The sequence below is a fragment of the Macrotis lagotis genome, chromosome 3 (assembly GCF_037893015.1).
Source record: "Macrotis lagotis isolate mMagLag1 chromosome 3, bilby.v1.9.chrom.fasta, whole genome shotgun sequence".
Classification (NCBI taxonomy): Eukaryota; Metazoa; Chordata; class Mammalia; order Peramelemorphia; family Peramelidae; genus Macrotis; species Macrotis lagotis.
In genome coordinates this window covers 285342818-285414906 of record NC_133660.1, presented here as the reverse complement: position 1 = coordinate 285414906, position 72089 = coordinate 285342818, and the positions used below count along the sequence as shown (strand labels likewise).

Below are 72089 nucleotides of genomic sequence, written 5' to 3'. Positions count from 1 at the left end.
AGATTTATTTGACAATTACTGTGTGCTTATTAAAGCTTAGTGTTAAACACTTGAGAAACAAATATGTAAGCAAGCAATCCCTGAAGGAGCTTCCATTATACTAAGAAAAGAAAACATATATTAGAGAATTATAGGTCTGGAAGGATATTTTGGTCTGGAGAATGACAGGAAGGGAAAGTAGAACCACTGGGGAATTGATTGACAAGGTCATTCCAGGAGCAATGCAAGTATTGCTTCCAGTACCTTCCCAGACCTGGAAAGGGGTGGTGAGATATGGATAGAAGAAGGGAGAAAGGTATTCCATGACATAGACAGGGGAGGTTAGAGGGGAAATAGAGACAACAGTCTTCAAAGTTTTCTTTTAGATCAGTCCTACCATGCTTAAGAAGATTCTCTCTTCTTCTAAGAGAAGGGGAAAAAAGTATTTGTATAGATAGGAAGCTCTTGAGGGCAAAGATCTTTGTACCCTCACTACCCAGTATCCTACTGTAATGCCTTCACACAACAGAGTCTACCAAATCTAACATTCATTCCATTCTCATTGAGAAAGTAGAAAGAGTATGAGAAATTAATTAAAGACTCAGAACGAGTGGTCAGAGAGGTAGGAGGACAACAAGAAGAAAACAAAATCTGGGAAGCCAAGGAAGAATAGAGAGAGGAAAAGACACAGGGCCCTTTAATGTTTCCTGAATATCAGATATCAGGAAGGGGATGGAGTGGCAGTGAAGGAGATAAAGAGTGGTCCTTTGGTAGAATGGAAAGGTATTCAACCTGGACTGCAAAGACCTGGATCCAAGTTCCAGATGACCAGTTTATAACCCAAGTGACCTTGGGAGTTTTTATCATGTAAGTGCTGGACATATGAGGTCTTTCCTAACTCTGACATCCCAACTTAGAGGTCATCAATTCTAATTCCCTCATTTCTCAGTTTTGGAAGCAGACCCAAAGTGGGACAGGGTCTTGCAAAGTAGCAGAGCTGAGATCTGAGCCCAGATCCTCTACTTCAAATCCAGTTCATCCATTGAGACACAGAAAGAAGGATTAGTCCAATAGAATTAAAATTTCTCAAGGGCTCAGAATGGATCATATCAGAGATTTAGAGCTGGAAGAGACATCAGAAAGTGTAATCCCCCCATTTTACAGGAGAGAAAAGCAAGTTAGTCATAGTCACCTAAGAAAAAAGAGCCAGAGCTTGGGCTCTTTCCAAAGTACATATTCATTTGTATCCCCAGTGACCAGATCATAACAGAGGTCAAATAAATAAATAAATGATTGTTGAATTGGATTGAATTGAGTTAAAACTTTTGGGACTGGAAAAGGAGACATGACACCAGGGATCCGCCCCAAACCAATGACTCATCCTATCACTAACCATTGCTCTCCAACAATGACCATCCAAAGCCTCTTGGCTCTCCAACTCAGACAAGTTTCCTTCCCCTCAAACAAATTAGGGAACATCCCTAAATACTCTTAGGGTGGAGCCTGATTCATAATGTGTGCTTCATAATTGTTTATTTACGCTTCTCTTCTCCATTACACACCCTCCATTTTTGTGTCTTTTCTTTCCATTTGTTCATGGGAAAACATTCAAGAAGAAAATCGAGACCAAGAGATGAGAGGAAGGCTATAGTAAAAATAAGCCAGTTTTAGGAATGCCGCAGGAGTCTGAGATGAAAACCACTGTAGTCTAACCAGGGCTTTTCTCTTCTCATGGTAGAGAGACAATGCATCCAGTCTTTAGAGCACCAGTCTTCTGCATATACTCCAAGCTTCTAGAAGATTTCATTAGTGTGAATCAATCAACAACTGTTAATTAAATACTAATTATCTCTGTACTACCTCACCCTTACTTTTTAAATAAAATGACAGAAAAGGAAAATGAGAATTTTTGGAGGGGTTGGGGGAAAAGCAGGACACTAATGTATTATTGATGGAGTTATGAACTTATCCATCCATTCTGGAAAGTAATTTGAAACTATGCCCAAAAGTGCAGGAAACTGGTTTTGATTCATCAATATCACTACTAGGTCTGTATCAGAAGGGAATTTTTATTAGTAAAAAGGAAAAGATAAACTTATGCAAAAATATTTACAGCAGTTCTTTTTGTAGAGACAAAGAATAAAAAAGGGAGGGACTACCCATCCATTGGGGAATGACTGAACAAGATGTGGTATATGAATGTGACGGAATTCTACTGTGCTATAATAATATGTGTGTGTGTGTGTGTGTGTGTGTGTGTGTGTGTGTGTGTATAACTGTCTTTAAATATAATTGAAAGAATAAATTGAAAATTTACAAAAAAATTTAAAAACACTATTGTGTTAGGGGCAGCTAGGTGACACAGTGGATAGAGCACTGACCCTGGAGTCAGGAGTACCTGAGTTCAAATCCGACTTCAGACACTTAATAATTCCCTTGCTGTGTGGCCTTGGGCAAGCCACTTAACCCCATTACCTTGCAAAAAAAAAAGCCCAAACCTAAAAACATACTATTGTGTTATAAGAAATGATAAGCAGGATGTTTTCCAAAAACCCTAGAAAGATTTCCATAGATTGATGAGAAGTGAGAATATTTTAAACAACCACACTGTATGATGATCAACTTTGAATGACTTAGCAATTCCCAGCAATTACAATGATCCAAGGCAATCCAAAGGTCTCATGAGGAAAAATGCTCTCCATCTCCAGAGAAGGAACTGGAGTCTGAATGAAGGTTGAAGCAGACTATTTTCACTTTCTTGATTTTTTTCATGCTAATTTTTCCTTTTGGACTGTTTCTTCTTTTTCAACATGACTAATATAGAAACAGACTGTGCATGACTGCACATGTATGACTTATTTCAAGCTTGCTTACTGTCCTAGGGAGAAAGAGAGGGAGAGAATTTGAAATACAAAGATTTTTAAGCAGAGATAGGATCTCAGAGGATTAACAAAACAAGTAGACAAATTAAACAAATCAATTGCCTTCTGACTGAGTTTTCGCATTGGGTCTTTTGGGTGGTGAAAAGAAAGGTGGTCTTCTTCCCATAAGGGTGATCCCTCACTCATGGGGAAACGATGTAAAACAACCAGAAAGGACCACAAAATCCCACCCATATAGGGGAACTGTGAGGAACTAACATTTTTTTGTTGTTGTTCTGAGTTAAATGTGAAGGACAGTCAGTCTTACAAGCCTGATCCTGGGTCTTGGGAATACTGTTCCCCTCTGAAGTCAGTTTTTTCTGACCCTCTAAAAATGCAGGGCAAGGTCACCGATAGGCTCTGAAGTCCACTCAGCTTCTGGGGCCGCTCTTCAGATGAGACTGATGTATCTATGCATCCACACCTTGTAACTAGGTAGTAAGCAGAACTTGGAGGGGCCCTCCCAGTGAGGCTCCAAGGAGTGCTTCTGCAGATGTCTTTTCCAATACACCCAATCACTAGGAGAGATAAGAAGGCTAGGTTCAATGGGAAATCCAAAGGAATGAGACTGAGAACCAAGACCCTGAACTTCATGAGTTTGTTGACCAAGTTTAACACACATTGATACCAGAGGAGAGGTGTCCACTGGGGTCAGAGGCATAGGCCTCCCTGTAACAATCTCATATAGAGGAAGTTTTTTATTTCCCACACAGTGGGATTACAAAGCAAAAGGAGCAATGAATAGTACTTTAACCCAGGACCCTTTGAAATCAGAAGTTAATTTGCTTAACTAAATTTTTAGTCTTTCATTTATTCTTTCAACAAGTCCTGAAGACTTTAAGATTATTTTATATGTATGTCATGGAACATTATTGTTCTATTAAAAACCAAGATCTTTTTTAAGATTTTTGCCAATAAAAGGCTTTCTTTGTCACTATGAATTTCCCATGGAACTCCCCGCAAAGACTAATTTGCTCGTAAAAAATTCACCCAACCATTCCAGTAGTTGCAGACCGACAAAGGAAAACTTTGACCCAACCTGAAAACATGCATACCATTACTAATGCATACTTGTGCCCATTACATGGCGGTAGTTGAATGAAGTCAATCTGCCAAATTTCAAAGGGAGAGGAGGGGGATGAGAATTTGCCCAAAGGAGGCTTAAAAGATTTGGAAGGATTATATAAGTGGCAAATTGAACCGCTGGAGAACAACCTTCCTTGATATCCCCCACAGTTCTTTGAAGCAAGCCCATAAAACTTTTTAGCTCCCCAATGACTTAAAGAATGCAAATATTGTAATAATGGATTGTGCAATTGGTGGGGGAGGACGATTATACTCTTATATTCCCATGATTTTGAATGTGCCCTTGTTTTTCCCATTGTTTTATTGTGTCAGGAGAGATCAGAGCCTGTGCTTGTGTTAAAGCTACCAAATCAATAGGGAAGGTTGCAGCTGGTATGGGATAGGAGATCATTATGGAAATTGGAGAAGACAATGCTGCCTTCTTTTCCACCTCATTGGCTAATCAATTTCCTTTAGCCTCATGAGTGGAATCATGGGAATGGGGGAATGGCCAGCAGTTTAGATAAAAGCCACCTTTTTAGGGAGAAACAGACACTTCAAAAGCCTTAGAGAGATGATCACTATTCTTCATGGGCTGTCCAGTGGAGTTTAAAAATCCTCTAAGTTTCCACAACATCCCCAAATCATGTGCCACTCCAAAGGTATACCTACTATCTATATAGATGTTAATTTTTTAAATTTATTTTTATTCAAGATATTATTTGAGTTGTACAATTTTCCCCCAAATCTTACTTCCCTCCTCCCACCCCACCATGGAAAGCAATCTGTCAGTCTTTACTTTGTTTCCATGTTGTACCTTGATCCAAATTGGGTGTGATGAGAGAGAAATCATATCCTTAAAGAAGAGAAGTCTAAGAGGTAACAAGATCAGACAATAAGATATCTGTTTTTTTCTAAATTAAAGGTAATAGTCCTTGAACTTTGTTCAAACTCCACAGCTCCTTATCTGGATACAGATGGTACTCTCCTTTGCAGACAGCCAAAAATTGTTCCCAATTGTTGCGCTGATGGAATGAGCAAGTCCTTCAAGGTTGAACATCACTCCCATGTTGCTGTTAGGGTGTACAGTGTTTTTCTGGTTCTGCTCATCTCACTCAGCATCAGTTCATGCAAGTCCCTCCAGGTTTCCCTGAAATCCCGTCCCTCCTGATTTCTAATAGAGCAATAGTATTCCATGACATACATATACCACAGTTTGCTAAACCATTCCCCAGTTGAAGGACATTTACTGGATTTCCAATTCTTTGCCACCACAAACAGGGCTGCTATAAATATTTTTGTACAAGTAATGTTTTTACCCTTTTTCCTCATCTCTTCAGGGTATAGACCCAGTAGTGGTATTGCTGGGTCAAAGGGTATGCACATTTTTGTTGCCCTTTAGGCATAGTTCCAAATAGCTCTCCAGAAGGGTTGGATGAGTTCACAGCTCCACCAACAGTGTAATAGTGTCCCAGATTTCCCACATCCCTTCCAACAATGATCATTATCCTTCCTGGTCATACTGGCCAATCTGAGAGGTGTGAGGTGGTACCTCAGAGAAGCTTTAATTGGCATTTCTCTAATAATTAATGATTTAGAGCATTTTTCATATGGCTATGGATTGCTTTGATCTCCTCATCTGTAAATTGCCTTTGCATATCCTTTGACCATTTGTCAATTGGGGAATGGCTTTTTGTTTTAAAAATATGACTCAGTTCTCTGTATATTTTAGAAATGAGTCCTTTGTCAGAATCATTAGTTGTAAAGATTGTTTCCCAATTTACTACATTTCTTTTGATCTTGGTTATATTGGTTTTATCTGTGCAAAAGCTTTTTAATTTAGTGTAATTGAAATCATCTAGTTTGTTTTTAATTCTCTTCCTTAGTCATAAACTGCTTTCCTTTCCATAGATCCAACAGGTAAACTAGTCCTTGATCTTCTAAATTGTTTATAGTATTGTTTTTTATGTGGAAGTTCTGTAACCATTTGAATTTTATCTTGGTAAAGGGTGTTAGGTGTTGATCTAATCTAAGTTTCTTCCATACTAACTTCTAATTATCCCAGCAGTTTTTATCAAAGAGGGAGTTTTTATCCCAATGGATGGACTCTTTGGGTTTATCAAACAGCAGATTACTGTAATCATCTCCTGCTTTTACACCTAGTCTATTCCACTGGTCCACCACTCTATTTCTTAGCCAATACCAGACAGTTTTGATGACTGATGCTTTATAATATAATTTTAGACCTGGTAGGGCTAAGCTACCTTCTTTTGCACCTTTTCTACTTAAGCTCCTGGCAATTCTTGACTTTTTATTTCTCCATATGAGTTTACTTACAATTTTTTCTAACTCATTAATTTTTTGGAATTCTGATTGGTAGGGCACTAAACAGATAGTTTAGTTTTGGTAGAATTGTCATTTTTATTATATTAGCTCTACCTATCCATGAGCAGTTAATATTTTCCCAGTTATTTAAATCTGATTTTATTTGTGTGAGAAGTGTTTTATAATTGTTTTCAAAAAGATTCTGAGTCTGTCTTGGAAAATAGACTCCCAAGTATTTTACACTGTCTGAGGTTACTTTGAATGGGATTTCTCTTTCTACCTCTTCCTAGACATCTATAGGAAAGTTGAGGATTTATGAGGGTTTATTTTATAACCTGCAACTTTGCTAAAATTGCTAATTGTTTCCAGTAGTTTTTTGGATGATTTCTTGGGATTCTCTAGGTAGACCATCATGTCATCTTCAAAGAGTGAGAGTTTTGTCTCTCCCTTCCCAATTCTAATTCCTTGAATTTCTTTTTTTCTCTAATTGCTTCCGGTAACATTTCTAATACAATATTGAATAGTAGTGGTGATAATGGGCACCCTTGTTTCACCCCTGATCTTATTGGGAATACCTCTAGCCTTTCCCCATTGAGTATAATGCTTGTTGATGGTTTCAGATAGATACTGCTAATTATTTTAAGGAACATTCCATTTATTCCTACACTCTCTCTTGTGTTTTTAATAGGAATGGATGCTATATTTTGTCCAAAGCTTTTTCAGCATCTATTGATATGATCATATGATTTCTGATAGGTTTGTTGTTGATATAATTGAGTATACTAACAGTTTTCCTAATATTGAACCAACTCTGCATTCCTGGAATAAATCCTACTTGATCATAATGTATTATCCTAATGATGACTTGTTGTAGTCATTTTTGCTAAGATTTTATTTAGGATTTTTGCATCTATATTCATCAGGGAAATAGGTCTATAATCTTCTTTCTCTCTTTTAACTCTTCCTGGTTTAGGTAACAGCACCATATTGGTTTCATAGAAAGAGTTAGGCAGAGTTCCATTTCCCCTGATTTTTCCAAAGAGTTTATATAGAATTGGAACCAATTGATCCTTAAATATTTGGCAGAATTCACTTGTGAATCCATCAGGCTCTGGAGATTTTTTCTTAGGGAGTTCAATGATGGTCTGTTGAATTTCTTTTTCTGAGATAGGCTTGTTTAGGTATTTAATCCCTTCTTCAATTAACCTGGGCAACTTATATTTTTGTAAATATTCATCCATTTCACTTAGATTATCAAATTTATCAACATAGAGTTGGGCAAAACAATTTTGAATTATTACTTTAATTTCCTCCTCATTGGTGCTGAGTTCACCTTTTTCATTTATGATACTAGCAATTTGGTTTTCTTCTTTCTTTTTTAATCAAATTGGCCAGATGTTTATCAATTTTATTGGTTTTTTCATAATAGCAACTTTTGGTTTTATTAATTCAATCATTTTTTTCTTTCAATTTTATTAATTCTTCCTTTAATTTTTAGAATTTCTACTTTGGGGGATTTTTGATTTGTTCTTTCTCTAAGATTTTTAGTTGCATGTTTAGTTCATTAATTTCCTCTTTCTCCAATTTATTCATGTAAACATTTAGAGCTATAATATATCCCCTGAGAGTTGCTTTGAATGAATCCCATAGGTTTTGGTATGTTGTTTCATTATTATCATTATCTAGGATAAAATGGTTAATTTTTTCTATAATTTGTTTTTTGGTCCACTCATTTTTTAAGATGAGGTTATTCAGTTTCCAATCTGTTCTGGGTCTATATCTCCTTGGCCCAGTATTGCATATGACTTTTATTGCATTGTGATCTGAGAAAGATGTATTCACTATTTCTGCCTTTCTGCAGTTGATCATTAGGTTTTTATGTCCTAGTACATGGTCAATTTTTGTATAAGTTCCATGTACTGCAGAGAAAAAGGTATATTCCTTTCTATCCCCATTCAGTTTCCTCCATAAGTCTACCATATCTAATTTTTCAAACTATCTATTTACCTCCCTAATTTCTTTCTTGTTTGTTTTATGATTCGATTTATCTAGATCTGATAGAGGGAGGCTGAGGTCTCCCACTAGTAGAGTTTTGCTGTCTATGTCTTCCTGTAGTTCTTTCAGCTTCTCCTTTAAGAATTTGGGTGCTGTCCCCCTGGGTTCATATATAGTCAGTATTGAAATGACTTTATTGTCTGTGGTACCTTTTAGGAGGATAAAGTTTCCTTCCTTATCTCTTTTAACACTATCTATTTTTGCTGCTGTTTTATCTGAGATAAGGATTACTATCCCTGCTTTTTTTTTACTCCAGCTGAAGCAAAATATATTTTGCTCCAACCTTTTACATTTCCTTTCTATGTGTCTCTCTGCTTCAAATGAGTTTCTTGTATGCAGCATATTGTAGGATTCTGGTTTTTAATCCACTCTGCTATTTGCTTATGTTTTAAGGGAGAGTTCATCCCATTCACATTCAAAGTTATGATTACTAATTCTTTATTGCCCTCCATGCTATCTTCCCTCTGTTTGTATTTCCCCCCCTTCCCCCGCTTTATCCACATTTCCCTGTATTTTGTTTCTGAATACCACCCCCTTCAGTGTGTTTGCCCTCCTATATCACCCCTCCCCTTTCTTTCCCCTTTCCCTTTTTCCCTTTTCCTTTCCCTTCCTTTTGTTATTTCTCCTTTCCCCCCCCACTCCCCTTCCCTTTCTCTGTCCCCCCTCCCCTTTTCCCCTTTTAATACTTGAAAAGTTAGATGTTTTATAAGTTAAATGAGTATGTGTAGGTTGACTTTAAGCCAAGTCTGATGAGAAGAAGATTCAGGTTTTTCTCCTCTGCTCCCTTCTTCCCCTCTATTACCATAGGTTTTTTGTACCTCTTAGTCTAATGAGATTTACCCCATTCAAGCCCCTCCCTCCTCCTGTCTCTTTCCTGTCCCACTTTTTAAGGAGGTAGTGTTTCTTAGATCATTCTATCTGAGTCATAGAAAATTCTGAGTGTCTGTCACTTCTAGTTCAGTATATTCTATCTAATAGAGTTAAAATTCTTGAGAGTTATTAGAGTCTTTCTCCCAAGTGGGGTTACAGTCAGGTACATCTTTTTAGATAGCAGTCTCATGGATAGATCAGGAATGTCCATCATTTCTGGCTAGGTGTATTCTCTCTGTTAGAGTTACAAATCTCAAGATTGATGAGAATCTTTTCCCCCATGCTGGGATATAGCCAGTCTCAATTTACTGGATAGAAGTTTTTTCCCTTTTACCATCCCCCCCTTTTTTTTACCTTTTCATGTGTCTCTTGAACCTCCTATTTGATGTCCAAATTTTCTATTTAGCTCTGGTCTTTTCATCAGGAATTTTTGGAATTCTTCCATTTCCTTAAATGTCCATCTTTTTCCCTGGAAGAGAAGGCTCAGCTTTGCAGGAAAGTAGATTCTTCGCTGCATTCCAAGCTCCCTTGCTCTTTGAAATATCTCATTCCAGGCCCTTTAATCCCTTAATGTTAATGCAGCCAGGTCCTGTGTGATCCTTACTGTGGTTCCTTGATATTTAAATTGTTTCTTTCTGGATGCTTGCAGGATTTTCTATTTTATCTGATAGCTCTGGAATTTGGCCACAACATTCCTTGGTGTTTTCATTTTAGGATCTTTTTCTGGAGGGGATTGATGTATTCTTTTAATAACTACTTTGCCCTCCAGTTCCATGATATCAAGGCAGTTTTCCATCACTAGATCCTGTAATGTTAAGTCCAGGCTTTTTTTCTCTTCAATGTTTTCAGGAAGTCCTATAATTCTCAGGTTGCCCCTCCTCAATCGATTCTTGAGGTCAGTGGTTTTGTTTGATGAGGTATTTTACATTTTCTTCTCTTTTTCCTATTTTTTGATTTTGTTTAACTGACTCTTGCTGTCTCATGGAGTCATTAGTTTCTGTAGACTCCATTATTTTTTGGGGGGAGCAGTTTTCTTCATTAACCTTTTGCAACTCCTTTTCCAATTGGTCAATTCTACTTTTGAAAGAGCTTTCCATTTGACCAATTGAGGTTTTGAGAGAATTATTTTCTTTTTGCAATTTCCCAATTGAGGATCTGAGACAATTATTCTATTTTGTATTTGTCCAATTGATGATGTGAGAGATTTATTCTCATTTTGTATTTGGCCATTTGATGATGTGAGAAATTTATTCTCATTTTGCATTTTCCCAATTGAGGATCTGAGAGAATTATTCTCATTTTGTATTTGGCCATTTGATGATGTGAGAAATTTATTCTCACTTTGTATTTGTCCAATTGAGGGTCTGAGAGTTATTCTCCTTTTGTATTTGTCCAATTGTACTTTGTAAAGATTTGTTTTCTTGTTGCAAGGTATTAATTGTCTCTCCCAAATTTTCCAGTTGATTTTTAAACTCCTTCCTTATGTCTTCAAGGAAGTCTTTCTGTGCTGAAGACCGGATGGTATTCTCCTCAGAGGTTCTAGGTCTTTCTGAGTTAGGGTCTTTCCCTTCCAAGAATTTTTCTATGGGTCCACCTATCGGCTGACCCTTCTTCATTTTGCTAAGACCTTGAGTTGAGGGGGAGGCTGGTCCACAGGGCCTTGGGATCACTAGAGGCTTTACTCACTGAGTGCAATTTCTCTGGCTGGCCAGTAGGAGGTGTTGGTTGCTTTCTCTGGAGTGTCTGTGACCTGGATTGAGGCCTTCTCCCTTTCCTTGAAGGGAGGGGTTGGAGCTATTGAATTCTTTTGCCTTCAATCAATGGTGGGCTTTACCCTGGCCTGAGGTCATTCTTCACCTGGGCTGGCTCTTCTGTTCACACACCTGAGCCTGAGGCAGAATTAGTCTTCAAATGTTTGTTCCAGGAAGAGGCCTGAGCTGCAATGGAGGCCTGGACTCTGGGTTCCTCAGAGCAGAGGAGCCTAGGGATGTTGTCCCCAGCTCTCCTGCACCAGAACTCTCCCCACCAGCCCTGTCCACAAGCTCCCGAGGGACAGCACCAACACCAGTGCCTCTGCTCCCTAGTTGACTCAAGCCCCTGCCGTCTAGCCCCACCACTGATCTAGCAGGTCCAGCTCTCAGGATCCTCAGACTCCAGGCTCCAATTCAGCTGCTAATCTGGTTGATCTGGGGCTGATCCTCCCTCTGAGCCCAGACTCGCCTGCCTGAATTCATCCAGTGCTGCTGGGGGAGACAAATCCTGAGGCAGATGTTTTTTCTCCTGGCTTTTCATTCTGGGTTTTGTGGGTCAGATTTCTCTTAAGAGGTTTGTTTCATATGATAGATGGGGAAAGATCAGGAGACTTTAGAACTGTGCCTGTCTTCTCTCTGCCATCTTGGCTGGAAGTATTAATTTTTTTTAAAGAAAGATTTTATTTATTTTGAATTTTTAAATGTTTTCATCTAATCTTAGGCTTTACAATGATCTAAGTTGAATGTGATGAAAGAGAAAACATATTCTTAAGGAAGAAACATTAAGTATAAGATAAAGCTAAATTACATTATAGGATAATTTTTTTTTAAATTAAAGGTAATAGTCTTTGGTCTTTGTCGAAATTCCACAATTCTTTCTCTGGATACAGATGGCATTCTCCACTGTAGATACCCCAAGCTTGTGCATGATTGTTGCACTGATGGAAAGAGCAAGTTTGGTAAGGTTGACCATCACCCCGATGTTGGTGTAAGGGTGTACAATGTTCTTCTGGTTCTGCTAATCTCTCTCAGCATCAGTTCATGCAAATCCTTCCAGCTTCCCTGAATCCCCATTCCCCGCCCCCAGTTTCTAATAGAACAATAGTGTTCCATGACATACATATACCACAGTTTGCTAAGTCATTTCCCAATTGAAGGACATTCTCTCAGTTTCCATTTCTTTGCCACCACAAACAGGGCTGTTACGAATATTTTTGTACAAGTGATGTCTTTACCCTTTTTCATAATCTCTTCAGGGTATAGAACAAGTAGTGGTATTGCTGGATCAAAGGGTATGCACATTTTTGTTGCCCTTTGGGCATAATTCCAAATTGCTGTCCAGAAAGGTTGGATTAATTCACAGCTCCATTAACAATGTATTAGTGTCCAGATTTCCCACATCCCTTCCAACTTTGATCATTGTCCTTTCTGGTCATATTTGCCAGTCTGAGAGGTATAAGGTGGTACCTTGGAGATGCTTTCATTTGCATTTCTCTAATAAGTAATGATTTAGAGCAATTTTCCATATGACTATGGATCACTTTGATTTCATAATCTGTAAATTGCCTTTGCATATCCTTTGACCATTTGTCAATTGGAGAATGGCTTGTTTTTTGTTAAAAAAAAATTGATTCAGTTCTCTGTATATTTTAGAAATGAGTCCTTTGTCAGAAATGCTAGCTATAAAATTGTTTCCCAATATACTACATTTCTTTTGATCTTAGATGCAGTGGTTTTGCCTGTGCAAAAGCTTTTTAATTTAATGTAATTAAAATTATCTACTTGGTTTTTAATGATGTTCTCCATCTTTTCCTTGATCATAAACTGCTTCCTTTCCATAGATCTCACAGGTAAACTATTGCTTGATCTCTTAGTTTGCTTATAATATTGTTTTTTCATGTCCAAATCCTGTATCTATTTGGATCTTATCTTGGTATAGGGTATGAGGTGTTGATCTCATCTAAATTTCTGCCATACAAACTTCCAATTTTCCCAACAGTTTTTATTGAAGAGAGAAATTTTATCCCAATAGCTGGGCTCTTTGTGTTTGTCAAACAGCAGAGTACTGTAATCACTTCCTGCTATTGCACCTAGTCTATTCCACTAGCCATCACTCTGTTTCTTAGCCAATACCAGGTAGTTTTGATGACTGATGCTTTTTATTACAATTTTAGATCTGGTAGGACCAAGCCACCTTCCTTTGCACTTTTAAAAATTAGAACTAGATGAATCTAACAACAAAATAAACAAGGAAGTTAAGAAGGTGAATGAAATCTTAGAAAACTTAGATATGATAGACCTTTGGAGAAAACTTAATGGGGACAGAAAAGAATATACCTTTTCTTGGCAGTACATGGCACCTTTTCCAAAATTGACCATGTCCTAGGGCACAAAAACCTTAAAATCAAATGCAGAAAGGCATAAATAATAAAGACACACTTCTCACATCATGATGGAATAAAAATTACAGGTAATAAAAGGTCAGGCAAAGATAAAACAGGAACTAATTGGAAATTAAATAACTTCATCTTAAACAATGGGTGGATCAAAGAGCAAATAACAGAAATAATCAATAATTATATCCAAGAAAATGATAATAATGAGACATCATACCAAAATTTATGAGATGGAGTCAGTCAAAGCAGTTTTGAAGGGAAACTTTATATCTCTAACTGCCTATAGGAATAAAATAGAGAAATGAGGAGATCAATGAATTGGGTATGCAACTAAAAAAGCTAGAAAAAAGAACAAATTAAACATCCCTAGTTAAATGCCAAACCAGAAATTCTGAAAATCAAGGAAGAGATTAAAAAATAGAAAGCAAAAATCCCATTGATCTTATAAACAAATCTAAGAGTTGGTTTTATGAAAAAGCCAATAAAATGGACAAAATATCTAGTTAATCTGATTTAAAAAGAGAGAGAGAGAAGATAACCAAATAATCACTATTAAAAATGAAAAGGATGAACTAACCACCAATGAGGCGTAAATTAAAGAGATAATTCAGAGCTACCTTGCCAAACTGTATGCCATTAAACCGGACAACTTGAGTGAAATAGATCAATATTTACAAAAATACAAACTGCCCAATAACAGAAGAAGAAATAAAGTACTTAAATAACCCCATTTCAGACAAAGAAATTGAAGAAACCATCAATAAACTCCCTAAGAATAAGTCTCCAGGTCCAGATGGATTTACAAGTGAATTCTATCAAACATTTAAGGAACAATTAATTCCTATCCTACATAAACTATTTTTAAAAATATGAGAGGAATTGGGACAGCTAGGTGGTATAGTAGATAGAGCACCGGCCCTGGAGTCAGTAGTACCTGAGTTCAAATCTGGCCTCAAACACTTACCTAGCTGTGTGGCCTTGGGCAAGCCACTTAACCCCATTGCCTCGCAAAAAAATTAAAAAACTGAAAAAAATAAGAGGAAGGAGTTCTACCAAACTCTTTTTATGATACCAATATGGTGCTGATACCTAAACCAGGAATAACCAAGACAGACAAAGAAAATTATAGGCCAATCTACCAAATCAATATTGATGTAAAAATCTTAAATAAAATTTTAGCAATGAGACTACAGCAAGTTATTAATAGGTTAATACACCCTGATCAGGTTGGATTTATACCAGGTAGGCAGGGATATTTCAACATTAGGAAAGTGCTCAACATAATTATGCATATCAACAGTAAAGCCAACAGAAACCATATGATTATCTCAATAAATGCTGAAAAGGCCTTTGATAAAATACAACATTCATTCTTATTAAAAACATTGAAAGTATAGGAATAAATGGAGTTTTCCTTAAAATAATCTATCTAAAACCATCACCAAATATTATATTAAATGAGAATAAAGTCAGAGCATGTCCAGTAAATTCAGGGCTGAAACAAGGATGCCCAATATCACCATTACTATTCAATATAGTATTAGAAATGCTAGCAGTAGCAATAAGAGAAGAAAACTAAATTGAAGGATTCAGAATAGGCAATGAGGAAGCAAAACTTTCACTTTTTGCAAATGATATGAGAGTATACCTAGAGAACCTGAGAAAATCATCTAAAAAACTCCTTGAAACAATTAACAAATTCAGCAAGGTAGCAGGATATTAAAAACACCCACATAAATCATCAGCATTTCTATATATATCTATATATATGAATGACAAAACCCAAGAATGAGATAGAAAAAGAAATTCCATTTAAAATAGCTGTAGATAGCATTAAATACTTGGGAATCTACCTCCCAAAACAAATCCAGAAGTTGTATGAACACAATTACAAAGCTCTCCTCACCCAAATAAATTCGGTTCTAAGTAATTGGAAAACTGTCAAATGCTCATGGTTTAGCCAAGCTAATATAATAATAATGACAATTCTACCCAAATTAAATTACTTATTCAATCTATATGAATAAAACTACAAAATAAATACTTTACCAAGCTAGAAAAAAATAGTAACAAAATTCATCTAGAATAAAAGGGCAAGAATAGCAAGGGAACTTAGGGGGAAAAAATGTAAAGGAAGGTGGCCTCGCTCTACCAGATCTAAAATTATACTATAAAGCAGCAGTCATTAAAACTGCCTGGTACTGGTTAAAAAATAGAGTAATGGATTGGTGGATTATGATAGGTTCAAAAGAAAACACACAAGTGCAGCAATCCACTGTTTGACAAACCCAAAGACATCAACCTTTGGGATAAGAACTCATCATTTGGCAAAAATTGTTGGGAAAACTGGAAAAAGTATGGCAAAAGCTAGGCATAGATCCACATCTCATACCCTATACCAAAATAAGGTCAAAATGGCTACAGGATTTAGACATAAAGAGCAATGCCATAGTTAAATTAAGAGACCAAAAAATATTCTACCTATCTAATCTGTGGAAAAGGGATAAATTTATGACCAAACAAGAATTAGAGCACATTATAAAATGCAAAATGAATAATTTTGACTATATTAAATTAAAAAGGGTTTGCACTAATAAAATCAATGCTGCCAAAATTAGAAGAAAACTGGAAAGCTGGAAAACAATCTTCACAACCAGGAGTTCCAATAAAGGTCTCATTTCTAAAATATTTAGAGAATTGCATCAAATTTATAAGGTCACAAATCATTCCCCAATTGATAAATCATCAAAGGATATGAGCAGACAGTTTTCAAATGAAGAAATTAAAGCTATATAAAAGCATATGAAAAAATGCTCCAAATCACTATTGGTTAGAGAAAAATGCAAATTAAAGCAACAATGGGGAATCATCTCACATCTGTTAGATTAGTCCAGGTGAGAAAAAGGGAAGATGTTCAATGTTGGAAAGGTTGTGGGAGGATTGAGACATTGATGCATTGCTAGTGGAGTTGTGAATGGATCCAATCTTTCTGAAGAGCAATATGGAATTATGCCCAAAAAGAAATAAAACTGTTCAAACTCTTTGACCCAACAATTCCAATTCTAGGACTATATCCAGAAGAAACGAGAAAGAATGGGAAAAGTCCTACATGTTCCAAAATATTCATAGTAGCCCTTTTTGTAGTGGCAAAGAATTGGAAATTGAGGGGATGCCCATCAGTTGGGGAATGAAGCTATGGTACATGAATACTATGGAATATTATTATTCTATAGGAAACAATAAGTGGTCAGACTTTAGAGAAGCATGAAATGACTTATGGGATCTGATACTGAATGAAGGGAGTAGAGCCAAGAGAGCAATTTACACATCAAGATTATGATATGGACAATCTTGATGGAAGCAACCCCTCTTGGCAGTCCAGAGAGCTAGGGCAACTATTTTTGACAGACTATGGACTATATTATCCCCAACTAGAGGAAGAAAAGCAAAACAAACCAAAACACACAGAAAAAAACCCACCCCTACTGAATCTGATGAACACTTTATAAAAATTAGCTCTTGTGTATCTCTTTCCCTTAATCCTAATTCCTCATGCCAAAAATTACTAATTTGTAAATATGTTTAACAAAATATGTATGTAAAATGCTAACCTGACTGTTCCCAACTGAGGGGAGGGTGGAGGGAAATCTTGTAACTTGGAAATATACATATACAAATGGATGAAAATAAATTTATAAAAAGAATGAAGGACAAACATTATCATCAACGTCATCATCATCATCATCGTCATCATCATCATCATCATCATTATAGGCAAAAGGATTTTAAATGAAAAGGAGGGAAAAGGGAAGGAGGAAGTAGCCTAGGACTATCCACCCAGGAGGATTCTATGATAAGTAGCTAATATGAAGACTAGTAATTGGGACCTTCATAACTTCAAAGCAAACAAAATTCAAGTATGGAACCTGTGGTAAAATCCCTGGCTTCAATGGTTTGTACACAATTGTTCAAAGTTTAGATAGCAAGAAAAAGGAATCAGAGGTCTTAATGCAAGAAGGTAAATCCATCCTCCTAAGTGCAGGGCAGTTGGTCTTTGAAAGACTAAGGCCCAATAACATCAAAGGAGTCAATGAGGAGGTATTAAATTAATTGTAAAGATTCAACAACTCCTTTCTGAGCTACAGCCAAGTTCATTGACTAAATGAGAAGTCCTAGAGTCAGTGAGTTCAAGTGAACCCAAGTAGAAACTGTGGGTCTAAGGGCATCCCAGAGAGGAAAACCAAGGTTGAGGGAAATCCCTAGGAAAGGAGAACTCTTTCCATTCCTTCCCCTTAGGATGCCTGTCTATCCATAGACATCATAATATGGCAAAAATCATATCACATAGAAAAACAATTCAAGAAAATTGACAAATGATCATGTCTGATGCACAAAGGGCCAGTCTGACCCCAATATTCCCCTGGGTTCTATATCCCCAGAAAGCATGGAACCGGGATCTAGTTCTCTGGGATTAAGCTTGACTTTTGAAATTTCCAAATTTGGCTGCCTTCCAGTGTTATTGTCATTTATATGAATATTGTTAATTGTTTATATTGTTTATGTATAATTGTTAATATTTATATTTATATTGTTATTTATATTTATCACTAAGTAAATGGATGAAAATAAATTTAAAGGGAGTAGATCCAAGAGAACAATTTACACATCAGCATTATGAGATGAGCAACCTTGATGGAAGCAATTTCTCTTGGCAGTCCAGAGATCTAGGACAACCACTTTTGACATACTATGGACTACATTATCCCCAACCAGAGAAAGAAAAGCAAAACTTAGTCCTGCTTAGTGCATTTGGTTAATACAAATTTCCCATTTTCTCAGAATTCCTTTTTTCTATTTGTTATTTCTTATCTAATCCAGGTCCTCTACAAAGACTCAACCTCCCATAGAAATATTACTTTGGAGACTGGATTGGAGTCAATTGCACGTCTCCATACATTTCACAAAGCTGGTGTTGATCTTGAAGGAGCTTTCCAGGAAAAGCAGGTAGTGAAACCAAGCAGACTGCTGGCTCCATGACTACATCTTCTCCCATAATTCTCTTGCCAAGCTAAGCAGAGCATGTAAGAGGAGTGTTCAGCCCCCCTGCTCATGAGAACAGGGAATAAAAAAAGAATGGGCCAGTATCAAAGGTGAGGAGCTAATCACAAATCAGAATGAGAAAACCATGAAAACTTAGCCAGTTCAAAGCTACCCATTTTCAATCTGAAGTTTATTTTTAACCAATGCATTCTGGAAATTATTTCTCATACATAACACAGAAAACTGGCACTACTTTATCTCTGTTTTTTCCAGAGGAAAGCATTTCTCTCTTTTTTTTTTTAATTCCTGAGCTCTTTTTAACAGGTCTTCCTGTGATTAACTTGGACTACATATATGGTGTGGAGCTCTACTAAGGATCTTGCAGGTATAGAATAGGTATTTAAGTGTACAAACCTGGTGCTGATGAATCTTTCCAACTAGAAATTAAACCTGCGCCAGTTTTTCATGGTGAATAGTCTGCAATATTTTGGCATCTTCAGTTCTGCACAGATGCAAGAACACTGCCTGTCTACAATGCTCTATTAATGTGAAGAGGAAGGTTCTGGAATAAAAAATATATATTTGAAGTTTGGTTGTGAACAACGGACTACTTTCTGAAGGAATTCTCTTCTTGAGACCAATATCCTGATCGTGATGGCATTTGAGGATCTTATTTCCGAAGTTGAAAACAGGGGAAGATTTCAGATCCTTCAGATGTTTTCTCTGGTTATTCCTCTAATATTTATGAGTAGCCATTTTCTGCTAGAGAACTTCACAGCCTTTGTCCCTAATCATCGGTGCCGGATTCCCTTCCTTGACAATACCTCGACTTTGCTCAATGTCAGTGAGAACCTTAATTTTAGTTCCCTACTAAAGCTTTCCATCCCTCTGGATTCCAATGGGAAACTAGAGAGATGTCTCCGGTTCTCCTGGCCACAATGGCTGCCCTTGTCCCCAAATGTCACAGGACAAAGCCAGAGCCTGCTGGAGACGGAGCCATGTGTTGACGGTTGGGTTTATGACCAAAGTGTCATCACTTCTTCCATTGTGACTGAGGTAAGAGGTTCTTCCTTCTGCCTCATTCCATTCCATGAAGATTTCCTTTTTGCTTTTGCAGGAGTAACAGTGATTTGAAATTTGATTTGATGAATGATACAATCAAATTTCTCTCCTCTGCCACCCTTCTAAATCGCAGTTCCCTTTGTGATAAAAATATTTTAGTAGAGGATCCATCTATTGATTTCTGCAAAATACCAGATCAATAATGCAGAGAATTATTCTGCAGATTTTCTTTTTGCTCAAAATACAGATTCGTTTGTATGAGAATAAAAGTCAAAGACTTTCAGCAGCCTTATATAGAATATAAAATATATAAGCAGCGTGGGAACCATGGAATTTTACAGAAAGCAGGAGGGGAAGATAAAAGTACATATCAGAAGAGGGAAGATAAGAATGGATATATAAGGAAGGTCAGGGTCAAAACAGGCTAGAAATGAATGTCCCAAATTCAACTTTATATGCTATCTAATTGTATGACAGTGTCAGTGTCTTTTTCTTATCATGGTGGGGCAAGAAATCTGAGCCAAAGTATTTCCCACCACAATTTTTCCTATCACATCATCAACAAGAGTCTTGAGCCCCACATTCTCTCTCCTCACATTAAGATTTGATGCTCTGATCTTCTCTTTCAGTGGGACCTGGTGTGTGACTCCCAGTCACTGAGGTCCTTGTCTCCGTCAATATTTCTCTCTGGGATTCTGGTGGGATATCTCATATGGGGCTACCTCACAGACAGGTGAGTTTCATCTGGACACAGATACTTCTGAAACCCAGGGAATCTGTTACCATAAGACACAAAGTTGGAAGATGACAAAATAGATCATTTAGTATATTCCCAGGTTTTCTTTTTTTAACAAAAGAGAATTCCAAGATCCAGGGAAGTAAAGACACTTTCCCAGGGTCAAAAGCAGAATTCAGATCCAATATATTTTTTCCTCATGCTATGTTAACAGAGAACAATAACAAGGAGAACATTTAGGGCTATATTCTGGATTGTGGGTGGAGCCAAATCCAAGATTGGAAAGAACTCAGTAAAATGGTCAAATTGGTGATGGACTGAATATAAGACAAAGGTCAGTCATCAAGCATTTCTTTTTTTTTCTTGAAGGCCTTTAAAAAAGGCCTATAAAAATTATGAATTCTTATTTTCTATTTTTATTTCTTTATTTCATTTTTGTTTTCTTTTTAAAATTTATTTTAATATTTTATATTTAGTACTTTATTTCCAAATTCTCTCCCTTCCTCCCCATCCCCATTGAGAAAGGAGCAATTTGATGTGATTATAATTTATAGGCATTCAAAACATTTCCATAATAGTCATGTGGAGAAAAAAAAAGTAGACTCCCCCCTTGCCCCCAAAAGAAATCTTTTTATTGTATTATTTTTTATTTACATTTTAATTTATTTACATACTAAAATAGTCTTGTAAGAGTAAACATAATTCCTCCTCCTCTCACAAAAAAAACTTCATGAAAAATAAAGTGAAAGAAAGAGATAAAAATGTGCTTCAGTCTATGTTCAGATACCATCAACTCTCTCTGGGGTGGATGGCATTCTTTATCATAAGTGTATCAGAGAAGTTACTTCCATATTTTTTTACAATTGCTGTTGCTGATTGTAATTCCCTCTATCTATCCTCCCCACTACCATTAGTATATTTTCTCTCTCCTTTCACTCTCACTCTGACCCTCTTCAAAAAGTGCTGTGGGCAGCCTAGTGGTACAGTGGGCAGAGCACCATTCCTGGGGCCAGGAGGCCCCAAGCCCACATCCCACCCCAGAGACTCAGCAACCACCCAACCACGGGGTCCTGAACATGCTACTCAATCTCACCACCTTGCTAAAAGTAAAAAATAAAATGTTATATCTGATTATCCTCTCCCATGATCTACCCTCTCCTTTATCACCTACATCCCTCCTCCCCTCCTCCTGTCTCCTTTCTCCCATCTCCTTTCTCTCCTTTTTCTTCTAGATTCCTATGCTCTATTAAGTATGTGTGTTGTTTCCTCTCTGAGCCATTTTCAATGAGAATGAAGGCTCCCTCATTGCCCCTCACCTTCCCCCTTCCAAACCATTGCAAAAGCTATTTCTTGCCTCTTTTACGTGAAATATCTTAGTCTGTACTACCTCTCCTTTCTCTTTATTCAAGTTCATTTTCTTTTCACCCATTGACTCCATTTTAAAAATATATTATACCTTCAAATTTGGCTCTCTCCTGTTCCTTGTCTATAAAAGCTCCTTCTAACGGCTCTAAAAAATGAGGAGGTTCATATGAGTATTATCACTATCATCTTCCCATGCAGGAATACACACAGTTCATAATCATTAAATCCTTCAAAATTTACCCTTTCCATCCATTCTCTCTATGCTGCACCTGAGTCCTGTACTCAAAGATCAAACTTTCTGTTCAGCTCTGACTGTTTCAACAGGAACATTTGAAATTCCCATTTCATTGAAAGTCTATCTTTTCCCCTGGAACAGGATGTTCAGTTTTGCTGGTTAGTTGATTCTCAGTTGTAATCCAAGCTCTTTTGCCTTCTGAAATATTATATTCCAAGACCTACGAGCCCTTAATTTAGATGCTGCTAAGTCCTATGTAACCCTGACTGTATTTGATATTTGAATTGTTTCCTTCTGGCTGCTTGTAATATTTTCTCTTTGACTTAGGAGTTTGGGGACTTGACTATAATCTCTTTCTGGAAGAAATCGGTGGATTCTTTCAATTTCTCTTTTACCCTCTGCTTCTAGGATAAAAGGGCAATTTTCCTCTAGAAATTATTTAAATATGAAGTCAAAGCTCTTTTCCTGATCATGACTTTCAGGTAGTTCAATAATTTTTAAATTGTCTCTTCTGAATCTGTTTTCCAGATTAGTTGTTTTTTTTCAATGAGATATTTCACATTTTCTTCTAGTTTTTCATCCTTTAGTATTGTTTCATTATCTTGATTCCTCACAAAGATATCAGTTTCCTTTAGTTCCATTTCACATTTGACAGAGTTGTTTTCTTCAGAGAGCTTTCTTATCTCCTTTTCCATCTGGTCAATTTTGCTATTTAATGTGTTTTTCTCATTAACATTTTGAATTGCTTTTTACATTTCACCTAAACTAGTTTTTTTTTTTTTAGATTTTTTCAAGGCAATGGGGTTAAATGGCTTGCCCAAGGCTACATGGCTAGGTAATTATTAAGTGTCTGAGGTCGGATTTAAACCCAGGTACTCCTGACTCTAAGGCCAGTGCTCTATTCACTGCACCACCTAGCCGCCCCATTAAACTAGTTTTTAACATTTTATTTTCTTCAGCATTTTTTGGATCCCCTTCACCAAGTTACTGACCTAGTTTTCATCAATTTCCTGCATCTCTTTCATTTCTCTTTCCAATTTTTCCTCTACCTCCCTTATCTGATTTTCAAAATCTTTTTTGAACTTTGAAATAGCCTGAGATCAACTTCTATAATTCTTGGAGCCTTTGGATGCAGAAGCTTGGACTTTGTCATCTTCTGAGTGTATGTTTTGATTCTCCATGGGACCAAGTAATTGTCTATAGTCAGGTTCCTTTTTCTCTGTTTACTCATTTCTCCAGACTGTGCCCTGGTTTTGGGGTGTGCTTCCCAAGCTTTTGAGTATTATTGAGGCACCCCTGCAAGGACCTCAGTTCCTTCAACGTCTTATGAAAGGCTCTGACTGCTCTCCTGGCCTGTGCTCTGGTCTGTGGATGATCACAAGTATTCCCCTCTGCCCTGGAGCTGTGAGGAGGGTCTCTGCTTTATGGCAATGGAGGGCCCCAGACTGTGACCAGGGTCTGAATATGAGCAAAGCTCAAGAGTTCTGTATCAGAGACAGAGGAGAGACTTCAACAATCTCTCCCCACCCCTTACCTTCTGAGGGCTGAGCACTCTGGGAGTAGCTGCTGGGAAGTTCCCTGCTTGGAGGCTCTGGGCCTGCTTCTGTTTCCTGGGGTCTGGGCTGTGCTGAGGACTGTGACTGTACTGAGGACTGGCAGACATTTCCCTGTGGAATCTCAACTATGCTTGGTGTTTCCTGGGTTGGCAGGTTAGGAAACTGCTTCTGCTGCCATGATCCCTTGCTCCCAGGGATACACGCACCCTGTGGGCTGTTCCCAGAATTCTGGAGCTCCTTCGCTGTGGTGCAGTGATCCTACTATGCTGCCACCCTGTCCAGCACCATGGAACAGAGCCTTCCCCCGATGTTCTAGGTTACCTTGAGCTGGAGAATTGCCTCACTGAACTTTCTGTGGGTTCTATCTCTTGAAAATTTAGTTAGAGTCATCATTTTAAGGTTTTTGGAATATTTTGGAAAGAGCTCCTGGGAAAGGCTGTTCTCATGCTGCCATCTTGGCTCCACCCCTTGCTTTTCTTCTCTTTTGGGATGCAGACCTAGAAGTGTCATTGCTAGGTTAAAGGGCATGCAGGGTTTTATTGACCTTTGGACCTAACTCCAAATTGCTCCACAGATTGGTTGAATCAATTCACAATCTCCCAGCAGTGTGTTAATATCTCATTTTTCCCATATCCCCTCCAAAATTTGTCATTTTTTTCTCTCCTATTAACAAATCTAATAGGTATGAAGTAATGCCTCATAATTGTTTTGTTTTTCTTCTAACAATGAGTTAGAAAATTTTAATATGGCTATACATCGCAATGATAACCTCATCTAAAAACTGTTCATGGCATTTGATCATTTGTTTATAAATTTGACTCAGTTCTTTATATGTTTCAGAAATGGCAGAGAAATTTGCTTTCAAGTTTTTTTTCCAGTTACTATTGCTAATTATAATCCTCTCCAACCACCTCTCCCCAGTTTGTTCTAGCCTTTCTCTCCTTTCACCCTTATCCTCTTCAAAAGTGTTTTGATTCTGATTACACCTTCCCCCAACCTACCCTCTTTTCTATTACATTTCCCCTACTCTATCTCCTTCCCCTCCTACTTTCCTGTAGGGCAAGATATATTTCTATATTCACCTGAGTATATTCCCTCTTTGATCCAATTCTGATGAGAATAAAGTTTACTCACTCACCTCTCACTTTATTCTTCATCTCATTCCTTTTCCCCATCACCTGAAAAACCTTTTCTTGCCTCTTTTATGTAAGATATTTTTCTCCTATTCTAATTTTCCCATTCCTCAAGTATAGTCCTCTCTCACATCTTAATTTTGTTGTTTAGCTATCATTACTTCATATTCACCTCATGCCTGCTTTTTTTATAAGTCTTTCCACCTGTCTCTTTCTGTCTTTCTACAGATATACACACACAAACACACACACACACACACACACACACACACAAACACACTAACTCTTTCTAACTTCTCTAATAATGAGAATGATCTCATGTGTTGTCAGAATCATCTTCCTATGGGGGCAGCTAGGTGGCACAGTGGATAGAGCACCAGCTCTGGAGTCAGGAGGACCTGACTTCAAAGTGGGTAATAATTACCTAGTTGTGTGATCTTGGGTAAGCCATTTAATCTCACTGACCTGGAAAAACTTTTTTTAAAAAAGAGAGAGAATCATCTTCCCATGTAGATAGAAATTATTTCTTCAATGAATTTTTGTGCCTCTTTTCTCATTTGACTAATTCTACTTTTTATGACATTTTTCTCCTAATTATTTTTTTTTGATCTCTTTAATTTACCCATTCTGTTTTTAAGGAGTTAAACAGTATTTTTGTGAGTCTCCTTTACTGAGTTGCTGACTTATTTTTCAGTATTCATTCTCATTTTTCTTTTTCCTCAACCTCTCTTACTTTATTTTCAAAATTCTTTTTGAGCTCTTTAATTGCCTGAGACCTATTCAAATTTTGGGGAAGCTTTAGCTGTAGGAACTTTGACTTTGTTACCTTCTTCTGAGTTTATGTTTTTATTTATATTTTATTCTATTTTCAATTTACATATTATGAAAGTTTTTCAACATCCAAATGTATATTTATAACTTATACAATTTTCTTTTATTCTCCCTTCCCACCCTCCTTCATTCAATGGCAAATAGTCTAATGGACATGGTACATGTACATTTGTGTTTAATATGTTTACATATTACAAGTCACTTTCTGTATGAAGAATTAAAACTAAGGGAAAAGAAAGAAAATCATGGCATAGAAAAGAAAAATATTAGAGAAAAATTTAAAGGATGAACATAGTGCTCTTTCAGATTTGTGGTTTGTTTTTTGTTTGCTTGTTTCTTTTGTTCTGTTCTACTTTGTTCCGTTTTGTTCGTCTAGGTGTAGATGATACTGTACGTAACAGTCTCCCAGAGTTGTTCTAGTTCTCTGAACTGCTGAGAGGAGCTGTATCCATCAAAACTGATCATGAGTACATGTTTTGAACTTCTTTCTCACTTAGAACTTTTCATAGTCAGATTTTTTTCTCTGTTGTTTGCTCATTTCTCCAATCTATGACTTTAACTTTTTGTTAAAATAGGCTCTGCTTCCAGGGTGGATGGCACCTGTCCCAAACTTTGGGGGATTTGTGTAGCAGTTTTCAGAGATACTTCTGAAGATGTTTGTTTTCAGTTTTTCCAAGGTAGTATGATCTAAGGATAAGTGCATACTACTCTCCTGGCCTATGATCTTGTCTGTGAGTGACCACAAGAATTCTTTTATTGCCCTGGAATTGTGGATAGTTCCCTTCTCCACTGTGGCTGCAAGTTCTGGTGTACTAGTACTCCTCCTTGACCTTGAATTGCCACCCAGGACTGCAACCAGGATCCAAGTATGGTGAAAGCAAGAGAATCCTGTTTGCAAATCCTGTATAATTTCCTTTTGATCTATTACTCAATCCCTTTACTGTCTGTGAGCTACTGCTACTGATTCTGCGGCTTCTAAGGTCTGCTCCTGGTTTTCTGGGGACAGGGCTACACTGGTGAGGTCTGTGTTGAACTGTCCACTTCTCCCACCTGGTGCAACAGACCTTTCCTGCTGACTTTCTGAGTTATCTTGGGCTGGAAAATTGTTTCCTCTGGGTTTTTTGGGGTGAGTTATGACACTCTAAAATTTCTTTTGAGCCATTATCTAAAAGTATTTAGAGGACTTTGGGGGAGAGCTCTGTGGAATCTCTGCCCTTACTCCACCATCTTGCCTCTCCTTCCATCAACAAGTATTTCTGAAACATTTACTATGTACCAGGAACTGGGTGGGCTAAGAACTAGGGAAAGAAAACAAAAAAAAATAGTTTCTGCTTTCAAGGAGCTCATATTTGGAAGGGGAGATAACGTGGAAACAATGAGGCACATGCAGGAAATATACACAATAAACTTCAGGTAGTCTCAGATGTTAGTTAGCATTATGGGGAAATGAGTAAAGCTTCTTTCTAAAGGTGGAATTTTTAACTGAAATGTAAAGAATCCAAAGAAGCTAGAGGAAGGAGTTGAAGGGAAAGGCATTCAAGAGTGGCGTTAGCAATGAAGACTATGCACGGCTAAGGCTGGGTGGAGAGATGACTTTATGTCTTTGCTCTGAGGTCACAACCATCAGGTTTTCCATGATGTAGGTTTGGGCGAAAACAAATGATGCCTCCAAGTTTCATCATGGTTGTTGTCTCCAGCATTGGACCAGCCTTTACTCAGACATTCCCAGTTTACTGTTGTCTTCGCTTCCTGCTTGGGTTTTCAATATCAGGAGCCATGTTTAGCAGTGGGACCCTTGGTAAGTTTTCTTTGGGGGCTTCTTCAACATTTGCATAAGTGAGAATTTGGGGAATCTCCACATGTATTTGGAATTAATCCTGTGCTGGGGTTTCCTTTCAGTCATTGAATGGACCACCATCCAGCATCGACCCCTAATGGCAGTCATCATAGGGCTATGCAGCAGTGCGGGGCATCTACTTAATGGGGTTCTGGCCTATGGCATCCAGGAATGGCGCAAATTCCAGCTGATAGTGTCTGCTCCCTTCTTGACCTTCTTTCTGACTATTTGGTAAGTGTTCATGGGCTTCATGCTCTTTCTTTGTGAGGCTGGAGATGGAGGGTGAAGCATCTCAAACTTCTATTTATTCTAGGAAAGCGTATTTCAGGATGTTTAGAATCTAGTAAGGAGGAGAATTTTCGCATCTTGGATCTAGCTGCTAGTCTAGCTAGACTTGGAGCTAGATGCTAGTTCATGGGTGGATGAGATAGACTTGAACCCGGATATTTTCCATCAAATTATCCCTGCTTTATAAGAAGTAAAGAAAATGAAATGACAGTTATTGGTGATGAACAAATAACCTTTTGCCAAGGTACCAAGAAGAATACCCCAGGATTCATGAATGGAATAGAAAAATCATTAAATTATAAATCAGAAGTCATGAATTCAAATCCCAATTTTACCCCTTATCAGATATGTAGCCTCAGACAAATCACTTACCCTCCCCATACCAAGTTTTTTTCCTTTGTGAAACGAATGGTCAGATTCCTAAGGGCAGCTAGTGATCCTGGGCAAGGAACTTAACCCTCTTGACCTCAGTTGCTTAGCTGTAAAAATGAACTGGAGATGGAAATGACAAGCCACTCCAGTACCTTTGCCAAGAAAGTCTCAAATTGGGTCACAAAGAGGCAGAAATTATTGAAACAATGAGCAACAACAACAACATCCTACTAAAGGGAAAATGGATCTTTATTAGCCTTTCAAGTATGTGTGATGAAAATACGGAGATTCAGTAGAACTGTGTTTGCATTTCTGTATATACAAATTATATAAGACTTTATATCTAAAATATTTAAATATATTTTACCTTTATGGGTTGTTTCCCCATAAGAATGTCAGAAGTTTTTGAACGCACACTATTTTTGCTTTGTTTCTGTATCTCCAGCATTAGCCTTAAAACATAATAAATGCCTCTTTATTTATTGAAGATAAAGATTAAAATAATTATATCCCTAAAAGGTCTTTCCATAATTTTTCTATCTTTTCCAACTTCTCTCCAACTATGGGAAAAACATTCTCTTCAATTTCTCTCTAACTTTCCCACTTAATAGTCTTTCTAGTCTGTAGTCTTAATAGTATTTCATCCAATTATTTTTATAATGTTCCTTCCTGAAATAACAATTCAGCTAGGTTCAAAAAAGAAAATAGTTTCACTTCTAAAGATGTTACAGCAGTCCACAAACTGTGTAACATCACACGGAAAACATCAATGTTTTCTTTTTGTTTTTTGCAAGACAATGGGACTAAGTGATTTGCCCAAAGTCACACAACTAAAATTATTAAGAGTCTGAGGTCAGATTTGAACCCAGGTCTTCCTGACCCCAGGACCAATGTTCTATTCACTGTTACATCTGGCTGCCCTGGAGAACATCAATGTTAAAGATAATAGGGCTTGGTTTCAAAGAGAATTTTTCTTTCAGCAAATTTTTGAATATCAATTCTATTTCTACTCTGGAAGCTATTGGAGATTGCACATTGAGGGGTACAAACTTGGTGGGCAGGTAGTGGAATGATTGAGAAGATTCTAGTATTTTAATGTATGGAGACAGGAACATAGATTAAGATAGAGTAAATACTTGAGGGGCAAAGGAATGTGAGGAAACCTTGAAATTTTAGGGAAATTTGGAAAGTTTGATGCCTTTTGTTTTTAATATCAGAATTACTTTCTTCTTCCCAACCCCAATGCACCATCCCTTGCAGCAATCAATCCATTAATCAATAGGCTTCTATTCTTTTCAACTTAAACTTTTGAGGGTCTCAAAATTCTGTATCAAATTTTTGGTCAAGTTGTTTCCATTTAAAAATTACTGATTACTGCTGTACTGATTGATTACTTCTAAGGTAAAACTGCCAGGAGACAAACGACCTCCTGAAACTTTTACAATGTACTGCAATCATTTCCCAGTCTTCTATTATTAAACAGATAAGGTCAATTGAAACAAATATTTCTGAGACTCTTCTTCCTGATGAATAAAAAGGTGGAAGGTAAAGTTGAGAATATTCATTTCTGGGTAGATTTTGTGACCTTGCCAATTCCATTAGCTTTCTTGTCAACTACCTTGATAACCCCAACTGCAACAGTCTGCCTCACATCAGGAACAGCAAAATGACCCAGAGGAAGATAATCAGAGATGCTTTCTGGGATTTCTGGGAACCATGTGAATGATGGCAATAACGCCAAATTTCAGAAATTTAGGAGCATCTTCCGGCTTCTTAGCAGAATGTTGAATCTTCTCCTTCAGTTTAGTAAACTTGGAGGAATGTGAACAGTATTCATAACCAGCACTAATTTGGCCAGAATAGGTCAGGATAATGACCTGGGAGTGAATCCATCCACAAATAGGTCATTCTTTCTGAGACTATTCACATTGCCATGGGTGACATTTTTGACAGGCACATTCTTGACATTGAAACCAGCCATTATACCCAGGCAGAGCCTCACTTAGATCTTCAAGGTACATTTCAATAGACTTTACTTCAGTTGTAACACTGACTGGCGAAAACTTGTTTTTAGCAAACTAGTCTCCACTCGGCCAACAGGTTCAGTAGCAATATTGCTGTTCCCGTAGACATCTTGGAGAACTTGGATAAGTTGGTGACAGGATACAATCCGTTAGTTCCATAAGCATTGCCATCCTTACAAGTAACTTTACATCCCTTTGAACCAAGGCATTTTAGAGCTTGACTCTAGCATGTTATCACCATTCCAATGTGAAACTGGCACAAAAGCTACTATGTTGGTCTCGTAACCAATTTTCGTTATATAGTTGCTGACTCCTTTGATAATTTCATCATATTTATTCTGGCTGTTGGGGGCTCTGGAGGAACTCATTTTGTTGACAATCAGTTGTTTCAGAACGAGTGTGTAGGTCAGAGGGTAGGGTACTGAATTTGTTCAGTCTTTGAGGTACAGCTTTAAATTTACCAGTAAATGGCAAAGTGGATGGAGCACTGTTCTTGGAGTCAGGAGGATGAGAGTTCAAGTCTTCAGACACTTTGACTGTTACTGTGTGACCTTGTTCAAGTCACTTAACCCTGACTGCCTCATCTCCAGTCATCTGAATTCATAGCTGGCCATGAACCCGGGTGGTTTTGGAGGAGAAAGTGAGACTGGTGACTTAGCACAACACCCCCTCACTCAAATGCAATTCACATGCTTGTCCTGCATTAGCTCCCTGATTTTGTGGTCTTCTTTGATAAAGTGAAGAAGAAACATTACCAGAATCAGTAGCAGCAGTCAGGATAGCACAGTTGGTCTGGTCTGAGATGTGCTTCTAATAATATTCTTTTTTTTTTTTTTTTAGTTTTTGCAAGGGTTAAGTGATTTGCCCAAGATCACACAGCTAGGTAATTCTTTAAGTGTCTGAGGTCAAGTTTGAACTCAGGTCCTCCTGACTCCAGGGATGGTGCTCTATCCACTAAGTCATTTAGTTGCCCCTCTAAACATATTCTTGATAACATCTGTTTCCTGTAGCATCAGTAAGGTCCCCCAGTACCTACTAGTCTCAAATATCCACAGGGAGATATTCATAGTCATACTATGCTTGCATTCAGCCTTCAGCTTTTCCAAGACCCAGACATATTTGAACCCTTTCCCATATCAGCAGCTTCCTTCTCAACCTTCTCCATGGTTCTCTTATCAATTTTAGTGAATTTGTAGGTAAAGTGGTCAATTGTGATAGACTTGTCAGATAGTATACTTGTTCAGTGATGACAATGTTAATATGAGTCTTTTCCTGGCCCATTTTTGTGGAGGATCAGTGATGGTTCCATAATACTTGTATCTTGGCAGCAAACCCATTGTAAAGAAAAGCCATAAGTGTGTATTTTCAATGCTAGTCACTTTGCTAGACTAGGAATACAAATCCAAAACTTAACAATTCTAGCTCTGAATGAGTTAATACTATCAAAAGAGATAAAAGCTACATATATAAGCGTACATAAAGACTATAAAAATGTGTTTCTGCCTCTAACCCAAACTATCTATACGACCTTCTCAATGCTCTAGGTAACCCCCAGACAAAATTTCAGTGGAAGAGGGTATTTCACCTTCTGGGACTTTCCTATTCCAATGAAATCATAGGTCCAGACTTGATCTTTGTGTTTCACAGACATAATTACAGAAAAGGGGCACTTTTGGAGTAAGTCAGGGTTAGAATTCTAACTTCTGATTCTTATAAGGCTACCTGCTCTCTCCTATGGACAGTCTGAATCAAGTGGGCAGCTGAGCATGCTGGACAGCGACTCCTCCATATAACTGGGCCCAAATTTACCCACCATGTCTAGGTGACTAGATCAAGAGAAGTTATTGAAGAAATGAAACTCCTTGTAGGTTAGGAACCTCTCCTTTTCCACAATTGAGGAACAGATATATGAACTCATTGGCAAAAGTGGTTATATTAAGGAAATCAGGGGCATCAATAAAATGAAGAAAACAGCATGTGGATTATAGCTTGTTGTGTACAGCCACATCAAAATTTCCATGCTGTACTTTAAATGGAAGTCATCAGGAGAGTGGAATCACCAACAAAGACTTGGATTAGGTTCCTAAGAAGTCAGACAGGACAGACAGGAAAGATCAAGGGACAGGCACAAGATGAGAATCAAAAAGATTATGATACTAGGAGACAAGGCTATGGAAAAATGGTAAAATCAATGAATGATGAGAGTTGTTCATCATCTATAAGAGGAAACTTTGACTGGTGGACAAAACCTGCAAAGAACAGAACCTAAGTTCCAAAAATAGAACAAATTACTTGTAATAGACTCTCCTTTATTTCTCTTTGTATGAGAATTATACCTGAAATTTTGACTTGGCTTTCCACTTGAAAATCATTAAATGTCAGAACCTAAGGAAGTGACTTTGGTCCTCAGGTTGGAGTCTTGAGTTCAAGTCTGTTTGTCAGGAGGACTATCTATCTTCTGAAGAAATAGAAATTCTGAAGATTCACTAATAGATGATAATGTAAATTAGCACAACTTTTCTTAAAACAACATTAGGAAAGTTTTATTGTATAATTATGCTATTGTTTGTGACTTTTGGAATTGGAGTGATCGTTGAAAAAATAGTCCCAATTAAATTTGTATGAAATGAAGTTAATGATATATGCTATAGTATCAACTTTTAATAAATGCAAATAGTTTATTTCTTCTTTTCTTGTCTCTTTCTTTTTTATTTCCAAGGAGACTCCTAGGTCATCAAGATATAAAATTCTGTTACAGAATTCTTGAACTGGTTTGGCCAAAGTACTAAAAATCACTCAGTCCAAAGAAGAATAATCTGCTCTGCTACTCTCAAAGGATGTTCTAGGAAAATAAACTGTATTTACAATATGAAGAGGGTTTATTAAACACATATTTAATTTTTATAATAAGAACAGGGATTTGAAATATTAGATATCTTCAGAAGGTCCTTGTTTTAATATTATGATGATGATGATGATGTCATGATGCTAAACTTGCAATATAAATTTATTTTTTTCTTTTACTAGCATAATAAGAGAATGAAGAGTTTTTGGAGGAAAGCCTGAAACCATTTATTTATTTATTATTTATTTATTTAATGGTTTTGAAAGGCAAATGGGGTTAAGTGGCTTGCCCAAGGCCACACAGCTAGGTAATTATTAAATGTCTGAGACTGGATTTGAACCCAGGTACTCTTGACTCCAAGGCCAGTGCTTTATCTACTACACCACCTAGCCGCCCCTGAAACAAACCCTTTCTAATAGAAAATATCAGACAAGTTTCACTTAGAATGAAGGGAAATGTCCATTTCTTGTCCAGAAATTCAAGACATATTCACATGATGGAATTCTTTTATCTCTATTTGCTTTGCTGATACAACAATGGAATTCTTGCTGAATTGTGCATCTGAGATCCTCTCTCACCATGGGATAGAGAAGGAAGAGACTTATTCCCAGTTAGAGCTTCAAGGAATGAAAGGGTGATTTAAATACTGTTTAATCTATTGACTATTATTGAAATTTTTCCTGATAGGGCTGTTTGAACATTTATTGAATAGGACAAATATGAGCAAAAAAAAAAAAAGGAAAAAGCCTGTCCTGACTCATATAAAGAGTAAAATCAAGAAGTACTATAGTTGATCAGTAACTCTGGCCATCTTGTGAGACGTGTGGCATAACTGAGAATGAAAACTTTTACATGTGAGCTTTCTGTGGTATAATAAAATGCAAAGTAATAAATTTTAGAATTTTTTAAAAGAACTCCAGCTCTGCCATACAACAAACAAACACAAATAAAAAATGTGACTTTGAAGAAGGAAAAATGGAGAATTCATTCTATCTGTCCTATGTTATTTCATTAGGTGGTTGCCAGAGTCTGCTAGATGGCTGATTGTCCACAAGAAATATGATGATGCCTTAAGGGTGCTCAGAAAAGTTGCAAAACTCAATGGAGTAAAGGATTTAAACCTGACTATAGAGGTGAGAGGGGAAGGAGGAGTCAGGGCTAGCAAGTGGGAAATGGTGGGTTTTCAGGTCAAATCAAAGTAGCCAGGTGTTAAACAAGAGGAAAGTCTAATCTCTACTAACACTTCTCCAAATCTCAGTGGGTCAAAAACTGAACAAGTATGGGGACAGAGTGATTGAGGTCCCTGGAGGCAATAATAAATTTGCCTGTTTGAAGACATCAATTTTTCAGACTTCCCAGCTGTATCAGAAAGAGGAATGGGGGTAGGAGGGTGAGAGGTACTTGAATTAAGGGAAGATGTGAAGATGCCTTGGTGGAAGGAGATGGGAGAGAGGAGTCTCTTTCCTTCTCCCTGCTTTAAGGATTACTGCATCACTCTGCCCTTTTGCCTTATTTTCTTCATATTTCTTCTTGTCTGCTAGTTCTACTTTTTTTTATCCTTTTTTCTTCTTTGCTCAATGGTTTCCATAAAGAGAGAATGTAAGATGGTTAATGAGGAAATTACATGATATATAATATATAATATTATCCAATGAGGTTAAACTTCTAAAGCACTAGTCACAGTGCTTGTCATATAGAAATAATAAGGGCTTGTTCCCAAAACAGCCATGACTGTGGCTAGTAGCTAGGAGCTACTCACAAATGGAAAATTTAGAAAAAGAATCCTAAACAAATTTGTATGAAAAGTTTAATGAATTGTATTCTAGTAAATTATAGGAACACAAGGAAGGCACAGAAGTCAGTCCCCTTTGGGAATGTGGGAGAATGCTAAACTTTTCAGTCAAGAGATATGAATTCAAATCCTTCCTCAGCCACCTCCTGGGTGGGTCAACATGGCCACTTCTGGTTTCTACGTTTTGATTTTCTATGGTACCAAATTCACACAGTAGGTGAAAGAAAGTACTCTCTGTCCAAACTAAAGCCTCAGTCTTCTATTCTGCTGCAAAGGGAGAGGAACATCCTTCCGAACCATGATATTCTATCTCTGGAGCTACATTCTCTCAGAATCAAGTCATGAGCCCAGCACTGGTAGAGTCCCCTTTACTGTAAAGTCAAAGATCACAAGCCAAAGTAAAGGCATTTCATGAAAAAAGAGTAATAAGTAAGTATCAATGCTTTCCCCCACAAATCTGGTGACCACTTCTAAGAGCTGTAAAATATAGCATCAATAGACAAAGTGGACAGGTGTAGGGAAAATTAGCTCTTACATGAATAAATCACTACATATGGGTCTAGAAACCACCTAGTACAGCCCCTAATTTTCCAAACGAGGAAATGGAGGACTAAAGAGGTCTAAAGTAACTTGCACAAGTTCACATCAGTATTAAAGGAGGGGTCTGAATACTTGTAATCTGATTCCAGAGTCAGCATTCTTTCTGTTGTATTACGAGTACATGGAGGGACACACAGACACACATAGGGAGTGTATCTGTTCAGTATATATTCAGGGGCCATATATACCAGACTTGAAGGTGGAAGGTACCCCAGAAGCTTTCAATTTACAAATTAGAAAAATCTGCCGCTGAGAGAATAAAGGACCAGCTTAGGTGACATGGAGAATGTGAAAGACAAGATTTGGATCCAGCTTTTCTGATTCCAGATCCAGGATTAAAGCTGATTTTTTTTCTTTCTGTTTATTTTTAGCTTTTATGATGCATATACATTAGAGGTCACTAAGTTCTGAAAATCATTTAGTGATATAATTCAGAGAGTCCTCTGATGTGTTTTCATTAGTTTTCTTAAAATGCATTGATGTCCCATAGATTTCCATGTCTATGTCTAAGTTGGATGTCAATAGTTCCATGGAGGATCATCCCCATAGGGAGTTTATGAGTCTACAGTTACACCCCTAATGCTGTAGTCATACACCTGGGCACACCTGTTCTTTCTGCTGATCTTGTGTGAACTGAGGGCTCTCAGTGGTACTCTTCCCGCTTAGAACCTCTTACCAACCAAATCCTTCCTGCTCCTTCCTTATGTCCTTCCATAATCCAAACTCCAGATTCATTCTATCCTTGGTTCTTCTCTTTAAAGACTTTGAGATCCACCGCAGAGGAGAAGCTCATTGCATCAAAGGCCCATTACAACATGTTGGATTTGTTCCGGTTTCCAGTCCTGAAAACTAGAATCCTCTGTTTGTCCTTCGAAGGGTATGTTCCATATAATGTTTAAGGAATAATAAAATCTACAGGCACCTTCAAAAGAATACCTCAGGGAGACACATAAATAGGTGCCAGAAAAGGTTAGGTTGAGCTTCAATCATTGTATCAGTGAGTCACAGTATTGTGGAATCTTAGAGCTAGTTAGCACAGAGGATAACCTTTTATACCTGAAGTCAGAAAGACTTCTCTTCATGAGTTCAAATATGGTCTCAGACACTTACTAACTGTGTGACCCTGGGAAAGTTGTTTGACCCTGTTTGCTTCAGGTTCCTCACCTGTAAAATGTGCCAGAGAAGGAAATGGGAAAGCACTCCAGTATCTTTGCCAAGAAAAGACCCCATGGGGTCATGAAGAGTCAAACACAACTAAGAAACTCAACAAGAAGCCTTTGAGGTCATCCAATTTAGCCTGAAATTAAGAAATTCTCTCACTAGTATTAATGACTTAAGTCTCACTAACAATTATTCAGCTTCTGCCTAAAACCTTCTAATGAGAAGGAATCCACAGTCTATTGGCACAATTCATTCTGTCTTCAGATAACTTGAATGATGATAAGTTATTCTTTACATAGAGTCTAAACTTGCCTCTCTGTTACTCCCATCCTGGCTCTTCATCATTCTGTCTCTGGCACCCTGCAGAGCATATGTTAATTCTCTTGCATATGTGAGCCCTTCAGGTCCTTGAACTCAAAGCTCTACTCAAGTCTTCTATTCTCCAAATGAAGCATCTCAGTTCTTTCAGGAAATCGTCAGGTGACCTGAGTAGGACAGCTTTCACCATTTTGCTTCTTTTGCTCTGGTACACATCTGAATCATATTTCAGAGAAGAAAACTCACTGCAAGATGCCCCAGAACTTTCTTAAATGATCATAAAAAATAAGAAATTCAAAAATTATCATTCTGTTTCTATGGATCCAAGATTTTAGGGATGGGGATTCTCTCTCCACTGATGGATACTGAAACACATTCTCATTTCCTTTCTGACCTTGTGTATTTTTTTCCGTGTTGTTCCATAGATCCCAACTCCAGGGTTAGTACATTTTTTTAAGAAAGATTTTATTTATTTTGAGTTTTACAATTTTTCCCCCATTCTTGCTTCCCTCCCTTCATGCCCCACAGAAGGCATTCTGTTAGTCTTTACATTGGTTCCATGTTATACAATGATCTCAGTTGAATGTGATGACAGAGAGATCATATCCTCAAGGAAGACAAATAAAGTGTGAGACAGTAAAATTACATAAGATAACATTTTTTTTTAATTTGAAGGTAATAGCCTTTGGTCTTTGTTCAAAGTCTATAATTATTTCTCTGGATACAGATGGTATTCTCCATCGCAGACAGCCCCAAATTTGTCCTTAGCTGTTGCACTGATGGAATGAGCAAGTCCAACAAGGTGGATCATCACCCCCATGTTGCTGTTAGGGTGTACAATGTTTTTCTGGTTCTGTTCATCTTGCTCAGCATCAGTTCATGCAAATCCTTCCAGGCTTCAGGGTTAGCCTCTTTACAGACCTCCTAAGTATCAGTGCTGCAGTTGGGCAGCCCAGCTATTTATCCCCTTACTCTCCCGACATGCAAGATGCAATCATGCATCATTTTTGAGATGCCTTTCATACCAGTTAAAAAGATTCTGATTTGATCTGTAGATCTGCTTCTTTGTGAAGGCTGGATAATATCTTTCCTCTCTTTAATATACAAAAACCATTTCCTTTTTCTTCTTGGTTCTCAGGTTTCCCCCCACATCACTTGTTTTTAATATTTAAATGTTTCCCTTTGGTGAATTGGTAAATATTGTCTCTTCCTCTCCCTGAGAGGCTTTACATGATATGGGTTATACATGTGCAACCTCATAAAACATTTTAATAGCCATTATGTGGAAGAAAATTAAGGGAATAGAGAGAGAGAGAGAGAGAGAGAGAGAGAGAGAGAGAGAAAGAGAGGGGGAGGAAGGAAAGAAGAAGAAAGGAACAGAGGAATGAAGTGAAGAAGGCAGGGAAGGAGGAAGGAAGGGAGGAAGGGAGGAAGAAAGGAAGGAAGGAAGGAAGGAAGGAAGGAAGGAAGGAAGGAAGGAAGGAAGGAAGGAAAGGTGGATGGATAAATGGAAGGAAGGAAAGGAGGAGGGAAGGGAGGAGGGAGGGAGGGAGGAAGTGAGGGAGGGAGGAAGGGAGGAGGGAGGGAGGAAGGAAGGAAGGAAGGAAGTAATATATAGAAATCAAATACAAAGAGGCTAATGTACCACACACACACAGAGCTCACTCCAATCTAAGGCAGATCACAGAAGGAGGATTCTCTGTGAACACCATATCTGCAACTTTTTAAAAAGATAATTTCTTTATTATCCATCTTCTCTGTCCTCCAGTTGCTTGTTATCTGATTCATAACCCTTCTAACTCTCTGGTTTTCTACTATAGCCTGTACTTATCTTGCATTGAAGCATCTAAGAGAACCATTCTCATGACTCTTCACTCTATGTGTTTTCTATCACTGTCTGGTAGGGTTTACCCCACAAATTGGTCTTTTCCACTGAGTCTCTCTCTCCCAGAACAACACCAATTATTTCAGATGTCAGAGACTTCATGAGCCCATGGGAGGTCCCTTTGTTGATCATTTTTTCTATATTTACTTGGAAATTTCCTCTCTATATTCATGCTTTCCTGTGCCTCTAGTTACCAATGGCCCCAGTGGTTTCAGCTCTATCCCCCCTTCCAGAACTTGTTCATTTTCAAACACCAAAACCTTAGGCTTCATCCAGAGTAAGGTTCTCATCCTCCTATCCATCTAATTCTATACCTTCATATTAGTATTGTTGAGTGGAATCCTCTCCCACTTCCAAAGTAATACCTTCTTCTTTCTCTCATCATTTCAATATTTTTCTCCTACTTCTCACCCTGTAGGTTTCTTTTCTTTCTGAGACCAGAGTGATCATATCTCCTCATTAGATTATACTCTGATGTCTCACACATTTCTATCTCCCAGTTCCCCTTTTTTCCTTCTAAATATCCTTAAAACACTATATGAAATTAGGTAATACCATGATGATGATTTGCAGATGGTATGATGGTATTCTTAGAAAATTCTAGAGAATTAATCAAAGGTTAGTCAAAATCATTAATAGCTTTAGCAAAGTTGCAGGATATAAAATGGGCCCACATAAATCATTTGCATTTCTGTACATCACCAGCAAAGTTCAGCAGTGATAAATAGAAGGAGATACTTCATTTAAAATAACCATAGATAACATAAAATTCTTCTGACTACCTGCTAGGACAAACACAGACACGATATGAACATAATTGCAGAATATGCACACAAATAAAGCCAGATCTAAACAATTGGTAAATATTGTCTCTTCCTCTCCCTGAGAGGCTTTACATGATATGGGTTATACATGTGCAACCTCATAAAACATTTTAATAGCCATTATGTGGAAGAAAATTAAGGGAATAAAGAGAGAGGGGGGGGGGAGGAAGGAAAGAAGAAGAAAGGAACAGAGGAATGAAGTGAAGAAGGCAGGGAAGGAGGAAGGAAGGGAGGAAGGGAGGAAGAAAGGAAGGAAGGAAGGAAGGAAGGAAGGAAGGAAGGAAGGAAGGAAGGAAGGAAGGAAGGAAGGAAGGAAAGGTGGATGGATAAATGGAAGGAAGGAAAGGAGGAGGGAAGGGAGGAGGGAGGGAGGGAGAAAGTGAGGGAGGGAGGAAGGGAGGAGGGAGGGAGGAAGGAAGGAAGGAAGGAAGGAAGGAAGGAAGGAAGGAAGGAAGGATGGAAGGAAGGAAGGAAGGAAGGGTGGATGGATGAATGGAAGAAAGGAAAGGAGGAGGGAAGGGAGGAGGGAGGGAGGGAGGAAGGGAGGAAGGAAGGAAGGAAAGAAAGAAAGAAATAGTATGCTTCAATCTGCATTTAGGCTCCAAGAATTCTTTCTCTGGAGGCAAATAGCATTTTTCATTATGAGATCTTTGGGATTACTTTGGATCCTGGCATTACTGAGAAAAACTAAGTCATTCGCACTTCTTCTTTGGAACTCAAAACATAAAGAAAAACGATAAATTATTGAATTGTTTTTAAATATAATTGAGAAAAAGTCGAATATTATTAAAGGAAAAAAAGTAAAACCCTTCACAGTTTCTCCATTACAACCCAAATTACTTTCTTGCTGTTTCCTGAACTAAGGAGTCCATCTTCCACTCTCTGTCTTTGCATCATAGTTCCTCAAGCCTAGTACCTGTACCCTCCTCCCCTTTGCCTCCTGGAATCCCTGGCTGCCTTCCAGGCTCAACCCCAGACACCAGCTCCCACAGAGGCCTTTTCTGATCATTCCTTAATGATCCCCTTGCCCTCCCAAATGTTTCTGCTATTCATTTAACTGTGTTCATGGAGTAGAGCCAACCCCAGCAGAACATGACCTCCTAGCACTTGTATAGATGCTGGTACCCAAAAGGCATTTATAAGAGGCTTGCTGAATGGAACTGCATTTAATGGCGAATTCTGGGCTCCAAGTGTGATGGATTCCCTCTTTTCCCCCACTGTCTGCTGTAGCTTCACAACAGCGATGCTTTTTTATGGGCTCTCTCTGGATATTCAGAACTTGGGAAGCAATATTCAAATGCTCCAGATTCTGATGGGGGCTTCTACCTTGGTAAGCAGATTTGTTTCCGTGTTCATCATGAACTGCTTTGGCCGTCAAACGATTGTGGTGGCCTGCCTCCTCCTTGGTGGACTGTCAATACTTGCCAGTGCTTTTCTGCCTCAAGGTAAGACAGTGATCTTTGGGGAAACAGGTAAAGAGGAGGGAAGAGTAGCAGAGGATGAATGGTAGCCAGGTGACCTAGAGGATAGAGCTCCGGGCTGCAGGGAGAAAGGAGTGGGGTTGAATTGAACTTCAAATAGTTCCCAACTGAATGATCCAGAGCAAGTTATTTTACACCTTAGTGTACTAGACAGCTATGTCTATATCTATATCTATGTGTAGCCTCAGTGAGCCTCAGAAGCAGAATTTGAACTCAGGTCCCTTGATTCCAAAGGCATCACTCTTTTCACTGGGTCATGGCACTTCCTCAACTTTCTCATTTTAAAAAAAAGAGGAAATAAGGTCAGAAAGGAGAACAACTTAGTCAGAACTGGAGAGCTAATAAATGGCAGAACTAGTATTCAAACCCTTGTCAGGAGAGATGACTAGGTAGAGAGCATTGATAGGAAAAATGGATAGATGAAATGATGGATAGATAGATGGCAGATAGATAAATAAATATATATGAGTACATAAATCAATAGGTGGATGAATGGATAGATCAATGAATGGATGGATGGATGGATGGATGGATGGATGGATGGATGGATGGATGGATGGCCAGACTGAAAAATTAGATAGATAGATGTAAGTGGATAGATTAATAGGTGGATGAGTGATATATAGGTCAATGAATAGATGATTGGCTAGATGGATAAAAAGACAGTTGGGCAGATGGATAGATGTATAGACTGGTAGAAAGAGAGAAAGTCAAAAAGATGAATGGATAGAATAAATGAACAGAATAGATGATGAATGGATGCCATATAATTTGTATTTAGCTTTTCTGAATTCCTTAAAGATGGGATTGTTGAATAATTGATCTTTACATTTCTCCCTCAGGACTTAGCACAGAGGCTTACACCCAATAAAAGTGCAATATGTTTTTATTGTTTGCCAGATGAAACAAACAAATAATAGCTACCCTTTACAGAACTGTTTAAGTTTTGCAAATTACTTTACATGTACTATATAATTTTGTCCCTCAGAATAACCCAAGATCCTCATATAATAGATGAGGAAACTGGACTGAGAGAAGTTAAATGACTTAGACTTCCCCAGCTTAGAAAGTTTTAAGGCAGGATATGAACTTTCTGACTCTAAGTCTAGAACTCTGTTACTGTACCACTGAGCTGCCTCTAATAAAATTGATAGATGGATAGGTAGATGAAGCAGATGTATGACTGGGGGGACAAACTGAGGGATGATTATATGGGTGAACATGTGAATTTACAGGGTGAATAAGTGAGCAAACAAATGGTTGGCTCTAAGATGTGTTGAACTCTGATTAATTGACATTTTTTGGTCTTCTGATTTACAGGAATTTTGCGCATTGTTTTGATAATACTAGGAATTAGCTGTGGTATGGTCTGCAGGTCCTGTAAAATTGTCTATTCCAATGAGCTCCTACCCACAGTAGTCAGGTAGGTCAGAGCATTTGGGGATAAAGAAGCATCTATTGCCAAATCTGGGGAAAGGGGAGGATGAGGAAAGACTCAATAGATTACTTCAGATCCCCCAGGAGATGCACCAGAGAGATTATATCTAAGAAATCTCTCCCTGACAAAACCAGGCTTTCACCTTCAAAGTCCAGAGATCCTGATTCTTCCCTCCTTCCATTCTCCACAAACACACACATACCATGATTAACTCGTCTCAAACTGAAAAGACTTTTCTTTGACTTGGATCAAAACTCCCATCTTCTATGAAATCAGTCTGGTTACTAGTGATTGGAAATCTAAGCTGGTTCTCAGACAAAAAAGGTAGGGATCACACTGGACCCACACAGGAAATCTTTCTGGATTGGTGGTCTGTTTCATGGGGCTGTTGGAGACCCAGTTAAAGACTGTTACGTCCCCTCCATGTCACAGTGAGGTCTCAGAAGGGGTCTTGAGATGAAGTCATGGAGCTATTTCTCTAGAAGTAGAACCAGAGTCAATATGAAGAATTAGCCAAGTCGAAACAGTAGCAAGTTCAGCTATACATCATGAACTAGCAGGACAGATGGATGATACCAAGTCTGTGGGCACCAGGAAATTTGATCTCTCCCTTACCTTGATCCTGGTCTGAACATGGACTTGAAATACATATATGAAGACACGTCATTGTCCATTGATCAATGTAGTTAGCATTCACTCAGCATTTTTAAAGTTTCACAAAGGTTTAGATATGTCATTAGTATTTCCTTGGTAGTATAATAGATATACAGACTCTGAAAAATCTGAGTTCAAATCTAATCTCAGAAAATGACTAGTGGTATGACCCTAGGTCAATCACTTAATCTGTCTTTCCCTTTGATTCTTCATCAGTAAAATGGGAATAATAACATCACTTTCCACCCAGAGTTGTTAGGAGCATCAAATGAGAGAACATATGTTAAGCATTATGTGAACCTTATATCCTAGGTAGTATTATACATTTCATGTGAAAGAACCAGTAAAAAGGGACTGACAATCAGAATTCTGCCCTCATCAGCATCCACCTTCAGTCTGATGTGAATGTTGAAGCATGGGCAGGTGTTCTGTGACTGTTTCCAGGTGATTCTCTGTGGTTCTCTTAGAATAGCTATTGATCAGTAGTCAGTATGTAGGCAACAGACTCCCCAAAGGGACTGATTTCCTTTCTGGAGAGCTTTTTAATGAATAGTTGCTAGCATGCCACTGTTTGTATCCAAGAGATGTTAGGGGAAACAAGTTAGCAAGTTGGTTGTCCTTGATGAATTCACATGTTTTAACACAGATGAACTACATTCTGGGATCTGAAAGAGAAAGTGATGATGGAGTGATACAGTGATGGTCAAGCTTAGTCAGTGATAATTGATGCTCACAGAGAATGGGAAAGGAGCCACTAGATTAGAGAAGGACAAATATTTGAATTTCTAAAACAGGAGGGTGGGAATTCAGTCTGCAAATTCTAAGTCAAGGAGTTTTAACTGAATTCCTAGAAAATTCTAAAGTAAACATTAAAAATATGGTTTGTGGATCTCTACAAAAGGAAACATTGTTTCTGAAAAGCCAGCATGGTGGTGTCATCAAGGACAAGGCATGCCAGACTAACCTCATAGGCTTTCCTTTTTGTGTAGGATTATTGAAATAATAGATAAGGGGAATATTGTGGATCACTTCCATTTTACAATTAGTTCATTTCCATTTTAAAAATAGATTTATGTATTCATTTTTCCAGTTACATGTAAAGATAGAGTTCAACAATCATATTTTTGGTAAAGTTTTCAGTTCCACATTTTCCTCCCTCCCTCCCCTCCTCACTCCTCTAGAAATGTATAACTATGTTAAACATGTTTCCATATTAATCATATTGTGAAAGAAGAATCGGAACAAAAAGGAGGAAAACCTGAGAGGAAAAAATTAAAAAAATAAAATTGAAAATAGCCTGCCTTGGTCTACATTTAGATTCCATATTGTTTGATACTTTGATTAATATTTTGCATCACAAATTCTTTAGAATCACTTCCACTTTAAAAAAGCTGTTGGTAAAGTATTTTTATTGATCTAGATAATAATGTTTTGGGGTGGGGAATGGAGAGGCAAGGATTATATAAAGATACATCAGTTATTCAGAACTGGTTTCATGGCCAGAGTGGGGTGTAGACTGTGTTCAGGGAACAGCAGCATCTCTGGTGTGAGGGCTCCTCACCCTCTGGTGTCTCCTTAACTCTAATGTGGGGGTTTTAAAAAGTTGTAGCATGTACATCAGCTGATAAACAGTTTCAGCAGATGGGCTAAATTAGTCTGAGGGTAATTAAGGGATCTCAAAAACATTGGTGAATTATCAAGATGGACCAGAGTGAAAGTATTTGCCAAGACTGTTTTAATTAATTAGGAACAAAAGTTGTAGTTTTGACCATAAATGATGCCAACTAGTATTACAGTGGCTTATTCACTTGACCCCCGAGGAAGCTTTCAGGAAACCAAAGTCATTTGGCTCTGGGGAAAGCTATGGTTGCAGTCCTGGGAGGAAAAGTTCATGCTATTGATTAGATCACTGAGAGTCAGGCTTGGATGTATCATGTTGTTCCAAGCCAGTGATACTGGAGCATTGAGGTGCCTCATTGATATGGGAGAGAAGCCACATTCACAAGACCAAAGACTCCTCCAGCATTCAGACCATCACCAGAAGTTTTATTTCCCCTGATATCATAACATGGATTGAGAAAGTTCCGGTAAAGGGAGTGAGAAGGATGTCTTTGTATAATATTCCTCTTCTTATAATTAACATAATGGACAAATCATGTCATCATGTATATTTGATGTCATGATCCTTTTTGATTTCAAAGTACAACTACTAACAAATTATCCTTCCTCAAGCATGGGAATAATCCCTGGTGGAATGGGCAAATGAAAACAATTTTTTCTAGTGGCCATGAAGGCAATTGAAGTGCTATGGAATGCTTAATGCTTGGTTAGACATCAAAGATATGAGGTCATCCACTGCATCTCAAACCATAAACAGTTGCCTTAAATCTGTCCTGCCACAGTGATGATACTGGAAGAAAGAGGGAGACAACATTTTAGTGCAAGACTCAAAAGACACCCTCCCATACTATTCTCCCATTTTTATCCATCTCAAAGTCCTATGCCAACAGGCAAGTGATGAAGCAGTAGGTGCAGATACAGTGGGAGTAGTAGTCGCAACCTTTCACACAGGCAGTCCACGGTCATCTCACTGGAAGCAGGAGTGAGATTTGGGAGCCCCCTGAAGGGTCTAGAAAAGGTGCTCCAAAATTGTCTGATTATCCACCCTGGTCTGATTATTTTGACAGACAGGAATCCAACCCTGTATTTCACACACACACACACACACACACACACACACACACACACACACACAATGACATACAGACACACACATACTCACCCATATATGAGAAAACTACTGCAAAGATGAGTCTACTCACTATTGATTCAGTGAATGTGCAAATAATATACAGGAGATCCAGTTCATCTGAATGACAAGCAGATGTGTTGCAAGAGAAGTCATCAGGTATCCCATCAAAATGGCAGCCCTGAGTGAAATAAGACTGACAAATGAAGACTGGGAAGCTGGGGCAGATCTTACAATCCAAACTTATCTGCTCATAAGTTTGTAGAATATCTACCAAAAGAAGGGAATGACTGACTCATGGCAATATGAATGTCACTTGCAGGAAAATGCCACACCAATATCACCAGTACCTATGCTCCCACCATGATGAAACCTGATGAGGTCAGAGAAAAATCTATGAAGACCTGTAGACATTTATCTTCAATGTACCCAAAGAGGGCAAGCTTATAATTCTGAGTCATTTTTTCGGGGTTTTTTTTTTTGCAAGGAAATGGGATTCAGTGACTTGCCCATGGTCACACAGTTAAGTAAGTAATAAGTGTTTGAGGCCAAATTTGAACTCAGGTCCTCCTGACTCCAGGGCCTGTGCTCTATCCACTGTGCCATATACCTGCCCTAATTCTGGATGACTGTAGTGGTAGAATAAGGTAAGACTACAAAACAATGTAGGGAGTCCTTGAGAGGAATGGAATCAGAAAAAGAGCAATGGTCACTTACTACTGAAGACTTGTGCATCTCATACTCATCACCAATACTGTCTTTCATTTTGATAAAAACAATAAAACTTCCTGGAAGCATCATTTCAAGAAACATTGACATCTAATAGATTACAAGATTGTTAGGAGAGAAACAGTATGAGAGTGACTAAGGCAATACTGCAGGAATGATTATTGACTTATTCTCCAAGCAAAATATTTCCCTTCAATGGAAGGAGCAGTCCCAAGGCAAAATGACTACTAGAAGAATTAATTCAGCAGATTGGAGCACTTCTCTGAGATTTCTTGCTAGCTTGTTGGACCAATACAGTAAGCAACAGTGAAGCAGAGAAAGAGTGGCCACGTTTCAGAGATTGGTGGATAGCATTGCATTTGCTCAATCAGGACAGAACACTTGCAAACATCAAGACTGGTTTGACAAAAATGATGGAGAAATTCAGAAACTGTTACATATTCCAATAGGATTGTTCACCCATTTCCAAGAAGGCAAGACCAAAAATAAAGTGGAAGTGAAGCTTAGAGAGATGTAGGATTCTTGGCTTTGCAAGAAGGCAGGTGGAATTCAGTTTAATGTGTAAAGTAATTAAAGTAATTAAAAAGGCTTTTATGATGCCCTGAAGATTATTTTTGGGTCAGGAACCTAAGGTGCATCTCAACTACTCAGTGCTGGTGGAACCATATTGGTTAGTAATAAGAAAATGGTCCTAGAAGGACTTGGCTCTTTCATAGCACTCTCAACAGATCATCATCAATGTGATAAGTGATTAGTTCTCATTTCTACATTAGCTGTGGGAAACTGAGGAAAGTATAAGTTAGAGAGAAACTGCTAGGAAAGATGAAGAAAAGAAGCCTTAATAATAGAATCTCAGGAATGTTGGTTTACATATATAAATCAAACTAATTTACATCTTACTGAGAATGAGGGGAATCTCTATAGAGAGGAAATGGGATGGATGGGCATAAGAATACAAGAACCATAGAACACGTTAGGTGATTTAGTGAAAGAAGTCTCACCAGTGGTTAGATTCACACATCTGTGTTATCCCTTTCAAAACCTGACTACCAGATTGTGGGGAAGGGGAAGTTTGAAAAGGAATTTAAAACCACACATGGGGAGAGATATTTTGTATAGGGCTTTGACTTTGGCAATATCCAGTCAATTTGGGACTAAGGAGGGACTTGTGTTTCTAGCTAGAAGGTAAAAGGCCTGATTTCATGTACCATGTGTGCCCATTTCTATTATGGACAACCGTCCTTAAGGGTATTTTAATTAAAGGATCCTCTTTGGTCCACTTATGATGATTCTGAGTTCTTGGTAAAGTGCATGTTTCTTATAATCCATCAATGCTGAAATCATAAAAGGTTTACCTCAGGTTGAAGCCAATCTTTCTCTTGAAGAAGAGGTTTTAAATGCCATTAGGCTCCTTTCAAGTGGCAAAGCACCCAATACTAATTCCAGTCCAGTAAGATTTATAAGATAGGAGGTTCATTGCTTATACAAAAGTTGACTGAAATTTTCTGGTTATATGGCAAGAGGAGTTTCTTCCCAGGAGTTCAAGGATACCTCCATTGTTCATCTCTAAAAAGGAAAGGGGAATAAATTGTCCTATGACAATCATAGACTAGTAGTTCCCTTAGTCATTGCTTGGCAAGATTCTTGTTTGGTTTTTTTTGTGCTCTCCATCCTTTCCTCTCTTAAGAGAGAAATTCCCCTCATTCTCAGTAAGATGTAAATTAGCTTGATAGGCTGATCCATTGTTTGTTAGATGGTCATCTACCTCCTAGCTAGTGTAGCTTCAGAAAGGGACAAGGAATGGTTGTTAGTTGTTTGCTGCCTGACAATTCCAGGAGAAAGGCCAGGAGCAGAACAGAGGTTTATGCAATGTTTGTAGAATTGTCAAGGCATTTGACCTTGTCTGTTTCCAGAACCAATGGAAAATTTATGTCAGAATATAGTTGTCTGAAGAAGTTCATCAATATTGAGCATCACTTTCATGATGGCATGCTTGTTCCAGTTCTTGTTAGTGGGCTCTCGTGATTTCCCAGTCACCAATGGAGTAAACAAGGATGTGTCCTTGCTCCCAAGGTTTTTAGCATGATGTTTTCAACCATGTTATCAAATGCCTTCATGCATCAAGGTCAGCTACATCACTGATAGCAACTTCCTCAACTTGAAAGGCTACGAGCCAAGATCAAAGTGGAGGGAGAATTGGTGCCTGATCTTCTATTTGCTGATGATTGTGCCCTCAATGCAGCCTCTGAAGCTGAGATGCAACAAAGGATGGAATGATTCTCTCCTCATGTTAATTTTGACCTAATGATTAACACCAGGAGCACATCAGTGCTCTATCAGCCAGCACCACACCAGTCATATGTGGAACATTGATTAATGTAAATGGAGACATTTTGAATACTGTGGATAAGTTCACTTACCTTGGCAGTATACTTTCTAGGGAGGTATAAATTAATATTTCTGTTGATGCACACATTACTAGAACAAGTGCAGTATTTGGGCATCTCTAAAAGGAAGTGTGGGAGAGAAGTAATTTCTGACTACCAAACTGAAATTCTGCAGAGCCATTGTGCTGACCTCATTGTTGTATGCCTATGAAATCTGGATGATTTGCCAGTCTCATGCCAGGAAACTGAAGTGTTGGCATTTGAATTGTCTTAGGAAAGTTTTGAAGATCATCTAGTGGGAGAGGATACCAGACCCTGAGGGACTTCCTTAAACTAACTTTCAAGCATTCAAATGTTACTACTGTGAATGAAAGTCCATATTGTTCAAATGCCAAGCATATGTTTGCCCAAAAGATTATTTTATAGGTAACTCACATTGGGCAAATGCTCACAGGGAAAGAATATTGAAGGTCTTTCTTAAGAACTTGGAAATTGATTTTGTAGCATGGAAGACACTGGAACAGGACCATTCAAGAAGGCATGCCCTCCTCAGAGAGGGTACTGTGCTCTATGAGCAAAGCAGAATTGAAGAGGCTCCAAAGAAAGACAAGATGTGCAAGTTTAGAGAAACCACCCAGGTGTTCACATGGACTTTTTGTGCCCAACCTATGGTAGAGCATTCTGAGGACCTTGAGCTTATGATCTAAGAAGCAAATGAAAGAACTTAGCATGTTTAGTCTTAAGAAAAATTAATTCAGAGGTTTTGAATTTTAGTTTCTAAAGGGTTGTCTTATGGAAGAGGGGATAACTTTGTTCTGTTTGACCCTAAGCAAGATCAGAACCAGGCATAATGGTGAATGTTCGAAGGCACATTTAGCTTTGATGTCAGTAAAGTTTTCCAATAATAACAAATGGGCTTGTGATGAACTGCTTTAAAAAGTGGTTAGTCCCTTCTCCTTAGAGACCTTGAAACAGATGATGAACAACCACTTGATGGGTGAATTAAAATGGTGATTACTTCTTTTTTTTGCAAGTGAACTTTAATTTATTATTACTATTATTACAATAATTTTGTTATAAGAGTAAACATAATCCCCCCCCAGAAGATGAGAAACCTCAAGAATAGTGAGAGAGAGAAAAAAATGTAGTTCAGTCTGTGTTCAGATTCCAATGGCTCTGTCTCTAGGGTGAGTTGCTTTCTTTATCATAAGTCCACCAGAGAAGATTCTTCAATATTTTTCCCACAGTTGCTGTTACTAGTTGTATTTCCCTCCACTCTATTCCTCCCCACTCTCATTTATTCCATTCTCTCTCTCCTTTCATCCTGGCCCTGTCCAAAAGTGTGTTGTATCTGAGTACCCTCTCCCTCAATCTTCCCTCTCTTCTATCACCTACTCCCCCTTCCCATCCCCCCATTCCCCCTTATCCCATCCCTTTCTTCTCATTGCTCTCTAGGGTAAGATAGATTTCCTCACCCTATTAAGTGTGTATGTTATTTCCTCTCTGAGCCATTTCTGAGGAGAATGAAGGCTCACTCATTCCCTTTGCCTTCCCCCTTTCCATTCCATTGAAAAAACTTTTTCTTGATTGACTCTTATGTGAAATTTCTTGGCTTCTTCTTCATCTCCTTTCCCTTCCTCCCAATACTTTCCTTTATCACCCATTGACTCCATCTTTTTGCTTTATTTGTTTTGGTTTGTTTTGGTTTTGCAAGGCAATGGGGTTAAGTGACTTGCCCAAGGCCGCACAACTAGTTAATTATTAAGTGTCTGAGGCTGGATTTGAACTCAGGTACTCCTGACTCCAGGGCCAGTGCTCTATCCACTGCGCCACCTAGCTGCCCCATCTTTTTTACTATATTATATCATTTATTCCACTCATTCCTGTGCCCTGTCTATATATGTTCCTTCTCACAGCTCTTATAAATGAGAAAGTTCATATGAGTTATCAGTATCTTCTTCCCATGCAGTAATACAAGCAGTTCAATATCATTAAGTTCCTCATAGTTAGTCCTTCTTGTTCATCCCCTTTTTGGTTCACCAGAGTCCTGTACTTGGAGATCAAACTTTCTGCTCAGCTCTGGTTATTTCAATAGGAAAGTTTGAAAGTCCCCTGTTTCATTGAAAATCCATCTTTTTCACTGAAAGAGGATGTTCAGTTTTGCTGAGTAGTTGATTCTTCATTGTAAACCAAGATCTTTTGCCTTCTGGAATATCATATTCCAAATCCTACAAGCCCTTAATGTAGATGCTGCCAGATCCTGTGTAATCCTGACTATGGGGCCTCAGTAGTTAATTGTTTGTTTCTGGCAGCTTTTAAGAATTTTATCTTTGATTTGGGAGTCTGGGAATTTGGCTATAATATTCCTGGAAGTGTTTCTTTTGGGATTTCTTTCAGGAGGTGACCAATGAATTCTCTCAATTTCTATTTTACCTTCTGCTTCTAGGATTTCAGGGCAATTTTGTTGTATTATTTCTTGGAAAATGAAGTCTAGGCTGTTTTCCTGATAGTGGCTTTCAGATAGCCCAATAATTTTTAAATTATTTCTTCTGGATATGTTTTCAAGGTTGGTTGTTTTTCCAATGAGATATTTCACATTTTCTTCTAATTTTTGACTTTTTTTGGAAGAGTTTTATTCCTTCCGGATTTCTTGCAAAGTCATCAGCTTCCTTTAGTTCTATTCTGCATTTGAAGGAGTTAGTTTCTTCAGACAGCTTTTTTATCTCCTTTTCCAGCTGGTCAATTCTGCTTTTTAAAGCGTTCTCCTCATTTGTCTTTTTTTTTTTTTTTTTTTTTTGCTTTTTTCCATTAGGCCTAAACTTATTTTTAACATATTATTTTCTTCAGTATTTTTTGTATTTCTTTCACCAAGCTATTGATTTGGTTTTCGTTATTTTTCTGCATCGCTCTCATTTCTCCTCCCAATTTTTCCTCCACCTCCCTTAATTACTTTTCAAAGTCTTTTTTGAGCTCACCCAAAGTCTGAGTCCATTTTCTGGATCTCTTGGAGGTTTAGGATACAGAAGCTTTGATTTTGTCATCATCTGAGTATGTGTTTTGATCTCCATGTGACTAAAGTAATTCTCTATGGTTTTCTGTTGTTTGCTCATTCTTCAGCCCAAAACTAATTTACAACACTTCCAAGGCTTTGGGGGTTTTTTGGGAGGGATACCCCACTGGGACCTTTATTGCCCCAAGGACCTTTATAATCTCTTGCCTATGCTTTGATATGTAGATGACTACAGCACTTCCCTCTGCCCTGGAGCTATAAGGAGGAGTCCTGCTCAGCTATCTTAGTGCGGAAGCCCAAATTTCAACCTGGATCTGAGTGTGGGAAAACAGCAGAGTCCTACCCCAAGGGAGAGCAGAGAAATTTCTGCAGTCTCCCCTGACCCCCTTACTGTCTGTATGATGTGCTCTGGAGGTGCAGGCTGCTTTCTCTAGATTCACACTGCAGGTTCTGCAGCCAGTGCTCCCTCACTCCACACTCATTCTCATGTAGCAGAATTTTCTCCCCACCCCTTCAAGCTGTTCCTGGGCTGCACTGCAACTGGGGCTTTTTCCAGCTCCCGGTCCTGGTGAAATATACCTTTCCCGTGGGACTTCTAAGTAATCTTGGACTGGGAAAATGTATCACTCAGTCTTTTCTGTTGTTTCTGCCCCTCTAAATTTTGTCATAATTTAATGGCTTTTGGAGTTTTGGGGGGAAGAAGTTCCTGGGAAATGCTGCCTTCATGCTGCCATCTTGTCTCCACCCCAGATGAATACTTCTTTCATGATTTGAATTAGATGACCACTGAAGTTCTTCCCAACTCTGAGATTCTGTAATTCTTTACAAGTCCATGCCAAAGTTCACATATTGAAACTCAAGTCTTTCTGATTTCAGGTGCTGTTTATCCTTTGTGTTAGGCTATCTGCAGAAGAGGAAGGAAGGTAGGAAGGAAGGAAGGAAGGAAGGAAGGAAGGAAGAGATGAAGGGGGAAAGAAAACAGAGTTAGGATGATAAGAGTAAAGAGAAAAGGAGAGAAAGAAGAAAAAAATTCATTAAGGGGAAGGCATGTCTTCTCATAATTCTTCTTTGTATTATATTTCTACATATTTGGGGGGGGTTATAGAATTACTAGTTTTTTGAGTCAGTACATACCTCAACAATCCCTAGTCTTAAGTAGCTTACACTCTATTAGGAGTAGAGATCTGAGAAAATCAGTCATAGATATCAGAAGACAAGAGATAAAATGATGAATAAAGCTGTTGAGGATATTCCTTTTTTTGGCAAGGCAATGGGGTTAAGTGACTTGTCCAAGGTCACACAGCTAGGTAATTATTAAATGTCTGAGGTCAAATTTGAACTCAGATCCTCCAATTCCAGGGCTGGTACTCTATCTACTGCACCACCTAGCTGCCCCGAATGTTCCTTTTTTTAAAAATAATGTAATATTTATTGCTTTATATCAATTAAATTTTTCCTCCTTTTCTTCTCCCTCTCCTCCTCCTGGCAGCCCATCCCAAGTAACAAATAGTATTTATAAAAGAAAACGATAGAGAAGATCAAAAATTCAGTAAAAGTGATCAAGGCATTGAAAAAGTCTAAAATATCTACCATTTTTCATGTCCATGGACACGTGACTTCTGCAAAGAAGTTGGGGAGAGGTGGAAGATATCTTCTCAGAACTCTTCTTTGTGTTATCCACATATTTTGTTTTTGTTGCTTAAAGTATTCCTAGGTTTTTTTTGAGTCAATACATACCTCAACAATCCCTAGTCTGAAGTACCTTACACTCTACTAGCTGTAGAGATATATAAAAAATCGGCTCTAGATAGCAGAAGGAAAAAGGAAAAACCATAAATAGAGATATTGAGGGAAGATGACTAAAATATCTACTTACTTGTTGAGATGCTCATTTGGAATTTAAAAAGAGTTTCATTCCTTTCAAATGAATAAATTTCAGGAGACACTGAGCTTCTTGTAGTTTTTAAGAATTTCAATATTCCATGAATATGTGCTAAGGACTCTATTAGCAAGGGAGTAGGGGAAGGGGAAAATTAATATGGGATATCTAAAACAATCAGATCTTTTTCTCACAGGAGCATGAGCTATGGATTTATTCTCATAATAGATCGGATTGGGGCAATTCTAGCCCCATTGGTGAATATACTCAAGCACTACATTCCAGTTCTGCCACAGATCATTTTTGGAATCATAGCTGTCACTGCCAGCCTTGTGATCTTTTTCTTCCTCCCTGAAACCCAGAACCAGCCAATGCCTGACACTATCCAAGATATACAACATGGGTGAGTATTGCCTGTGAAATCTTGGGAAGGTCACTTAACTTTTCTCTGCTTTTTTTGCCTCATCTGTAAATAGAGAAAATTGGACCAGAGGAATGAAGGCATGCATAGATTTAAAATGGCTATATGCTTAATAAACCTTTGTGCTAAATACTTGAGAGACAAATATGTAAGTGAACAGCATCTCCCCTAATGGAACTTATAATAATAACATTTGTCCTTCATTCTCAAAGAAGAACACTGCATCAGCAAGGTGATGCCATGACAAGCACATGAATTAGATTTGAGTGAGGGGGTATTGTGCTAGGGCACCAGTCTCATTTTCTACTCCTGGGTCCAGTGACCAGATATGGATAAGGTCAACAGGAGATGGCCCTGGATGTGGTACAATCAGGTAAAGTAACTTGCCCAAGGTCACACAACTCATAAGTGGCAGAAATTGGAGTTTATATTCTACGAGGGAAAGAAAACATTTATGAGAGAATTATAGACATGGTAGGATGTTTAGATCTGGAGCATCACAGGGAGAGAGATTGGAGCCACAGGGGAACTGACTGAAAAAGTCATTCCAGGAGTATTGTTTTTAAGACCTTCCCAGAGCTGGAAAAGGATGGTGGGGTATGGTTGGGTAGATAGAGGGAGGTATCCCATGATATTCACAGGAAAGGTTAGGAGAGAAAGAAGGGCATCAGTCTCAACAGTTTTTTTTTTAGATCAGTTCAACTGGGCCCAAAGAGTTTGTTTATTCTTCTAAGAGAAGGGGAATAAGGGAGTGTGTATGATTTGTATAGATAGTAAGTTCCTTGAAGGCTGGGACTATTCCAGAATTTATCTTTGTAGTCACATTAGCCAGTAATACTATTGTAATGCCATCACACAATAGAACCCAAAAAAATCCAACATTCTCTCCATTCCCTTTGAGGAAGTAGCAAACAGTATGAGAAGCTAATTAAAGACAGAGGAAAAAAGTGATCAGAGAGGTAGAAGGACAAGAAGAAGAAAACAAGATCCAGGAAACCAAGAGCCCTTCATTGTCTCCTGAATATCAGGTAGCAGGAAGGGATAGAGAGGCAGTCATGAAGATAACAGTCAGACATCCTGTGCTAACATGGAAAGGTATTCATTTTGGATTATAAAGACACGAATCCAAGTTCTAGCTTCCCAGTTTATAAATGTGATGTTGAGGGTTATAACCTTATATCCTTCCCAGCTCTGACATCCACATTAGAGATGATCAAGTCTAATCTCCTTATGTTATAGTTGAAGAAGCAGGTCCAAAGTGGGGTAGGGTCCTTGAAAATTAGAAGAGCTGAGATCCCACCCCAAGTCTCCACTTCAAACCCAGCTGATTTCTCCATTGGCCACAGAAGGAAAGATTTGTCTAGTGGAATTCAAATTTTTCAAAAATTCAGAATGTTTCATTTCATCAGAGATTTAGAGCTTAGGGTGTTGCCACTGGGATTTTGGGGGTCACTAAAAAGCAAAAGAATTTGCATGCTTGGGGCGGCTAGGTGGCATAGTGGATAAAGCACTGGCCCTGGAGTCAGGAGTACTTGGGTTCAAATGCAGTCTCAGATACTTAATAATTACCTAGCTGTGTGACCTTGGGCAAACCACTTAACCTTGTTTGCCTTGCAAAAGCTAAAAAAAAAAAAGAATTTGCATGCTCTCTTGGATGTTAAAACTACTCAGGATTTCATTATAGCAGGTTAAAAAACTCCTAGAAATGCAGTACCCACTTTAAGAATAGGATAGGTGAAGTTTGAGTGAGAGTGAGAGAGAGAGAGAGAGAGAGAGAGAGAGAGAGAGAGAGAGAGAGAGAGAAGCAGCCTCGGCCACGTGGCATGGGGGCACATGGTGAACCAACAGTGCCTAGCATTTAAGCATATGACCTAGGAAGGAAAGAGAGATGTAGACATCCTGAAAGATTCAAGGATAGAATCAAGAGACCAGAAGGGGCAACACTTCTTGTGAAATACCCTTCTTGGTGGGTTGGGCAAGGAGAGGTACTTGGGGAGTGCTCCTACATATTGGGCCAGGTATCTTCCAATGGCAGACTGTGTACAGGTCCCTTCCAGTCCCAAGGTGGGAGACCTCTGAGTTCAACATGTCATTTCTAGTCACATCAGTGTTTTACTTATCCTTCCTCTTATAAGGTTAAGTGGAGAAGATGGGGGGGAAGAAACAATACAACAGGGTCAAGGGGAGACAGTATACTATCGACGGGGAGACAGTATACTATCGACAGGGAGTCAATTTACATCTCAGGAGCAAAGTACCCTCCACGATTAATAAGATTTTAATAGCATTAAAGCTACATTCATAATTCTCTACATCAAGGGGACCTCAAGTGTCTAATTTCTTTATTTTAGATAAGAAAAACCAGGCATCCACAATCACAGAAATAAAAAGAGCAGAAGCAGGACTCTTTCCACTGTGTACTATTCATTTGTATTCTTAGTGACCCGGATATAACACATGCTTAGTAAATGCTTGTTAGATTGGATCGAATTTTGAGATAAAAGCCATTGGGAAAAGGGGAAGACCAGGAGGGCTCAGGCAAAGTCAGTATGGCTAGCGAGTGATCAATGGGCATCCAGGGCCTCTTGGCTCTCCACCTCAAACAAGTTTCTTTCCTTTCATTCAAATGAGGTAAAACTTGAAATCCTTAAGGTGGTGCTTGGCTCATAGTGGGTGTTTGATTATAGCTTTTTTCCTTCCCTCCTCTCCATTAATCATCCTCAAATTTGTTTCTTTTTTTTTCCATTTATTCATGGGAAGATCTTCAAAAGGAGAAACACGACCAAGAGATAAGGATGACGCCACAGTGAAAATAAGCCAGTTTTAGGATTATTCCAGGAATATGACTGAGAAGAAAACCACTGTAGTTTAATCTGGACTTTACTCTTCTCTGGGGAGGCAATGCATACAGTTTTTAAAGTACCAGTGGTTCTGCATGTATTCTAGGTTTCCAAGAGGTTTCAATAGTGTAAATCAATCCACAAATGTTAAATAAATACTTGCTAATCTATACTGTACTACCTCACACCTAATATTTAGCTAATGTAACAGAAAAGAAAAATGATAATTGTTGGAAATGTGGGACACTAATGCATTGTTGGTGGAGTTGTGAACTGATCCATTCACCCTGGAGAACAGTTTGAATCTATGCCTAACGACCAATCAAATTGTCTATACTCTTTCATCCAATACTACTTCTAAGTCTTTATCCCAAAGAGACTTTTATTAATAATGGAGAAAATACCTACTTGTACAAAAATAATTCAAATCAGCTCTTTTTGTGTTGGCAAAGAGTAACTGAAGGCGTGTCTATCAATTCAGAAATGAATGAAAAAGTTTCTGTATGTGAGTATGATGGATTATTATTGTGTGAAAAAATTCTGAGCAAGGATCCAGAAATATCATATCCAGGCAACTATGCTCTTCAGGAGTTCACATTCTATCTGGGGAGACAACACAAACTCAGATCAATAAATGCAAATGCACTTAAAATAGCCTTAGACACCCTGTGTCCATTTACCTGAAATTGCCCTTACTCAGAGTGTTCAGATGTTAGCAACCTGAATATCAGCCCTTTGATAGTCCTGCCCTAGAACAGAATCTTGCTTTCCCAGGATGTTCGCACTGGAAAGGGGACTCAAATGAGATTTCTGATGTTTTCTACTTAGCTACTTCAAAACTCTCCAGTGTGTCTTCTTGCCTCTCTAGGATCAAACATAAATTCTTCTGCCTACCAGGCATTTCAAATCCACAACAAATTGGTTCCAAACAAACTTAGTTCTCATGATTCCCCTTTTGTCACCTCTCTTCAGGCCAAAATTATCTCTCAATTTCCCACTGACATGCCTGTGCCCCTAGATCTGGGGTTGTTTCTTCAACTTTCCTTTCCTCCTGACAATCCTTAAGGGCCAACTACAATGGAAAAATATTGGTCATTTTCCTAGTTATCAGTGTCCTTTCCTTCCTCAAATTGTCTTTTATATGTATTATATGTACCATTCACCCTACAGAATGTCAACTCCCAGAAGGTAGGATTGGGTTTTTTTGTTGTTAATTCATTGAATTCTCTGTTTCCTTATCACCCAGAATGTTACCGGCTTCAGTAATGGCCTAATAAATGTTGACTGAGTTAAATTGATTAGAATAAAATTGAATGATTGAAAATCAGCTTGTGGAGAAGTCATTAAAAGTTAGCAGTTGCATAAAATCAGGGGGAATTCACTATGAAAACCTCAGTATTTCATATCTCCATTTATAGGGTAAATGAGACTCTTAGATGTATAAGAATGATCTGGGATCAAGAAAGGAAAAATTCAGGTGACAGTCTAAAATGAATAAATATCTAAAGATAGGAAAGGAAAGGGAAAGGCTTGGACTGAAAGACAAACACATTTCTGATTCTTTTGGGATGACAATAAGAATGTGCTTGGCTTCCTCAGTTAAATATAATAAAGATTTATCAATAGAGTTAAAAAGAATTTCAGATTAAAGAGAGTTAAAAGATAACTATTTCTAACCCAAAGGAATGTGCCTGGTAAAATATTGACTTTTGCTGACTCATCATCCACTCCAATATTTGAATAGATTCACTCAGTGTTTTTAAGGCCAAGAGTGAGAAGAATGAGTGCTCACCAGATAGTCTAGAGCTCAGGTAAGATCTGAGTTCAAATAGGCATCAGACACTTATTTACTACGTGACTCTTTACAAGTCACTTCAATTCTGTCCGGGCAACTAGAAGGCACAGTGGACAGAGCACTAGCCCTGGAATCAGGAAGATGGGAGTTTGAATCCAACCTCCAACACTTACAAGCCATATGAGCTTGGACAAGGTACTTAACCCTGATTGCCTGACATCTGGGGCCATCTCCAGTTGTCTTGAATCATATCTGCCCACTGGACCCAGATGACTTTGGAGGAAAAAGTGAGGCTGGTGACTTAGCATAGTACGCACTCATCCAAATCCAATCGTGTGTGCTTTTCTTGGCATCACCTCCCTGATGTTGTAGTCTTCTTCAGAAATGAAGGACAAACAGTATAACTCTATCCACCTTCAATAGTGATAATTGTGCTTAACTGTGAAGTAAACACTAGATGAAAGAACTGAGACAATAAATATTGGAGAGGTCTATTGTCTGCCCAATGCATAACAAGAATTTTACAACCCTCAGCAAGATTAATGACTCTAACACCCTCAAGGTGAGATCTATGGGACTACAAATGGTACTCAAATCACTGCCAAGAGTACAAACTTTTGGACAAAGAACATAAGTATATCACTTTCTTTTCCTCATCAGTGGCCATTGAAGAGGGACTGCACCTTGAAGGAACTCAACAAACCACATGGAGACATCTCCAGAATAATGCCTAATCCAGGACTCACAAGTTCACACAAATGGATTTTTACAATCAGGATTTAGCCAGAGGACACAATGAGGTCAAAAAATTCTTTTGACTTGAATACTATAGCCAGGTTTCTAATATAATATTTTCCCTTCCCACCCCAAATGAATTCAGAGCACAGCCCCTTGCAATTGTATCCATGAAAATCAGAATAAATATCGGGATCATATAAGACATGTGCATGGACACTTCACATCTCAGAAGCTTCTAGACTTTTTTGTTCTTTCTGAGATATTTGTGGGTTCCTCTCCAGGCAGGATATTTCAGGGATGATGGTCACTCTGCTGGGCTCACTGAATGTCCCTCTCTGAGTAGTTCGTGGCTATGCTTGGTGGATGATACTCTCTGTAGCCTCCAACTTCTGGAGGAACAGAAGTCTTTGACAGGAGCTTCATTAGAAAATTATAAACCATTTTCATGAAGAATATTTTTCTTTAAGATTTTATTTATTTTGCTTTACAGATTTCCCCCAATCTTCCTTCCCTGCCCCACCCCCAGCAGAAGGAAGTCTGTTCGTCTTTACATTGCTTCCATGGTAGACATTGATCTCAGCTGAATGTGATGAGAGAGAAATAATATCCTTAAGGAAGAAAAATAAAGTATAAGAGACAGCAAAATTACATAATAAGATAACAGAGTTTTTTCTCTAAATTAAAGGTAATAGTCCTTGGTCTTTGTTCAAACTCCACAGTTCTTTCTCTGGATACAGATAGTACTCTCTATCGCAGATACCCCAAATTTGTCCCTGATTGTTGCCCTGATGGAATGAGCAAGTCCATCAAGGTTGGTCATCACCCCCATGTTGCTGTTAGGGTGGACAGTGTTTTTCTGGTTCTGCTCATCTCCCTCAGCATCAGTTCATGAAAATCCTTCCAGGCTTCCCTGAAATCCCATCCCTCCTGGTTTCTAATAGAACAATAGTGTTCCAAAACATACATATACCACAGTGTGTTAAGCCATTCCCCATTTGAAGGACATTCACTTAGTTTCCAATTCTTTGCCACTACAAATAGGGCCAGTATGAATATTTTAGTACAAGTGATGTTTTTACCCTTTTTCATGATCTCTTCAGGGTATAGACACAGTAGTGGTATTGCTGCATCAAAGGGTATACACATATTTGTTGCCCTTTGGGCATAATTCCAAATTTCTCTCCAGAAAGGTTGGATGAGTTCACAGCTCTACCAACAATGTATTAGTGTCCCAGATTTCCCACATCCCTTCCAACATTAATCATTGTCCTTTCAGTCATATTGGCCAGTCTGAGAGGTGTGAGGTGGTACCTCAGAGATATTTTAATTTGCCTTTCTCTAATAAGTAATGATTTAGAGAAATTTTTCAGAGGACTTTGGATTGCTTTGATCCCCTCATCTGTAAATTGCCTTTACATATCCTTTGACCATTTGTCATTTGGGGAATGGCTTTTTGTTTTTGAAAATTTGACTCAGTTCCCTGTATATTTTAGAAATTAGTCCTTTGTCAGAAATACTAGTTGCAAAAAATTGTTTTCCAATATACTGCATTTCTTTTGATCTTGGTGATGTTCTCCATCTCTTCCTTGGTCATAAGCTGCTTCCCTTTCCACAGATCTGAGAGTCAAACTACTTGATCTTCATGTTTGTTTACAATATTGTTTTTATGTCTAAATCCTGTATCCATTTGGATCTTATCTTGGTATAGGGTGTGAGGTGTTGGTCTAATCTAAGTTTCTTCCATACTAACTTCCAATTTTCCCAACAGATTTTTATCAAAGAGTGAGTTTTTATCCCAATAGCTGGACTCTTTGGGTTTATCAAACAGCAGATTACTATGATCATTTCCTGCTATTGCACCTTGTCTATTCCACTGGTCCATCACTCTATTTCTTAGCCAATATCAGACAGTTTTGATGAATGATACTTTATAATATAATTTTAGACCTAGTAGGGCTAAGCCACCTTCTCTTACACTTTTTTTCATTGAATCGTGGAAATTCGTGACTTTTTATTTCTCCATATGAATTTACTTACAACTTTTTCTAAGACAAAGTAATTTTTTGGAATTTTGATTGGTAGGGCACTAAACAGGTAGTTTAGTTTTGGTAGAATTGTTATTTTTATTATATTACCTCGGCCTATCCATGAGCAGTTGATGATTTTCCAGTTATTTAAATTTTATTTTATTTCTGTGAGAAGTGTTTTGTAATTGTTTTCAAAAAGTTTCTGAGTCTGCAAAAAGGATCTGCAAATAGACTCCCAGGTATTTTGTATTGTCTGACTTTACTTTGAATGACATTTCTCTTTCCAGCTCTTCCTGCTGTATCTTGCTAGACATATATAGAAAAGTTGAGAATTTATGAGGGTTTCTTTTATATCCTGCTATTTTGCTAAAATTGCTAATTGTTTCCAGTAGTTTTTTGGATGATTTCTTGGGATTCTCTAGGTAGACCATCATGTGATCTGCAAAGAGTGAGAGTTTTGTCTCTCCCTTCCCAATTCTAATGCCTTCAATTTCTTTTTCTTCTCTAATTGCTGAAGCTAACATTTCTAATATGATATTGAAGAGTAGTGGTGAAAATGGGCACCCTTGTTTCACCCCTGATCTTTTGGGGAATGCCTCTAGCCTCTCCCCATTGCATATAATGCTTGTTAATGGTTTCACATAGATACTGCTTATTATTCTAAGGAACAGTCCATTTATTCCTACACTCCTTAGTGTTTTTAGTAGGAATGGTGCTGTATTTTGTCAAAAGATTTTTCAGCATCTACTGGTATGATCATATAATTTCTGATAGGTTTGTTGTTGATATAATTGAGTACACTAACAGATTTCCTAATATTGAACCAACCCTGCATTCCTAGGATAAATCCTACTTGGTCATAATAGTGTATTATCCTAGTGATAACTTATTGTAATTGTTTTGCTAAGATTTTATTTAAGATTTTGGCATCCATATTCATCAGGGAGCTAGGTCTATAATTTTCTTTCTCTGTTTTAACTCTTCCTAGTTTGGTTATCAGTACCAACATAAAAAGAGTTAGGCAGAGTTCCATCTTCACCTATTTTTCCAAAGAGTTTATATAGAATTGGAGCCAATTTTTCCTTAAATGTTTGATAGAATTCACTTGTGAATCCATCTGGCCTTGAAGAATTTTTCTTAGGGAATTCAATAATAGCATGTTGAATTTCTTTTTCTGAGATAGGGAGGGAAGGGAGGTATTTAATTTCCTCTTCACTTAACCTGGGCAATTTACATTTTTGTAACTATTCATCCATTTCACTTAGATTTTCAAATTTATTGGCATATTGTTGGGCAAAATAATTTTGAATTATTACTTTAATTTCCTCCTTATTGGCAGTGAGTTCACCTTTTTCATTTATGATACTAGCAATTTGGTTTTCTTCTTTCTTTTTTTAATCAAAATGATCAGAGGTTTATCAATTTTTTGCTTTTTTTCATGAAACCAACTCTTGGTTTCATTTATTAGTTCAATAATTTTCTTGCTTTAGATTTTATTAATTTCTCCTTTAATTTTTAGAATTTCTAATTTGGTATTTAATTGGGGGTTTTTAATTTGTTCTTTCTCTAATTTTTTGATTGCATATTTAGTTCATTGATTTCCTCTTTCTCCAATTTATTTCATATAAGCATTTCAAGATACAATATATCCTCTGACAGCTGCCTTGAGTGAATCCCTTAGGTTTTGTTATGTTGTTTCATTATTGTCATTATCTAGGATGAAATAATTAACTCTTTCTGTAATTTGTTCTTTGATCCACTCATTTTTTAAAATGAAGTTGTTTAGTTCCAATTAATTTTGGGTCTGTATCTCCTTGGTCTAATATTGTATATGATTTTTATTGCATTATAATCTAAGAAAGTTGTATTCACTATTTCTGCCTTTCTGCAGTTTATCACTAGGTTTTTATACTGCAGTAGTATATAGTCAATTTTGTGTTAAGTGCCATGTACTGCAAAAAAAGTATATTCCTTTCTATCCCCATTAAGTTTCCTCCATAAGTCTATCATATCTAGGTTTTATAACAATCAATTTATCTCCTTAACTTCCTTCTTGGTTATTTTATGGTTAGATTTCTCTAAATATGAGAGTGGTAGGTTGAGGTATCCCACCAGCAGAGTTTTACTGTCTATGTTTTCCTGTAGTTCTTCCAACTTCTACTCTAAGAATTTGCATGCTATGCCATGGGGTGCAGATATATTCAGTATTAAAATCACTTTATTGTCTATGATACCATTTAGGAGGATATAGTTTTCTTCCTTATCTCTTTTAATGCTATCTATTTTTGTAGCTGCTTTGTCTGAGATGAGGATTGCTACCCCTGCTTTTTTCACTTCAGCTGAAGGAAAATATATTTTGCTCCAACCTTTTACCTTTCCTCTATATGTATCTCTCTGCTTCAGACGAGTTTCCTGTAATCAGCATATTGTAGGATTCTAGTTTTTAATCCACTCTGCTATTCGCTTACATTTTAAGGGAGAGTTCATTCCATTCACATTCAAAGTTATAATTGCTAACTCTTTATTGCCCTCCATGCTATCTTCCTCTGTTTGTATTTTTCCCTTTTTTCCCCTTTATCCATATTTCCCAATATTTTGTTTCTGAATACTACCACCTTCAGTGTGCTTGCCCTCCTATATCAACCTTCCTCCCCTTTCTTTCCCTTTTTCCTTTGCCCCTTCTTCCCTCCCTTCCTTCTGTTAGTTCCCCTTTTTCTCCCCCTCCCCTTTTCCCCTTTTAATGCTTGAAAAGTAAGATAAGTTTCTTAACTTAACTGAGTGTGTAAGTTAACATTAAGCCAAGTCTGGTGAGAGGAAAATTCAGGTAGTTCTCAGCTCCTCCCTTCTTCCCCTCTATTACAGTTGGTCTTTTGTACCTCTTAATGTAATGAGATTTATTTCTGCTAAGAGATTTGTTTCATATTCTGTATGAGGGAAGATCAGGAGACTTTAGCACTGTGCCTGTCTTCTCTTTGCCATCTTGGCTGGAAGTCCTCATAAAGAGTATTGATGAAAAAATCTTAAAGAAACTACTAGCAAAGAGAATATAGCAATATATCTCAAAGATAATATGCTAGGACCAGCTGGGATTTATACCAGAAATGCAAGGTTCATTCAAGGATAGAAAAATTATCACTGCAGAAATCATAAGATTATCACAAAAAATGCTGAAAAAGATTTTTGAGGAAAGACTATTTCTCTTGTTTTTTTTAAATAGAAAACATAAGAATGAATGGAACTTTCCTTAAAGTGATTTGTAGTATTCCTCTAAAACTATCAGCAAGAATTATCTATAATGTGGATAAGCTGGAAGCCTTCCCAATAAGATCAGGGGTGAAACAAGGATGCCCACTCTTATCACTATTATTTAATGTTGTACTAGAAATGATAGATATAGCAATAAGAGGAGAAAAAGAAATTGAATGAATTTGAATAGGCAATGAGGAAACAGTGGTATACTTGAAAAATTATAGATAATTAATTTAAAAAAACTAGTTGAAATAATAAAAAATTTTAGCAAAGTTGAAAAATATAAAATAAACCTACATGAATCATCTCTGTTTCTATATATTACCAACAAAGTTCCGTAGGATTAGATAGAGAAATTCCATTTAAGGTAATTGTGGACAATATAAAATATTTGGGCATCTACCTGCCAAAACAAACCTGGAAACTATTTGAACACAATTACAACAAAAACACTTTTTACACAAATACAGTCAAATTTGAACAACTGGAAAAACCTTATTTCTCAAGTATAGACTGGGTCAATATAATAAAAATGACAATTTTCCCCTAAATTAATTTAAATATTCAGTGCCATTGGAAGCAAACAAAAATTATTTTGTAGAGATAGAAAAATATAATAACAGAAGTCATCTGGAAGAACAAAAGGTCAAGAATATTAAGGGAAATAAATGGGAAAAATTGTAAAGGAAGGTGACCTCACCATATAATATTGCACATTGTATTTGAAAGTGGCAGTCATTGAAAAAATCTGATACTAACTAAAAACAGAGCGGTAGATTATGGAAACAGAGTGGATACACAAGACACAGTAGCAAATGACCATAGTAACCTAGTTGTTGATGGAACCCAAATATCAAGACTTTTACCCAATATTTGACAAAAACTGCTAAGAAAACTGGAAGACTGTTTGGCAAAACCAATGTATTCCTTGTAAAAAAAAAGCAAAGAACAGACAGCAGCTCACATTGCACACCAAGATAAAGTCAAAATGGGTACTTGATTTAAATATGAAGGATAATACAATAAGAAAATTATGGGGAGTTCCAGCCAAGATGGCGGAGAGAAGACAGGCACAGTTCTAAAGTCTCCTGATCTCTTCCCCATCTATCACATGAAACAAACCTCTTAAAAGAAATCCGAACCAGGAAACCCAGAAAGAAAAGCCAGGAGAGGAAAATCTAGCTCAGGATTTGTCTCCCGCAGCAGCCTTGGCTGAGTACCTGAGCTCCAAGGGAAGATCAGCCCGGGATCAGCCAGATCAACAGGTGAATTGGAACCAGGAGTCTGAGGGCCCAAGAGCCGGACCTGCTGGATTAGCGATGGGGCTGGAAAAAAAGGGGCTTGGGTCCGCAAGGAAGCAGAGTTTCTGGTGTTGGTGCTGTCCCCCTGGAGCTTGGGGAAGGGGCTGCGGGGAGAGGTCTGGTGCAGGAGAGCTGGAGGCCATCCCTGGGCTCCTCAGGTCTGAGAAACTCTGAGCCCACGCCTCCATTACACTGAGGCCTCTTCTCAAACAAATGCAAATTACTTCTGCCTCAGGCCCAGGTGTGTGAGCAAAAGAACCAGCCCAGCTAAGTAATGACCTCAGGCCAGGGTAAAGCCCACCATTGATTGAAGGCAAAAGAATTCAGTAGCTCCAATTCCCTCCCTCAAGCAAAGGGAGAAGGTCTCCCAACCAAGGTTACAGACACTCCAAAGAAAGCAACAAGCACCTCCTACTGGCCAGCCAGAGAAACTGCACTCAGTAAAGCCTTTAGAGATCCTAAGCCCAGGTGAACCAGCCCCACCCAACTCAAGGTCTTAGCATAATAAAGAAGGGTCAGCAGAAAGGTGGATACATAGAAAAATTCCTGGAAGGGAAAGACCCCAAACCAAAGAGACGTGGAACATCTGAGGAGAATACAATCTGGTCTCCAGCACAGAAAGACTTCCTTGAAGAAAGAAGGAAGGAGTTTAAAAATCAACTGGAAAATTTAGGGGAGACAATTAATACCTTGCAACAAGAAAAGAAAAGCTTAGAAAGTAAAACTGGACAAACACAAAAGGAGAATAAATCTCTCAGATCATCAAATGAGCAAATGCAAAAAGAAATTAATTCTCTCAAAACCTCAATTGGTCAAATGGAAAGCTCTTTCAAAAGTAGAATTGACCAATTGGAAAAGGTTAATGAAGAAAACTCCTACCCCAAAAAAATAATGGAGTCTACAGAAACTAATGACTCCATGAGACAGCAAGAGTCAGTTAAACAAAATCAAAAAATAGAAAAAAATAGAAGCAAATGTGAAATACCTCATCAACAAAACCACTGACCTCGAGAATAGATCGAGGAGGGGCAACCTGAAAATTATAGGACTTCCTGAAAACATTGAAAAAAAAAAGCCTGGAGTTAATATTACAGGATCTAGTGATGGAAAACTGCCCTGACATCATGGAATCGGAGGGCAAAGTAGTTACTGAAAGAGTACATCGATCCCCACCAGAAAAATATACTAAAATGAAAACACCAAGGAATGTGGCCAAACTCCAAAACTATCAGATAAAAGAGAAAATCCTGCAAGCAGCCAGAAAGAAACAATTTAAATATCAAGGAGCCACAGTAAGGATCATGCAGGACCTGGCTGCATCAACTTTAAGGGATCAAAGGGCCTGGAATGAGATATTTCGAAGAGCATGGGAGTTTGGAATGCAGCCAAGAATCTACTTTCCTGCAAAGCTGAGCCTTCTCTTCCAGGGGAAAAAGATGGACATTTAACGAAATGGAAGAATTCCAAAAATTTCTGATGAAAAGACCAGAGCTAAACAGAAAATTTGGACATCAAACAGGTGGTTCAAGAGACACATGAAAAGGTAAAAAAAAAAGGGGGGGTTGTAAAAGGAAAAAAATGCAATACAGTAAGTTGAAACTGGCTATATCCCAGCATGGGGGGGGGGGGAAGAGACTCTCATAAATCCTGAGAAATGTAACTCTAACAGAGAGAATATACCTAGCCATAAATGATGGACATCCATGACCTATCCATGAGACTGATATCTAATGGGATGTAACTGGCTTTAACTCCACTGGAGAGAAAGACTCTAATAACTCTCAGGAATTTTGACTCTATTCAACAGAATATACTGAACTAGAAGGGACAGACACTCATAATTTTCTATGACTTAGATAGAATGATCTAAAAAAAATACACTGCCTCCCTAAAAAGTGGGACAGGAAAGAGACAGGAGGAGGGAGGGGATTGAATGGGACAAATCTCATTACACTAAGAGGTACAAAAAACCTATGGTAATAGAGGGGAAGAAGGGAGCAGAGGATAAACACCTGAATCTTCTTCTCATCAGACTTGGCTTAAAGTCAACCTACACATACTCAGTTAACTTATAAAACATCTAACCTTTCAAGTATTAAAGGGGGGAAAGGGGAGGGAGGAACGGAGAAAGGAAAGGGGAGTGGGGGAAATAAGGGGAAATAACAAAAGGAAGGGAAGGCAAAAGGGAAAGGGGAAAGAAAGGGGAGGATGTGATATAGGAGGGCAAACACACTGAAGGGGGTGGTATTCAAAAACAAAATACTGGGGAATATGGATAAAAGGGGGGAAGGGTGGAAAAATACAAACAGAGGGAAGATAGCACAGAGGGCAATAAAGAATTAGTAATCATAATCTTGAATGTGAATGGGATGAATTCTCCCTTAAAACGTAAACAAATAGCAGAGTAGATTAAAAACCAGAATCCTACAATATGCTGCTTACAAGAAACTCATTTGAAGCAGAGAGATACACATAGAGTAAACGTAAAAGGTTGGAGCAAAATATATTTTGCTTCAGCTGAAGTAAAAAAAAGCAGGGGTAGCAATCCTTGTCTCAGACAAAGCAGCAGCAAAAATAGATAGCGTTAAAAGAGATAAGGAAGGAAACTTCATCCTCCTAAAAGGTACCATAGACAATAAAGTCATTTCAATATTGAGTATATATGCACCCAGTGGGACAGCACCCAAATTCTTAGAGGAGAAGGTGAAAGAATTACAGGAAGACATAGACAGCAAAACTCTACTAGTAGGAGACCTCAACCTCCTGCTATCAGATCTAGATAAATCGAATCATAAAACAAACAAGAAAGAAATTAGGGAGGTAAATAGATAGTTAGAAAAATTAGATATGGTAGACTTATGGAGGAAACTGAATGGGGATAGAAAGGAATATACCTTTTTCTCTGCAGTACATGGAACTTATACAAAAATTGACCATGTACTAAGACATAAAAACCTAATGATCAACTGCAGAAAGGCAGAAATAGTGAATACATCTTTCTCAGATCACAATGCAATAAAAGTCATATGCAATACTGGGCCAAGGAGATATAGACCCAGAACAGATTGGAAACTGAATAACCTCATCTTAAAAAATGAGTGGACCAAAAAACAAATTATAGAAAAAATTAACCATTTTATCCTAGATAATGATAATAATGAAACAACATACCAAAACCTATGGGATTCATTCAAAGCAACTCTCAGGGGATATATTATAGCTCTAAATGTTTACATGAATAAATTGGAGAAAGAGGAAATTAATGAACTAAACATGCAACTAAAAAAATTAGAGAAAGAACAAATCAAAAATCCCCAAATCAAATACCAAATTAGAAATTTTAAAAATTAAAGGAGAAATTAATAAAATTCAAAGCAAAAAAACTATTGAATTAATAAATAAAACCAAAAGTTGGTATTATGAAAAAACCAATAAAATTGATAAACCTCTCACCAATTTAAATAAAAAAAAGAAAGAAAACCAAATTGCTAGTATTATAAATGAAAAAGGTGAACTCACCACCAATGAGGAGGAAATTAAAGTAATAATTCAAAATTATTTTGCCCAACTTTATGCCAATAAATTTGATAATCTAAGTGAAATGGATAAATATTTACAAAAATATAAGTTGCCCAGGTTAAATGAAGAAGAGATTAAATACCTGAACAACCCTATCTCAGAAAAAGAAATTCAACAAGCCATTATTGAACTCCCTAAAAAAAAAAATCTCCAGGGCCTGATGGATTCACAAGTGAATTCTACCAAACATTTAAGGAATAATTGGTTCCAATTCTATATAAACTCTTTGGAAAAATAGGGAAAGATGGAACTTTGCCTAACTCTTTCTATGAAACCAATATGGTACTGTTACCTAAACCAGGAAGAGTTAAAACAGAGAAAGAAAATTATAGACCTATTTCCCTGATGAATATAGATGCAAAAATCCTAAATAAAATCTTAGCAAAATGACTACAACAAGTCATCACTAGGATAATACATTATGATCAAGTAGGATTTATCCCAGGAATGCAGGGTTTTTTCAATATTAGGAAAACTGTAAGTATACTCAATTATATCAACAACAAACCTATCAGAAACCATATGATCATATCAATAGATGCTGAAAAAGCTTTTGACAAAATACAGCATCCATTCCTATTAAAAACACGAGAGAGTGTAGGAATAAATGGACTGTTCCTTAAAATAATTAGCAGTATCTATCTGAAACCATCAACAAGCATTATATTCAATGGGGAGAGGCTAGAGGCATTCCCAATAAGATCAGGGGTGAAACAAGGATGCCCATTATCACCACTACTATTCAATATTGTATTAGAAATGTTAGCATCAGCAATTAGAGAAGAAAAAGAAATTAAAGGAATTAGAATTTGGAATGAAGAGACAAAACTCTTACTATTCGCAGATGACATGATGGTCTACCTAGAGAATCCCAAGAAATCATCTAAAAAACTACTGGAAACAATTAGCAATTTTAGCAGTTGAAGGTTATAAAATAAACCCCCTTAAATCCTCAACTTTCCTATATATGTCTAGCAAGAAACAGCAGGAAGAGCTAGAAAGAGAAATCCCATTCAAAGTAACCTCAGACAGTGTAAAATACTTGGGAGTCTATTTTCCAAGACAGACTCAGAATCTTTTTGAAAACAATTATAAAACACTTCTCACACAAATTAAATGAGATTTAAATAACTGGGCAAATATCAACAGCTCATGGATAGGTCGAGCTAATATAATAAAAATGACAATTCTACCAAAACTAAACTATCTGTTTAGTGCCCTACCAATCAAAATTCCAAAAAATTACTTTAATGAGTTAGAAAAAAACTGTAAGTAAATTCATATGGAGAAATAAAAAGTCAAGAATTGCCAGGAGCTTAATGAAAAAAAAAATACAAACGAAGGTGGCTTAGCACTACCTGATCTAAAATTATATTATAAAGCATCAGTCATCAAAACTGTTTGGTATTGGCTAAGAAACAGAGTGGTGGACCAGTGGAATAGACTAGGTGTAAAAGCAGGAGAGGATTATTGTAATCTGCTGTTTGATAAACTCAAAGAGTCTGGCCACTGGGATAAAAACTCCCTCTTTGATAAAAACTGCTGGGATAATTGGAAGTTAGTATGGAAGAAACTTAGATTAGACCAACACGTCACACCCTTTACCAAGATAAGATGCAAATGGTTACAGGACATAGATATAAAAAACAATACTATAAGCAAATTAGAAGATCAAGGACTAATCTACCTGTCAGATCAATGGAAAGGGGAACAGTTTATGAATAAGGAAGAGTTGGAGAACATCACTAAAAACTAATTAGATGATTTCGATTACATTAAATTAAAAAGCTTTTGCACAGATAAAACCAATTAACCAAGATCAAAAGAAAAGTAGTAAATTGGGAAACAATCTTTACAACTAATGATTCTGACAAAGGACTCATTTCTAAAATATACAGAGAACTGAGTCATATTTTTAAAACAAAAAGCCATTCCCCAATTGACAAATGGTCAAAGGATATGCAAAGGCAATTTACAGATGAGGAGATCAAAGCAATCCATAGCCATATGAAAAATGCTCTAAATAATTAATTATTAGAGAAATGCAAATTAAAGCTTCTCTGAGGTACCACCTCACACCTCTCAGATTGGCCAGTATGACCAGGAAGGATAATGATCATTGTTGGAAGGGATGTGGGAAATCTGGGACACTATTACACTGTTGGTGGAGCTGTGAACTCATCCAACCCTTCTGGAGAGCTATTTGGAACTATGCCTAAAGGGCAACAAAAATGTGCATACCCTTTGACCCAGCAATGCCACTACTGGGTCTATACCCTGAAGAGATGAGGAAAAAGGGTAAAAACATTACTTGTACAAAAATATTTATAGCAGCCCTGTTTGTGGTGGCAAAGAATTGGAAATCCAGTAAATGTCCTTCAACTGGGGAATGGTTTAGCAAACTGGTATATGTATGTCATGGAACACTATTGTTCTATTAGAAACCAGGAGGGATGGGATTTCAGGGAAACCTGGAGGGATTTGCATGAAGTGATGCTGAGTGAGATGAGCAGAACCAGAAAAACACTGTACACCCTAACAGCAAC

The 72089-nt window shown here is 37.8% G+C and overlaps 1 protein-coding gene across 3 annotated transcripts; it reads left to right on the top strand.

The window, feature by feature from the left end:
• Positions 1-18547: 18547 nt before the first annotated feature.
• On the top strand, positions 18548-58170 carry LOC141518866 (solute carrier family 22 member 11-like). Of its 3 annotated transcripts, none has more exons than XM_074231235.1 (10): positions 18548-19458; positions 20094-20197; positions 27018-27118; positions 27220-27388; positions 33702-33819; positions 35840-35955; positions 40497-40711; positions 42068-42170; positions 53790-53996; positions 56775-58170. In XM_074231235.1, exons 1-10 carry the CDS (start codon positions 19057-19059, stop codon positions 56839-56841), a joined length of 1602 nt encoding a protein of 533 aa, XP_074087336.1. In that variant the 5' UTR covers positions 18548-19056; the 3' UTR covers positions 56842-58170. The 3 variants fall into 3 exon arrangements, with proteins under 3 accessions (XP_074087336.1, XP_074087335.1, XP_074087337.1); XM_074231234.1 differs by having other exon boundaries at positions 18550-19458; positions 26964-27118; XM_074231236.1 differs by lacking the exons at positions 40497-40711; positions 42068-42170 and having other exon boundaries at positions 18550-19458; positions 26964-27118.
• The last annotated feature ends 13919 nt before the right edge of the window (positions 58171-72089 follow it).

Bases quoted from the DNA above. Each gene is read 5' to 3' on its own strand.
- LOC141518866 (XM_074231234.1), top strand. From the start codon at position 19,057: ATGGCATTTGAGGATCTTATTTCCGAAGTTGAAAACAGGGGAAGATTT. The intron at 27,119-27,219 runs GTAAGTTTTCTT...GTTTCCTTTCAG, and splicing joins GTTTAGCAGTGGGACCCTTG to TCATTGAATGGACCACCATC. The intron at 40,712-42,067 runs GTAAGACAGTGA...TCTGATTTACAG, and splicing joins CAGTGCTTTTCTGCCTCAAG to GAATTTTGCGCATTGTTTTG.